The 71,842-nt window shown below is 40.6% G+C and overlaps 2 protein-coding genes across 2 annotated transcripts; one reads left to right on the top strand and one right to left on the bottom strand.

The window, feature by feature from the left end:
• The first annotated feature begins 15,373 nt into the window (after positions 1 to 15,373).
• On the top strand, positions 15,374 to 17,297 carry sox17 (SRY-box transcription factor 17). The gene is made up of 2 exons (XM_026361149.2): positions 15,374 to 15,671; positions 16,038 to 17,297. Exons 1-2 carry the CDS (start codon positions 15,374 to 15,376, stop codon positions 16,937 to 16,939), a joined length of 1,200 nt encoding a protein of 399 aa, XP_026216934.1. The 3' UTR covers positions 16,940 to 17,297.
• Positions 17,298 to 57,424: 40,127 nt separating this feature from the next.
• vps41 (VPS41 subunit of HOPS complex) lies at positions 57,425 to 71,512 on the bottom strand. Its single transcript, XM_026363731.1, has 28 exons — positions 71,308 to 71,512; positions 70,901 to 70,939; positions 67,981 to 68,088; positions 66,500 to 66,577; positions 65,670 to 65,744; positions 64,676 to 64,738; positions 64,521 to 64,586; positions 62,882 to 63,001; positions 62,647 to 62,793; positions 62,493 to 62,559; positions 62,161 to 62,249; positions 61,687 to 61,816; positions 61,437 to 61,552; positions 61,221 to 61,339; positions 60,665 to 60,746; positions 60,421 to 60,513; positions 60,194 to 60,321; positions 59,794 to 59,938; positions 59,608 to 59,649; positions 59,475 to 59,525; positions 59,238 to 59,375; positions 59,091 to 59,145; positions 58,872 to 59,012; positions 58,654 to 58,790; positions 58,173 to 58,272; positions 58,028 to 58,072; positions 57,866 to 57,945; positions 57,425 to 57,755 (listed from the first exon to the last, which is right to left on the bottom strand). Exons 1-28 carry the CDS (start codon positions 71,323 to 71,325, stop codon positions 57,675 to 57,677), a joined length of 2,553 nt encoding a protein of 850 aa, XP_026219516.1. The 5' UTR covers positions 71,326 to 71,512; the 3' UTR covers positions 57,425 to 57,674.
• Positions 71,513 to 71,842: the final 330 nt, after the last annotated feature.

Here is a 71,842-nt window from a genome sequence, read left to right as displayed (position 1 = left end):
TCCACCAAAACAAACAGCCAATAGTGAGCAAGCAAAACAGAACAGTAATATGTTTAAACAGCGAATCACTTCACAGAAATATATTGTATATACATAATATAAATATAACTCTAGGTATAAGATCATATTTTTGGTATTTTTTGCTCAAATAATTACTCTTATTAATAAAATCACGTTCCTTACATGGATAACCCCCTTTTATTTATAAGATTTAAGAACATTTTTGTTGACATGTGAGTTTTGCGATCGATATGTTGCTGATGCCAACGGTAACTGAGGTTATCTTAGCAGAGTAACAGTAACTACCATCTCATGCACTCTTGTAGTTTGAGATCCTGTTTTTATCCAGGTAAAATTAGCTCAAATGGACAGGAAAGGTGACAGAACACGTTTTGTTTGTATATAATGTGTTATGTCATGAAGTTGCAAAAAAAAAAAAAAAAGACCCTGTGTGGTTTTTATGTTTCCAGCCCAGAGACAGACAGTCGTGACCGTGACATACTGAAGAGAATGGAGTAGTTGGGTGTGGCCCTGTGACCTGCTGGGCAGATACAATACTCTATCAAAGAGTCTGAGCAAAGACACTAACGCCTGTCAACAAACACTCAGAGGATGATTCACACAATCTTCAACCCATCCGGAAGTGTGTGTGTGTGTGTGTGTGTGTGTGTGTTTGTATCTGGGTTGTTTTTATATTTCTTAGTAAACATACTAAGAGTCGAACGTCCAACGTCTATCTACCGTGCACTTTTATAGTTCTAAAAGTATTAGCTGGTATTTGTCAGTGTCGTTCCTACCAGATTATTTTATGTGGAAATAACGTCACACCTGTTTCCTCAGTGCCTCTTGGTGCTTTATGACTCAGCCTGCGACTACGTTCATGACTTTATTTGCAATGCGTACGTGTTGACAACTTTGGATGACTATTCCAGATCCAGTGTTGGGACATACATATCAGAGCATCATTTTCTACCGAGGTGCATTTCCTTTTTTGTTGTCATTTCCAGTTTTTGGAACATGACCTCCCATTCACCGAATTCATTCGTAAACAGCTCTGCTGTTCATTTCCTTTTTAATCATTTACTGTAAATAAGTAAAAGTAATGGAACTGTTTCTGCATAAATTAGTCATGAAATGTGATTTCATCTTTACCGGTCACAAAAATCCAGGAGAGATTCTGGACCTTTGTTTCTCACAGAACTGCTTGAGATCAGACAGATTCATGGTGCATCTGGTGTGAACGGCTCCCCTGAGGTCATTACACAGCATCTTTACTATTATCCTGTATATTCACTGAAGCAGTTGATCTTTGGTTTTAACAAATTTTTCTTTTAAGCCCAATCATGTCAGGAAGCTGCAAGAGATGCTACATGATGCAGTAGTTGTTGTGGTCAGGAATGGGACATGTAACTCAAAACATTTTTCTAATGATTTTCTATGCCAGTAAAGAATTTTAAATTGACTCTGTGTTTGCATTGTATTTATTATATGTGCTGCATAAATATAGCTGCCTTTTCATATCATACCCAGTTTCCAATCTATTACTGGAACGTGTGTTCAGGCTAGAGATTTACCAAACCATCTACACATATTCACTGCTGTTGAAGGTGTTATACAGATTAAGGATAAGAGAATTCCACTTTATGTTAGTTAAGTAAAAATGTGTAAATGTAGAAGACTGTATGTGTGAGTAGGCTGCAGTGGATTGCAAAAAGAATAAGCATTTACTTATTATTCTGCAAAAAAACCTTGGTGCATGTAATGAAAATTTACATGTAATGTGTGTTACATGTGTGTTTGACTACACAGCATTTCCATACAGCAGCAGCAGCACTGTACCACCTACCTCTGACTTGTCAGCAGGCACCTGTTAGTTTGTGAAGACATGGTATCTTTAACACCTCTGCTGATTGACTTAGCAAAGTGAAATCCTAACAGCTCTCCAGGCTCCTCAGCAGGCAGGGGACTGTGTGCATGAAGCAAGCTGCTGGTTCACAATGGTAATGCATTGTGTGCTAAGCAGTTGTTGTAAAAGCACCTTGGTTATAATGTGGTGATGTACAGCTGCAATTACAGTGGAAGAAGCCTGACTTTAACACCTTCTTCACAGTCAGGACTCCCACAAAGGGTCACAAGACAGATCTGAGGGGTTAGAAGATGATTATCGTGAGTTGAAAGCAGAAAATTAACATATTTATACTGCACAACTTGACGTTTTTACAATATTTAATTAACTAGAAACTTGCTCACAGACTTCTATCCATTCGTAGTATGAAGAGTGGTCTTCACTTAGCATCCAGTTCTGGCAGGTAACTCAGAGTAAGCAGTATTTGGTTTGATTGGCAGGTTATTGTTGAGTCTATAGGGGTGACGAGGAAGGTTGGGCCTACTCTCAGGACGTAGCCTCACTTCCCTCACTCAGAGGCTCTCAGGAGCAGAGCAGTGCGCCTTTTAACTTTTTTATTTGTGCTGTGTTTGTAAAGGCCACATTCCCTGAGCCTGCCTGCAACTTGTGTTATTCTTCCTGTGCTGTTTGCCCCACTCGCAGCTGGAAGGACAGGAAAACAGATCTGGAAAACTAGTTTGTGTATGTCATCGGTGATTACAGGACGGCAGCACCCGCCTGTGCCTGGTATTGGCAGCCTCATGCCTAAGTCCACAGGGCCAGGGCAGGCCTGAATAGTGCTGTCCCATGGGAACAAAGCTGCCCACCCCTCCTCACTCAAGGCCTTGCTTCTGCTTCCATGAAGGAACTCTGAGTCCATAGAGCCCTGTCAGCACTCTTCCTGTGGAGGAACTGTAGAGGAAGCTCCACCAGGCAGCCTGAGGTGGCCACAGACCTCCACAACTTTCAGTTTCTTTCATTTATCTTTGCACTTAGACCACACACAATTGCAGGTTCTGATGTACAAACTCTCAACAAGTGGAGAAAGTCATGGTCAGATTTTACTTTAGCAGCAGTAACAATATTACATTGTAAAATACTCTATTATAAGAAAACGTCCTGCATTGGGAAAGTACTTGAAGACTACGTAACTATTGCTGAACAACAGTCAGAACATAAGAAGCAAAAGCAGAAGAGCCAACTTAACGCTTGTTCATTGGGAATATGAAACTAGCTAATACTAGTCCAAGTGAGGGTGTTGCAGCAAAGAGGTCAAAGGTCAAAATCCCACCTCAATCTCATTTCTGGCATGAGACACTGTTAAATATTCGAATGTTAAACCCTCGTTTCATTGCTTCCTCTTTCTTCTGCTGCCACTTTCCCAGGCAGAGGACCTGGAAGAGCAATCTAGGGGGATCAGGAATGACAAGGCAGTCCGGCCTCCCATTGTATGTGAGCGTTTACTCAGCATTGGGAGAACAAGGACAGTGAGGCTACAAGAATACAATAGGCTCATATTTATTTACTGCTTAGTGGCAGCCAGGGACGCCCCCCACCTCCCTTCAATATCTGATAGCAGTTTTACAGTACGAGACCTAATAAAGACCTCAGAGGGCAAGTAGGGGCTAGACTCTGTGGCTCTGTCCTCAGTAAAAGTATTTAGATAACACTGGTGCTAATACCACCGATACAATATCACATTTATGAATAGGACGGGACTGTTTTGGTTATTACATCATAATTGTGCAGATACAGTAGCTCTAACTTCATTTACCATAGTCTAATAAAGCAACTCTTGCACTTGCAGTTGCAGTCATCTTCACATTGAGACCAGTGACGGGTTGGTGGTATTGAGAAATTTATCTCATGTTGTGGGACTACTTGTGCCATTAAGTGTGTTTTAGATATCAGTGCTGAACATGATTATTTTGGGGATAAATGTTGTTTATCCTTATGATAAGTGTAACCTACAGATCTGGCAGAGCAAAAGCTGAACAAAAGATATCAGCTGGAGAACCTCGTAATTCAAGTGTTTCCTTCATGAATGTACCATTATTTTTGTAAAATTCCTTTATGGCACATTGCATCATCATCATCTGACTTGTCTATTAGCCAGTATTTATTTTTCTTACTTTTCAGTTAAAAGGAAAGATCCTTTTCACACTTTACCTTCCAACCAACACATTTCTGTCTTCTGTCTTATGCCAACAGAGATCTAACAAATGTGCCTTCATTTTATTTAGCTTCTCTGGAGTTATACTGTATACATTCATCTCAAAATCATTGCTACTAATTCAAATCTGACACATTTAGAAGTAAGTGATAATGTGTGTTTTTTTATTAAAAGCCCCTTAGTGCATATTTTTAGCCGCAAAGACACAAATAGCTGCAGAGCGTATCATTAAGAGACACTTGGATGAGCATTGAGACCTTTTAGGTTTGTGTGTAATGCTTTTGAGTTCCAGGGGAGGGCTCCCTTTATTGTACTGCCGCTCCATGTCGGACAGAGTTTATAAACCATCTGTGAAACACATGAGTGAAAAAACACTGCCAGTCTCATACACAGGATCAGATAAATAAACGTATGTTTCGTGCATTTCCTTTAAAACTCCCCTTGCAGTAGGAATAATACAGCACATGTACAAATCCAGTTCTTTGGTCTAAAGGTCAAACCTCACAGTTTATATCCAGCTGATCTGTTGTTTTTAGCCACATCCTGACAGCGGCTTGACCATCATCTACACTTGTTTCCGTCCATGTTTTAATCTGACTGAAAAATGCCTGGAAATCAACCAAACTATCTGACCTACATGACCAAGCCCCGGGCCTCTAAAAATTAATTTTCCGAGATGCATTAAGAGAGCGTGATTCGTCGGATGCATTGGTGCCTGGTGGGTGCGATTGCGAGAGCAGGGCTGAAGTTGAGTGGCTTTGACGCCTCGTCCATCCCCTCCTCCAATCCCTGAGTTTCAGAGATTAACTCTGACACTGGATTAAAATCTCAAAATAGAGAAATCCTTTTTAGATGAAGAGATTGATTAAAAGGGAAAAAACGAGTATGTGGTGGAACAGAGGCGGTCACAGTCTCACCTGGGAGTTCTCAAACAGGAGCTAACAACAAACAGCAGTTTTAAACCAGACTACTCATAGTTACACACGTAGCTCAAAGTTTTATTATTTACACAATAACACTTACAAGAAGTCAGTGGTGACAGTGATCCAATCTTTGATTTAAAGGTAATATAGTAAAAATAGTTACATGTTTTGGGAAATCCCCTTCTTTGCCTTCTTGCTGAATGTTAGATGATAAGATTGATACCACTCATCCTGCAACCGGTTATTTAGATTTGGTTTGAAGACTAAAGAGAAACACTGAACCTGGTTCCCTCCAAAGGCACCAACCACCACCTGTATAGCTCACGTATTAAAATATGAAATCTCATTCATAGACTATTTTCATGTACATAAGAAGATACAGACACGCAGCAAAATGCACAATGCACCAAATAAATGCAGCCTCTCTCTCTTCATGCACTGTTAAGTCTCTGAGTTCCACCTGCTTTGAACTTCCTTCTTATTTTGAACCTGTTTGCTGCAGATTTCAGGCAGAGCAGCAGTAACTATTACTCTTCTTGTTGATCAGCTGGATCTGGTGCTGACAGAAGAATGTCTAATGCTCGATGTTATGTTGTATGCTTATTATGTAGTCTGTTCGATTGCGGGAAGCAGGTGTATGTTAGTGTGGCCTTTCAGACCAAATTTAGTCATCCACTCACTTCCCCTTGGACCCCAGGTTCCCTCCGCGCTTCCCAGCAGTGCTCAGCCCTGCCCCCCCCCACCTGCCTGCATGCATGAAACCCAGTGCTGCATGCAGAGAGCATATAGCTCTGTAAAAGCTGCAACAATCTGTTGACGGTCTGGTGCATTGTCTTTGTCTTTTTCATTTTTTTGTTTTTGCTGCGTTGCTCTCCTTCTCCTACATCTCTCTTTGCCCTCATCATCCATCTCCACAGCTCCCCTCTCTCCTTCCAGACCTAAGCTCTCTTCCTTCCTGCCCTCTCACAGCTTCCTGCTCCGGCTCTTATCACTCCACAAAACGTGACATAGTCTCAGCCCAGTCAAACCCCCCCCCCCCCCTTCCTTGGCCATCACTGCCTTAAATGGAAGTCTTCTGACCCCGCTGTGGTCTGGGTGCCTGCAGGGGGGTTGAGGGGATATCACGGAGGCCTGTGTCACCCACCTGGGCCAAATCTGTTAATGGACTTATTTATTATAAACAATATAAGCTCTACTTCACAGCCTACAGAGGAACAATAAATCTGAAGTGGCCAGGCGTGTTTTTATTTATGTATTTATTTATCTGACAGGAAGCCATGGGCACACTGGGACATTATCAACTCATTCTCCTCTGAGGGGTTTTCCTCTGAGCTGAGGAAATCGTCTGCTTTGATTTACTCCGTAAATCTGAGCCTTATAATATGGTGACAGGGGATCACATGAGGCCAAGGCTGTGCAGTCTGGCTTGTGGTAAAATCTGCAGAATCATGCTCGAGTTGCTGTAAGTGTATTTTCCATGTATTTCATGTGTAAAGAAGAAAAGGAATTCAAGCCTTTGAATCTGCCATTATTAGACTTAACTAACTTTTTTAATGAATGCTTGTCCCAGCTGATACGGGCATCTTAAGGAACATTACATGCATGGGCTAGAGGTTGTATTTATAGTTGTTCTATGACACCACTACCAGATGTGGGTCTGCTAAGGCATGATAGAGGCTGTGTTATTGTAAGGCCATCTGATAAGGCCCTATGCTCCACAGCCTGCAGCGATAACATGTTTTGGATGGGGTTGAGCCAAAAGAGCTGAACTTGCTGCTGCAGAGAATGCAACAATTGCTGCAAAGTTCAAAGTCCACACCACAGACATAGATCAGAATATCTGAATACCATTATTCAGCTATGGATGGAGTCCTCTTGGGTCCCTATTGTTTCTCACACTGCAGCATGTCAACGAAGGTAGCAGGCTTTTGTGTGGATGCAGTTAGTGATGATATCAGGAGGGACTTTCCCCATGTTTCCCTGATATGAGCTTTTCCCATGTTATCACATATGAATAATCAAAGGAGGCATCTTGATCAGCTGACAGTGATCATTAAAAAGTGACTGGAAGCTGCCGTAAGGACATGGCACCACGTCAGGTAGTGCGTGTGTGGAAACCATGAATTGCCCTGTGTGCAATGTGTGTTTAATCCATGCAAAAACGAAAATATAAAAATGTCAATTTGTGGCTAAAGGAAAAGATAAAGGTGCTTGTGAATGAATTTTAAAATCCACCCAACAGGATATGGACAGGGCCAGGCTGGCAGTTTTTCTGTATTTTCAGTTTTTACGCTAAGCTAAGCTAAAATAAGTACGTTAATATTTATCATCCAGACATTGACAGTGGTATCAATCATCTGAGGTAAATCTCAGCATAAAACTAACGAGCACATTTCCAACAACATGTCAGACTGTTCATATCTGAATTGTAGTTGTAGCGAAGGGTTTGGTGCTGTAGTATAACCTGCGGTAGAAGTGAGGAGATACTGATGATCCAGACCATTGTGTGCAAATGAACTGAGGAGTTAATCTCCATCAGGTGAACTCAGAGAGGTTTAGTCAAACACAGGGACTCACTGAAGTTTAAGATAGGCCAGATATGTGAGATAATGTCTTGATAAAGTGATCGTATCGTGTACATTTCACGGTGGCATGACTGGTTGTTGTCGAAACAGCAAGAAGGCTTCATTCAGTGCTGTATTTTTGGAACAGACTTCACACTTCTCGCATAAAGGAAATATAAAAAAAAAAAGGTGAAAGGTAAATTTTCACACTGAAGTTGATTTTTAATCCACCACACACCACCTTTACTTTGACACTCATTAATCTTTAATCATAATTTCAAGGGAGACATGAGTGACAAAGGGGGTGGTGGTGTCTGTTGTGGGGTTGTTCTGTCATCCTGTAGAAACAATTAGACAGAATTTTTTTTTTGTAAATCTGATTAAAGGTGGGTCACTTCTTCCTATCAGCGCTGGTTGTTTCTGAACAACATTAGTATAAAGGGAACAACGTAGGGAGGAAGCACTCACACACACAGTGCATTTCCTCCATAAAACCACAGCTGTGTGAAAACAACACGAGGTGCATTCCTCAGCCATTTCTCTCACTTTAGCACAATAAAGGACAACAGTCTCTGCAGAGCGCTGTCGCCCGTAATGTAACTGCCCCAAACCTGATTAAAAGGTCGGTTTTGTCTTTGTTAATTGTTCGTGGGTTACTTTGCAAAGGCAGGAAGATCATATAGAAGTGTCACGTCAGTAATAGGCAGTGTAAAGATCAAAGTTGAAGTGGGAAAACAGTTTAAGGAGCTTTTAACCGCAGCCTACTAAAGGAGAAGTTGCAGCATCTATGTGGAAGTTCCAGCTCTGAGTTTTGGAGTATTTGTTCTGTAATCTCCAAAAATGTCAGTGCATTATTTAACTGTGGGATAAACGTTTGAAAAGTCCCATATTAACCATGTCTCATGATTTTCTTTCCACCACAGTTCAGGATAGGTTTCTGGATCTTGCCTCTTATCTTCTGTCTCTGCAGGTTCCTTGCTTACCTCTATTGATCCAGATTCTTGCTTGCTGTGATGCCACCGATCACACGCACTGTTATTGATCGACATGGTCACCACGGGCCGACGCGGTGTCCTCTTAGCACCCTCGGGGGTATCTCCGTTTTGTTCTGCTGGGACGCTTTAGCGCCTCAACAAGGCAAAGGCCACACATGAAAGGATTCTGAGTGTTTGAGCGGCTGAAGAATCAATTCACACCCCGATTGTCATATACAAAGGCCTCACTGTCTCTCCTGTGTTTCCAAAATCCTAGCCTGGATAGATTGATCAGTAATTAACTCAGCTTTCATCTAGAAGGCATCAAACACTGATTTTAAAGTCTGGATACTGTTCTAATTTCCATTTTACGTGGGAATGAAAGTGCAGCCTGCAGAAGCTGCAGGATCATCGTGTCACTGCAAAACAGATTAGATGAATTGAGGGACTTCTTTGGGTGGAAGGGTCAAACACAGGTCAAGTTGTAGAGAGTGGTATTTATGTGGCTGGTAGCTGTCAAAAGAACAATAATGCAGCTTAAACATAACCTATCATTTGTTTTCTCAACAAAAACCATGAAATGGTTCCTGATTTTACAAAGCCTGCAGTAAGTGCAAGAAAAATGACTTTGGTGTGTTTTGCCGGCCAACACTATTTCTGGCGCCGATGTGGACTAGTTATTGTTTGGAATGTTTTTTTCATCCCTTTGATGGTAAAGAAAAAATAAAAATAAATAAAAAGCACATTTTCTGCAGTTTTCTAATGTTTACATTTACTGATGTGCATGTTTTGCTTTATTTAAAAGTCCGAAGTTATTTTAGATTCATAATCATGTGTGTGTCAAGGACAAAAAGGAAAGAAAGACCCAAAATAGACAAGTCTTATCAGTTTGGGAATGGTCATTGCACGAGTGGAAACAATACCATGGCGAGATGGGAGCTGAGGTTGATCCCAATAATGCGACTGGTCTGTCGAGCAACCTGAAGAACAGGAAGCCCAACGAACCTCTGCCTTCATGGATAAAGTCATAAAAATGATAAACACAGGTCTCAATTAGCCTCCATCAGGACAATGTGCTGCTTGCCAGCGGGGAAGATTAGTGTCAGGCCAGTAAAAGTGAAAAGATAAAAGAGCGGCTGACCTCCTTGTTCACTTCGCTGAGGAAACCTGGGTTTTCCCTTTCTCTGCATGCTAATGATGATTCATCAGCCAATCAAGATGTTATATTAATAACATACATAGTTTGTCCTTGTGGTGTTGGGTGATGATGTTTGAACACAGTGAAAAATCAGTAAAAGTAACCTTGAGTGTGGCTTAGTGAAAGTGTAGACTGGAATTAAACAGCATGTCCTGGATCCTAGATCTTATTTGTGCATGATAACACTTCACTAAGTTGGCGAAGTACAGTGCAGCAACATCATTAAAAGAATTATTAACTCTCTTTAACACCTTTTTTTGTATTAGTTGTGTTATTGTGACATTTCTGTTACTCTCAGCAAAAGCTGCCTGATCATCTGAAGGCTTCAGCTCTTTTTGGACTTTAGTGATGCTGCCCTAATATTCTTGCCATTAACATTTATATTGCTGTGTCCTCTAAGTCAGCAGAGTTGAAACTACAGCGCTATGGATGTTCTCAGGAAAGAGACTTTGATTATTTTACTTGTTGCTTCCGTTTTATTGTTGGCTGACCCCTGGCAGCGCGCAAACCCTGAGGTCACTACAACTTGCGGTGAAGTTTCCAAACATCCTCATGTTAGAATGACTAAAGGCATATTTAAGATTTGTCTCGGACTCTGGCTTCAGTTTAGTAAAACAGACGCAGAGCGAGGGCGAGGACGAGAAGATAAGGCGGATGTGCTCATCTACAAACTGAGCAGCGCAGACAAACAAGAAATGGTTTTATCGTCAGTGAATCTTCATGAGGTGGGGGCAGGATGGTGCACAGAGGGGTACTGGGTGAAGATAGCGAAATGTCCTCATGTGGAAATGTGGAATGAACTGGCCAATAAACATAACGGGGCAGAGTGGATTCCCACCTGATTCCCAGAAGATTTCTGACAGATTAACGCCTTCGGAACAATGAGACGAAAGTAGAGACAGCTTCCTCTGTCTCTGAGGCAGACAACATCCCGGTGCTACCCTTTCTGAGGGAGCGGGGTGTGTGCTTTCTGGCAAGAAAACTTTCCCAGCAATCCTTAGAGGGAGGGAGAAAAACTACCACTGGTGACATGTAAATGCATCTGTGCGTGCATCTGGGTGAGAACACCGTACAAAGTGTGACCAAACCTTTTTTGCGAACATCTGCCAGAATTTCAAGTCCCTAATTTCTGTGACCAAACGGACTTGGACAGTGACTTGGGAAAAAACATGAGCAGCCACAGACTCTCACATCCTTGATTTGAAAATAAATTAACCACCATAACCTGCGGATGATCTCTCATATCTACAGTCTCCCACACATGGCGCGGGTTTCAGATTACTATAGTCAAACCACCGGAAAATCATCTTTAAACAAGTCTAACTTTTCATTGACACTTTTATTGATGAAGGCTTCTGCTGAGTGTGACTGACAGCTGGCGGCACAATAGAGACGCACTTTAAATTCATGTGTGACACTACTAGTGTTGAAACTTCAAATGTTCCAGCTTTGGGAGGAGGTGTGATTTCTATTTACAGAGTGAATCTTCGATGTTTCTTTGCTCCTGTCTCTCCTGCACACCTGTTATGTGCTCTCCTCCTTAACCTCCTCATCCTCTCCTTCCCCCATCCTGACACACCTCCTGCTCTCCAGAGCATCTGTCGGAGGAAGTCTAAGTCTAATCAGACAATCTAAACAATCATTATCTCTCTGTGGATGATGGCACATATCTCCACACTGCCAGTTGTAGTTGCAGTATATTAAAATAATATTATTTGATTCCATTAGCGTCTTTACGCTCACTGTTATGTGTTGGCTCATTCTCACTGCTCTCCCCAGCCTTGTTTCTTCACGATGGCGTGCAGCTGTTTTTCAGTGGGAATTCACTGTAAACTACCTGCAAAAAAACTTGCAACTAACTACTAAACCACTGGAGCATTTAGTAACTGAAGATCCATATTTTTCCCTCAGGAGCTGGTGATGCTTAAATTAGCGCTAAAAAGAAGAGTAAATATTGGACTTACGTTTATCAGATGGCCAGAAACACGACTCCGACAGTCAGTATCTGCTGTATGTGACAATAGGTAACTGTTTGCTAAGTACATATCAACCTAATGTGATAATATGTTAATGCTGTGGCTACAGATTGTTGGTCTGCATCAAGTGGCCTAAAAACCCATTTAATTTCAGACTTAATTCACACTGAAAAAACAACAGTGACCACATACGAATGTCACATGCATGCACTTCTTTGTAGTAGCTATCCATCATTGTACTATATGTAGTATACTGTAATAGTATAGGCATTTGGTAGGTGATATAGACTTAGTAAGTGCATGACGTTGACAATAACATATATATATATGTTAAGTATATGAGAATATACAATAATAGTGATGACATCTAAGCAGAGCCACTTAACAATATCTCTTTAAGGATACGTCACATCAGTACTTTTTAAAATTATTCATGGTTTTGGATTCATCAACACTGCCTCCATCCATTACTTACTTTTGGTTTAATATCTGCTGCAGTCTCTGAGTGTAACTTTAGGCTTTCCCAATATTCTGGGTGGAAATCTTTCATGCATTTCCACTCTTTGATGCTATGGGTTTTGGACACAAGAGGCAAATCATACCTTTTATTCCTCTATTTTGTTGCAATACCATTTTTTTCATGTTTGAGCTCACTCTTCCACCACCATATTATGGCACAAATACATGACACAGCTATCCGGTATTATTTTGATATGACGAATTCTCATGATGGAGATGAATTGTACCAGTATATGATGCATGAAACAATATGGCACGTCACTTTTAGACATAGTAGTGGATAAATAGAAGTTAATTAAATTATCAGACATTAATGAAACATCTATCACAATTTTCTACAGGTGATGTCTTCAGATTTCTTAATTATATAGACCACAAGCAAGAAAATGTTGCTTAACAAATGGCTCAACTGATTACCAGTTACCAATATAACTGACCATTAATTACCAGTTGATTGACATTCAGCTGTTGTTTGACGTCTTGAGTACATGAACACCCAGCTAATTAGCAGTACTGTTTAAACTCTGAGCTCTTTTGTCCAGTACAGGCCTGTGCAGCTCCACTGGCTCAGGGGATTAGCACAGAGTGCTAACATATATACACCTTCCGTCCCTGTGATTTAAACTAACACCAGTGCCTCACAGCTCAGCACAAAGGAGCCAGCAAACACATTGTGCAATTCCCAAGAATGCCACCCACAGACATTTATACAGCAAGACTGGCGACCAGCAGCTCAACTACGTTTCAGAGCTCGCTCGGAAGGCGGACAGTTTGTGCTGCTACGCCAAGGACAGGAAGTGCTTGCAGAGGGACAGGAAGTGCTCACCGCTGCAGTAGCCGAGGCTGGAACTGAGATAATGCCATTGTGTAAGCAAGCCAAGTGACCTCTCCCTGAGCACAGAGTCCAGAGGCTGGCGTCGAGAGCCCTGGCCCCCACCCAGCCCCAGACTCCCCAGGCACGGGGTGGGGGACTTGGTGGAGGGACAAGAGGAGGAATGGAGTGAGGAGGAGTCCCCACCCCTTACTCCCCCCACCGCCACTATGGGTTGACTCTGAACCTCACCTTGTAGAGGAAATGTGACTACGACTCCAGACTTTATGACTTCTCCCATCAAAAGACAGGATTTTTCACTCCCACACAAGGAGCGGGGGAGATAGAGGCGGCTAGGACACACTCATACCCCACGCCCATGTCAACACACATATTCACGGAGACACACATGCAAACACGCCACACACACACACACACACACACACACACAGAGGGCCTCTCTTTTAGGTCAGAGGGGGAAAACCCTATCGGGTCATCAGCGTTAAAATAGACGATGACAGTATTATAGCTCAGATCCTGTCCCATACAGCGCTTGCCTGGACCTCCATCCAAAACCCTCTCCCACCAACCCCTAGAGGGTTACCCAGCGTGCTCTGGTGTCCCCGCTGGTGTCTGCACAGGGCATGAAAAGGTTGCATAAGCATCACTCGTATTTCTGTCAGCCCCTTTTGACGTGTCAGAAGGACCGTAGACCACAGCAAGATGGGAACGGTCAGAGAAAAGATGGAGCTGACAGGTTGAGGTCTGCAGGCTCTGATAAGAGCCCCTGCAGCTTGTGGGTGATGTTTGGATTTCTGGCCACAAACAGGGGCTTCACTTCCACAGTCTGGACATTTGAGGTGCAACCGGTTGCTTTAACCTTTTATCACTGTCCTGGATGTTGATCCAAAAACAAGGAAACACAGTCTCACACATTTCAGTAGATTACACATGCGTCATAGGAGTTATTAAAGTTAATAGTTAAAGTATATTTAATATATTTGACTTTACATATTAAGTGCAAGCCCAAAGTTCTTCACTTCAAGATCAGTGTCAAGCTTAATGTTGTGATGGAGAATATTTTTGAGAAACATATATTATTTATATAGTGAATTAATCTTAGTACACAATGAGTTGAATGATGTAAATAATAATGAGACATAATGGTTAAGATGTGTAGCGTAACTTGGAGCTGATAACCTATACATGTATGTATATAGTATATTGTATATACTATAATTATTTTAAATATGTTGTTTATCATTTAGATATCCAATGCACTATGACTTTATTTCTTAACTAGAATATAAACGTATAAGATAATTGGGCGTTTTAAAGTCTGTTAATGTTATTCTGGGTTTTTAACGCCTTTCATTTAATCAATCAGCGTTTTATTTGGTTTATTCACATCACTAGACGTCTGCACGGACAAAGATCCACATTAGGAGAAACTGTGTTGACGTTTGAAGGAGACAAAAGCGCACCAGTATCAGGGCATTTTACAGTCATCGTGTCCGAGGCCTCATCGCCTTTAAACTATGGGATGGGTGTTTATTTTAAGCTTTCTCCACTCTTGTTGATTTGCCGTTTAGGAAATTTAAATCCTCAATTAACGCCTTTTGTCCTGCGCATCTCATTAAGGAAGTTTCCATCAACGAGACGACCGTGCGTAAAAGTTGCGAACGATGGAGCCATCAACTGCATGCGTAAACCTGATACTCAGGAGTTTAACATATTTAACGACCCAATACACACGGCGATGATCAAGTGTATTGGTGTCTGAGCATCTTCGACTGGTGCAGGACTGAGAATTAAAACGCAACCAAATACACGTTTCAGAAAAACTTCATCAGCTTCACCTGTTTTCGCTCCAAATTCTCATAAGATGAGAAACATTTTAGAATAAAAACATTTTGCACCATTATATTGTGTTATAATTAAGTTCCAATGAGAAGTACATTTAATCTATATGAGCATATATTATTATCATAAAGAGCTTTGCATCTCTCAGTCCTTCTCCAGAGGGTCTCAGAGCTCCAAACAAGGGTCGGAGGCGGGGTACTCTCAACTTTTTTACACCTTGTAGTAGCGGGCACTCCCACCTCATGGTGATTGGCTGTCTGTGAGTTTATAGCGCAGCAACTTTCACGATTCAGCGCTGAACAGTGGGTATAGTTCAGTTCGTGCGGCTCCTGGAAGTGGCTAATGGATGTGACTAATTGTTTTCCATTCCAGCTTGAAGCCCAGGACCAGTTAAAGTTGCAGCGATAAGTTGTTGTCTTTTTATCTCTCTGTAGCTGTTATCAGTGGCAGTGCGCTGTCGCTCTCCAAACCTCCCAGCTGGACAGAGATGAGTAGTCCCGATGCGGGTTACGCCAGCGACGATCAGACCCAGGCAAGGTGTACGATGTCAGTCATGATGCCTGGAATGGGACACTGTCAGTGGGCCGACCCTCTCAGTCCTCTCGGGGACACGAAAGTGAAAAACGAGCCGTGTGCGTCCAGCTCCGGGAGCCAGAATCGTGGAAAGAGCGAACCGCGGATCCGACGGCCAATGAACGCGTTCATGGTCTGGGCGAAGGATGAGCGCAAGAGACTGGCTCAGCAAAACCCGGACTTACACAACGCGGAGCTGAGCAAAATGCTGGGTAAGTTACTCTTTACTTCATCAGTTATGTTGCCTGCTTGTTTTGCCAGGTCTACGCAGGTTATTCTAGATCCACATTCTTGTTTTTCTACTCTAAATCTAATTTCGTTATATGTTTGAAGTGAAGTGGATTTTATTCTTACTCTTCTCAAACAGTAAATAATTATATCCCAAACTGAAGCAGTGACTGTCAGGGCAGCAGGTGATGTTATTAAAAGTGACTGTGTCTGAGTTAAGCCTCAGATGTAACCTCAAAAACCTGTCCCTGCCCCCTAAAATGGCAACAAGCTATTTTTGTGTGCATAACCAGGCTGCTTACAGTATCTGCTGACATATCACTGATGTGCACTCTCCTCTTGACCTGCAGGGAAATCATGGAAAGCTCTTCCTGTCACAGAAAAGCAGCCCTTTGTGGAAGAGGCCGAGCGGCTGCGGGTTCAGCACATGCAGGATCACCCCAACTACAAATACCGTCCCCGGCGGCGGAAGCAGGTGAAGAGGATTAAGAGGCTGGACTCTGGATTTCTGGTCCACAGCGTGTCCGAGCACCAGGCCTCGATGCCCGGGGACGGCAGAGTGTGCGTAGAGAGTCTGGGCTTGGGCTACCACGAGCACGGCTTCCAGCTTCCTCCACAGCCGCTCAGTCACTACCGGGATGCTCAGGCTCTCGGGGGCCCGTCTTATGAAACCTACAGCCTCCCCACGCCTGACACCTCTCCCCTGGACGCCGTGGAGTCAGACTCCATGTTCTTCCCTCCACATTCACAAGAGGACTGCCACATGATGCCTGCATACGCTTACCACTCCCAGGCGGCAGAGTACCAGCCCCACGACCCCCTCTCCAACCACCACAGCAACCCCATCCTGCACCGACACCCTGCCTCAGCTCCAGAGCAGCCCCCTCAGCCTGCCACTCTTCCCCCTTCCTACATGGGATGCCCCAACCCTCTGGCCATGTATTACACCCAGCACTGCAGCCCCAGTCAACCCAAACGGCACCCTGGTGGGGCAGGACAGCTCTCCCCACCTCCTGACTCCCACCCTCACTCCGCAGACAGCGTGGAGCAGATGCACCACTCTGAGCTGCTAGCCGAGGTGGACCGCAACGAGTTTGAGCAGTATTTGAGTTCCTCTTCAGCGCGTGCGGACGTGACAGGCTTGCCGTACGGGCCACACGAGACTGGCATGCAAGGACCTGAAAGCCTCATTTCATCGGTGCTGTCAGACGCCAGCACAGCTGTGTATTACTGTAGCTACAACAACTCCTAACCTCCTGCCTCGCCTGCTATCCTGCTGCAAGGACACATGATCTGACCTCAAATCTCTGTAGCTAAATTTGAACAAAAATGTTTTTATTTTTATAATTTTGTCTCACTACTTTGCAGAGAAGGCCCATGAGATTATGAAATGAAGTTTTGGAGGAGACGTTGTACTGTATGTGTAAGAACAGTTAATGAAGCCATAGAATATAGCAACATGAACACTGGTTTTAACTTCCTCTTTAGCAGGGATATGGATTCATTTTGTGGTAATAAATATTGTACAGTCACTATTTTAATGTTTGTGTATATACTGAAGGTGTTTTTATACTTTTTGCACTTTTGGGAAATAAATGTTTTGCAAATAATCATCCTCTCTTGTATTTATTATTCACATTCGATCCCTAAAAATATTTGATGAGACATTTAAAAGCTACAGAATCAAGTTAGATGAATTTAAGGTGTGTTTTATTTCCCAAATCAAGAGTTCTGTCATTGGAAAAGTCACACTCCTGATTTCTTTGGATTTGATAATGAAAAACAAAAAACAAGAACATGGTACAACATAAACTGACACACTCGACGCAACACCGTTGTTCGTTCAGTGTTGGCCTTGCGTTACGTGGCACTATCTCTTCTTGTTTTTCTGCTTCCACATGGAGTCGAATGGGCTTCCAGCAGCACCAGTTACTCACCTGGAAGCAGAGCAGCAGAGGGCTGTGACCCAGCTTCCTGGCCTGGACAGAGTGGATTTAATCTCAGTGTCTGCGTTACACACGGCGCCTTGTTTTCGCAGCATGGGAGCACAGTTTATGGTCCGGACATCCTCCCTGTAAATGATTTAGTGTCTTCTGATTAATGTTAGGGGGCATTAAAATTCACAGTGGTTAGTACGCCTTTATTAAACAATGCTGATGCTTTATTTTATTCTCAGAGCAAAACATAAGATATGAAGATATCCATCCTTCAGCTATTCGTACTTACATAGCATCAGGTTTTTTTTCTGAGGGTGTCCTCCCCAGCCACGATAAACTTATCCACTAATAGCAATCTGTTCGTCTGACACGAATCAAACTCATGAGGTAAAAATCTTGAAGAGAAGCTCGAACCTTGAGCATAATTCAGTGTATTTATAGCTGAACAAGAGTCCACTTTTATAAATAGGGATTTTCCCTATTTTAAAAGGAAGAGGTTCCTCTCTGACGGGTCAATCACCCTGACCTCACGGTCCATTTTTAGTACTTCAGAGGAAACATGTTCCAGAGGTGTATATATTCTTGCTTTGTTCATGTTGAATGTTTTGAAAGATACTCTTATGTAGCAGAAGTAGAGCTTGGACCTCAAGGTAAAATCTGCTGGTCGTTCCCACGGTTGTAATACTGACGTCAGCTCTTAGTGAAGCTGAAAAAAAAAATATCATTACATGTTTGTATTTGGATCAAACTGCAGATTCTATGTCTGGGTTGTAGAAAGGTGTTGTTACATCTTCTAACTTCACTGACGTATTTTCCTTCAGGCCACACAGGCGAATCTACTGTAATTGGTGTGAATGTGTTTAAATTCAGTCTGCGGCTGAGTGGCAGGTTTATCCTCCCTGTTGTTACAGCTAATGGCTGCATAACAAGAGGCTCAGGCCGTGATCCCTGAGGCATCAGTAGACTGGGTGGGGGTCACCTGCGCAGACGTAGGGAGAGGCAGACCCCCCACGTCAGCCGTGATATTATCTGGGCTAATTGACGAGGAAGCGCTCACTGAGTGGTTTACACATTTTAAAGTTTATCTCCGAGACACTGGATGGAGTTGAGTCTTTTGCTGTTGCGGGACGGAAAAAAACAATTATAAATGTTTTTCCCTTTTTGCTGCTGATTTTATTTTATCATTTAAATCAACCGTGAGTGTCTAGAGACCTCGAAATCTCTTAGCAACAAAACCATCCCTGATTTAAAGGTCTATTTTTATTTGTTGCTTACATAAATTTGTGAGACTGGTGTGAAGAATACGAATTAGATAAAAGATAAGAAGACGTCACAATTTCATGCACACTACAGCAAATTTTATTTCATCAATAGTATTGGTGCAAATGTGCAAATTATAATTTCAAAGGATTTGAACTCAAATCTCAGAACTTTTTACAACCAATGTAATTCCTAACGTATAAAGTACTGTATATGGCAAAATATTATACTGAAGAAATGACAAATAGTCGCTTTAGAAATTATTCATAGAACAAAATGTTGTATGTTGTATCAAAACAAAATTGTTCATTTACAACACTATTCTGAGCCTTTTCTGCAGCACTTCAAGCCAATATATTGTGTTTGCTTCAATTTTCTTTCAGAGGTGTCTACAACTAGATGGTCCATATGTGATGAATTGAATTGATTGGACATAGATAGATCAGTGTCTCATCACTTAAAATAGTTGAGTGGCCTAAATTAAAACAGGGCATAGAATAATTTTGAAACCCGTGAGTGCTCCTAGGGGCACAGTGACCTCGATGCCTGTGAAATGTAAGAGGTTTGAAGTTCTCCAGTTCTTCCTGGAGTTGGCCTCCTCACTAAACGGAGTAACTGGACAGTGCTTCGGTCAGGAACGTTCTAACAGAGCTTCAGTGGTTCTCTGCAGAGATGGTGGAACCTGGCATAGGAACAACTGTCTCAGTAACACTCGATCAACCAGACCTGCACAATGTCTGGTGAACGCCAGGCTCATTACCTGCTATGCCATCTCTACAGTGACGCATGGTGGTGGCAGCTTGGCGGACTGTCCGACAGCAGGGACAGGAGGATACGTCAAAACCAGGAGGAAGAGGAATGCAGTCAAATGCAGGGTGGTTCTCAGAGAGAAATTGCTCCAGAGTGCGTGAAATCTGAGACTGGGGGGGAACAGTTCACCTTTAAGCACAACAATTGCCCGAAGCACAGAGCAAAGACAACGCTGTGAAGTGGCTTCAAGATAAGTCTGTGACTGTCCTAGAGGAGCCCAACCAAAGCCCAGACTTAAACCCCGCCAAATATTGGTGGAGAGAACTGAAGAAGATAGTTCACAGACGCATCCAACTGGACGTGTAGAGACTTACCGAAGAAGACTCACAGCCGATAATTGCTGCCAACAAGTTTTGAATTAAGGGGGTGAATATTCTGCCATTTTAATTTTCAATAAATTTGCAAATAACATGTTTTGACTTTGTCAAATGGGCTGTATGTAGACTGAGTGCTAGAAGATATAATTTTATTAATTTAAATTCAAATATACACACAATCGGTGTAACATTTCTTATATAAAATCCACAAACATACAAATATTTTATATTCAGGAGAGACATTTATTTAATTCTTGAAGCCTTTTAACTTATTTATAGCCAGTATTTTTGTATCAAGCAGCAGCAATAGGATGTTTCCAATAAGCAAGTATTTAGTATTTAGAGTTCACAGCTCAAAGCTCAGGAAATCAGAGCTGTGTATGTGCAGGTGTGTGTGTGTGTGTGTCCCGAGGCCTCGCTGCCAGGAGTCTGTAGAGAGTCACTCAGAGATTACAGCAGGGCGGTCGGCGACATTAACACAGCAGCACTTAATAATGGCACTGCCCTAATCCCACCTCAGGTAGCTGCCTTTCACAAACACAGGTTCATTTACTCACTAAGTCACCTGCAATTTGTTCCATTCAGCCTCCAACAGACCATCCTGAATGTGGAACGCTCAACGCTCTCTCCTCAAACCTGAGCTGAATCCAGATGTATTTAGTTTTCTACTTATTTTATAGATTATTCAGGTAACAAGGAGAGAAGTTTGAAACATTTATAAAGATTTTTTTTTTATTTCTTTTGGATGCAGTGGAGAAAGTAAAAAAACAGGAGAATAACTGCAAGGAAAGAGACTGCATTTAGATTTTAAATACTTTATCCAGGAAAGACAAAATTAAAATCAATTAAATTTAAACATTAACTGGTTTTAGCTTTTTTTGTCATTGTAAAGGAAACATCTTTAAAATTTTATATAGCTGATCAGACAAAACAAGTAACTTGAAGACATCTCATTGGGGGCAAATATGCATATTTGACATTTTGCAGACTAAACAATGAACTGAAAAAGCATGTATCAATAATGAAAATAACTATTAGCTGCAGCCCTAACTCTAAATTTCACTTTCAATACATAAGAGTAGCAAAGTCAAAGTCAACAACAGGGACGTTACTGTCCAACAATCAAGTCCTCGTCTCAACACACACGCACATAAAACAGCACCGAGATCAAACTACCACATCAGCATCTGTGTTTGAAATGTGCTGTTTTACCATAAATACCACTCTCTAATGCACACACACACACACACACACACACAGCATGAATAAACACTCTCTGTCAAGGTGAAGATTCCCTTGTCCAGTTTCAGAGTGACAGAGAGGCTGCAGGGGCCCAAACTGATTAAGTCATTGATAGTAGATTGCAAATACTGCATGTGAGACAGCTGCAGAAGAGGGTGTGTCCCTTGTCTAAAGCAGGGCTGGTTGCTCATAATCCCAGGCATATGCTGTCCCTCTCTGGCCTGATCGCTTTTATGGTCTCTGCCTATCACACCACCGTCCAGTTGTGTTCCCACTATATATAGTTTCACAGATCCAGTCAATCTCCACTCAGCGCCGTGACTCAATAGTTCATTCTTCTTCTGATTGCCCTGTCACACACTATCAGTTATATAATTGTCTTTCTGTGCAACTGTAAATGTATATTCGTCTTGTTAGTTGATAAATCTAACAGGTACCTCTACTTTTTGTAGCGATATCAACTGTTGTGTCAAAATTCACAGGGATCGCAAATGGTGTTGAAGTTTTTTTATAGCATACATTATCATGAGGTGCAACACAAATTTGCAGTGTTGCATCGGTACATTTCTTTAATTTCTTGTAGAAAATAATGTTAGTTAACCAGTTTGTGCTGGGATGCATTAAACAGGCCATTACCTGTGTGGTCTAGATTGTATGTGTCCAAATAAAGATCAGCGTGTTAGTTAGTTAGTAAGTAATAGTAGCTTGATAAATAATAATTATTCATCATTGTCATACTTATTATTCTATTTCTTACTGCTTTGTGTTTGATTTCATGTTTTATAAATTTATTCTGCCATACAAAAGCATGTTATAACTCTTTGCACAATAGGCCTTAGCATCACATAATGTGGAAAACTATTCAGTCTAACCTTGAAGCTGTTTAAGGGGACGGCAAGTGATAAATGGAAATGACAAAATTCACATTTAACACAGGACTTTTCCCCTCTTGGAAAAATACTCAAACAGCATAGTACAAATGAGCAGCGTACAACAAACAGACGCTAGTACTGATTTTAAAATGGTCGTTTGGTGCCAGGGAACATTTTTTAAGCTGGCTGACACATTTGTTTCACAGTCAGGAATTGACTCAGGGAGCTGAATCAACTCCACGCCTCTCCTGATCAACTCAGCTCTCGCCATTCTTTTGTCTGAATTCCCTCGTGGCATTCAGGACAATTTTTAGCTTGTGTCCAGGCGTGTAGTGAGTATAAGATGACTATATCAGCAGTCAGTTTCCTCTCCGCTGTGTGTTTCTCTGGATGGCTAAAAAGCGTGCGGGCACACTCTGTCCTCTATTAGTCTTGTGTCCTCTCGGTATCCCATAGGCCCTGGACCTTCCTTCTTTGAAGGAAAGTGAGCAATGCTGTTTAATAGCAAGGAACAACAATCACTATGACTAACTGAACATATTGATTCTCACTAACGTTAATGACTAACTTCAATTTATAGGTCTTACAAAGGAAAAAGCATCTCAGATTTCAAAGTTAGAGCAAAGGATACGTCCTATGATTTAGTTACCTAACAGTGATAAATAGTTGAAACAGGCCTCTGAGAGGAAAAGAGTAAGCAGTGAAATGAGTCACTGTTATTAGAGCTAGTTGAAGGAAATAGCTAAAACTAATAGATAAAAAATTAAATCATTAGCTAATGTGAAGTTACCAGGAAAAAAGTTAAAAAATAAAATGTAATTAGCTAAAATACTGGATAAAAGGTATATGAAATATATGTGAAATAACTAGAAGTCACAGCTAAAAGGTGCATTTGCTAGTTAACATAACAAACAGTAAAATAGATAAAAGTAATAGATTAGTTACAGTAGATAGTTAACATACAGGATGTAGCTAAATATAATAATGACAGATAAAATATGACTGACGATGCATAAAACGTAGAAATGGAAGTTGATCACAACTGCACGCTGAAAAAAACAGATTTATAAGGATTTCTACAATGAGCCTGATTTGATTTTTAAAAAGTATGCCGTGATTGAGCTGAGGTGCTGCTCACGAGATATATGTGGACCATTGTCTGTGCTTTTTTCTTTTTCTTTTTGTGGATCTTTGAATCTTCCAGAGAGCACCTGTCCCCACTTCCTCGTTCAGATGACTCCTGTTTGCTCCATCCATGAAAGATTGGCTGGGAACATCCTCTATCCGACAGGAAACCATGCTCTGTGAAATTCACACCACTCGCACCATTTTGAGAATCACCGGTAGGACTTCCTAAAAAATAAAAATACATAAAAATATGGTCTAAATAAAGGGGGAGAGGGCAGAGTGTCATGACCCATGTCAACTGCCTTTGTTGTCTCGTTGTATTGTTGGAGTTTGTGAATATGTGTGTATATGTGTGCGTGTTTGTGTGTGAGCAGCTGACACATTTTCTTCTTATGGACACTTGCTGGTTATGTGTTTATCATGATTAGTGGTGAAGCTCGGCGTCTGTTTTTATTCTCCAGTGGTACGTAGCACAGGTTTCCACCATTGGATTAGGCCCCGTTGTTATTTGATAAGGCGTCATGCAAGAGTTGTAAGTTCAAATATCTTTATTCAATATAAAACATTCATATTTTGGACTATGCTAAAGCTAAAATAATTGGTTTGATAGCTTCTTTATTATTACAACGTTATGCTTTTTTTTTATTATTGTGAATATAAAATTGAATTCCCTATTGTATTTAAATTTACATTAACTTCAACTCAACTCATTTCTGGCTTTATGAAAATGTTGCCCCAGAAATGTTGTTGTGTGATATTTTTAGATAAATGTTTAAATGGAGCTAAACTACAGCCAGAACAACGTCTAGACACTGTTTGGTATTTTTCTTTTTCAATAATACAAGCAGTCTGAAAGCTGTCTCTTATACAGGAAGAGTATTTGTGCTCATGTTATTGGATTATGAACTTCAAACAAATATCAAACACATTTCCACTAAAACAGCAAACAGTCGACTTCCAGTTCCCCAGAAGCTGACAGTGTGTCCCTCCCTCTCCTGTTGGTCTGGTTTGTCCTGTCAAGCCTGTTTGTAACAGACATATGACAGAACATTTTCATACTTTTCATGCTAAACCTCTGAAAGGGAACTTCTGATTGAATGTTTTGGATTTGAAACCTGCTGGAGCGGTCGAGTCAGTTGTGCTGTTGGTTGTTGCCACCAGGGGTCAGCTGTGCACAGGACTACAGGAAGCTCACTGTCAAATTAAATGTTTGTGGAGCTGTAGAAAAGTCATGCATACACTGACTGGTAGAACGAGAACTAAAATATTTATTTAAATCCTCTTATTTTCTGTAAACAATAAAATCTAAGGTCATTTTAACATTCATTATTTCACTGAGTGAGTAAAGGATTTGGGCCTTTATTATAATATGATCAGAATATTTATTATAATGTGATATAAACATTTATAAAATCAAAAGTATCCACTATGAAGTTTGATTATATTTATATTTTATTGCACATCAGTTGCATTTTGATTATTACATAACAAGTGATTATGATGTATACTTCCTGGAATTCAATACTTCTTTTTCACGTAACAGCTTTTTTTCTCAAACATGTTTTTTTTTTCTATATTTTTTTTCAATTAAACTTATATAAAAAACATTAAGATAACCCAAAATTATTATTTGGTCATTAGGGGAGTAGTAAATGGTTTGGTTATGTGAACTAAACTGCATGTTGTGTTGTTACAGTGTACTTCTTCAACCACCTAAAGTTACAGCAAAGTTAACATGATGCAGCTGCACAATGCAAAAAGCTACTACTGATATTTTAACTAATATATTTCAAGTCCACTCTAACATCCAGAGAAAATCAGAGAGTCAGAGAAGGTAAGAGCATGTGAGCCCATTGGGAGTCCTATTTGGATCCAGGTAAGGTGGCGTGGCCCAGTAATCCCTGACAGAAGTCCTGCTGCAGTCACGCACATACGGGTATTTTGAGCTCCAACTCTGCTTGTCATTATTAGCACGACTTGTGAGCTCATGTGTTACTGACACTGTTGTGACACACTAGTAGCACAAATCGCCATAAACACACCACACACATATTACAATTCTGTAACAGCTGCATCATAAGAAAATGTAAAGACTTTCTTTTAATAGCAACCTTTGTGTAATTTCTATTTCTACAGCTCTTTATATGTGATATAACATTTTCAGATGGACCTGTTGTAATAACATGTACAACTATATGTACATGATGCTTACTTGATATTATATTATTATTGTTATAGTCGCTTTATTATTATACATTGTTATATTGTTAGGTAATCACAATGTTCATAATACTTGTGAAGCTCATATAACACACAGTATGTGCTATAAATAATAGACCGCACAGATAGCCCTGCAGAGTGATGCGATTTCATTATTTAGTCATACAAACAGAATAGCTGGTAAAAAAGTACAATTTCACCACCTCTGACGTCATCAACTATATTTCCAGGCTTTGTTCGGTGTTTCCTCAAGTGTTGAAGAGGTTGTGGCCATAAAATGCATCGACAAACAAATATTATCATACTGCTGTGGTGTCTGTTTGTATTGTCCAGATCTGAGTTGCTCTCCCAGATGCAATATTGCTGCTGATTTTCAATCTTTAGCTTATTAGTTTAAATAATTAAAATGCAAAAAGTTAATTCTGCAATAACAAATGACAATTGTAAAATAAACTATTCTGAATGGGGCATTGCTAAAGTGGCTTCAGAGCAAGGCACTGAATATTTCCTGTTGTTCCTGCAAGTATCACAAATAAAGATTTCAACCATTCTTTTGTTACTTTTAATTTAACTAGGGTATCTCAATAATATTGCAAGCAGAATGATAGCTTGAAAGTGAATATGCATTTGCAGCTCAAGCTGTATTTTACACTATTTAAATATTAGGTAAGTAACAGACAGATTGTGAGCAGCAGTTAGTCCCAGATGGTGATTGTGAAGGAACAAATGTGAAGAGCATTAGGTGCACGAACCAACTAAATGACATGTTTTACAGGAGATTTACATTTTGACCTGTTTTTTTTATAAGGTCATGGTAATTAAATATATAAACGTGACATGTGTGGCAGATATAACAGAATACAGGAAAGATAGATATGAAGGAAATAAATATAAATTCTAATTATTATTATCAATTCTGATAAAGTACAATAGTTTATAAAAAACTATGAAGTATAAATACAATTATAATGTTTCCCCAATAAGTAACATAGGTACTTTCCACCCTTGCAGATTTCCTTTACTGTGTACTGTACAATAGACACTATCTCCACTGAAATTGATGGAGGTGGTGACCTCTTTGTGAACCCTGGACATCAGTAACACTGATCTTTAACAGTCAACAGAGACGAGTCAAACAGTGGGCGACTCAGATTCACCACATCCTTTTGTTGTCGGGTTGAGCACAAGTCAAGGCCAACTCAATAAGTCTTTATCTTGGCTCTGATGTGGGGCAAAGACAGCCAGCGTGCATGAATAAAGGAGAGAGGGGAGAAACAACGACTACGTGCACATTCCTGTGTATATGCCCACGTGAACGTGTGTCCGAATGTGTGTGTGTGTGTGTGTGTGTGTGTGTTCATTGTAGTCGCACAGTAGGGTACATGTGCTGCTTGTAGCCTGTGCAAAGTCCATTTGTGTGGCAGTCAGGATGCCAGCGTCTCACACAGGGAGGCCGCCTGTCTCGCCCTCTCCACTCTACTCAGCTCTGTCGCTCAGTGACTGACCCTTAATCAGTGGAAGGTTGTCTGATGTGAGCACAGACGGATAAATCACTCCTCACCCTGGGCTGCTATCTGGGTCGCGCGTAGCCAGGTTGTCCCGTCAGCGGACTGGCCCTCCGCCCGGGGCCCACCAAAGCTAACAGCCATGTGGTATGCAGCCTTTTGGTGAGGAGGACCCTGCCTGCCACTGCCCTCTGGAGAATAATAGTCCACATTCTGTGCATATCAGTATTTATATTGCTGCTCAGAGGCTTGATTGTTGATGTGCTCACAGTCTGCAGACATTCAAAAGACACTAGTGCTTTTCAGTCTGCAACTGTATTTTATTTCTTCACGTTATGATTTTTTAACCTACATTGCTCCTGCTGCGTTTTATCCTTTACCATCTTAGAAAATACTCTGTATATATATTGTGTGTTTATTGTCTTTGAACTATGCCTTCATTTTGATCAGAAGTCTAAAAAATTGTTTCCCAAATCTCATGAGGCTGTTTTGATAGAATAAGGTTTAAAAGCCAAAGCTGAAACATGTGGTTCCAAATGCAGAGCTGTTTATATACTGTAATACCTAGCTTACCTAATTAAACGTGAGAAAACCACAATCAAAAACCTCATTACTGTGTGACATTGAAGTAGCACCAGTTTGTATAAATATCACAACTTGATGTCATTATGAGAGGACGGCCTCTTTCCACGGTTCAAAACGGCACAATATTTGACTGATATGGTTGACTTTTGCGGAGCGGATGAAGTAGTCATTTATTATAGGCCATTAGCCCCCAGCTTGTGCAGTTTATTTTCCAAGCTTAATTTAAAGGGTCATTTCTGCAAAAAAAGACTATTAAGTGATCAGTACTAAAATATTTTCCCAGTAATTTAAATAGCTATGCTTATTTTTAAATTGATCTCTCTTCAATAATGTGAATGCAGTTTTTATTATTACTGAAAAAGCTGTATTCCTTCTATTTTGTATACCTCCTGTATGTCCAAATAGACATATTCTCTCTGTGAATGATGATAATTAAAGTTGTGTGAAGAGTGTTTTTAAGGGCACAGCAGAGAGTAATATGAGTAATGCAGGGGAATCAGTGAGCAGTACTGACCGGTCTTAATCCCATGACCAACGGCTGCTTCATTCTCCTCGGTTTGATGTAAACCGTCAGTCAGACGAAAGTAACCATTGTCTACATTAATCTGGTCGTGGCAGTGTAGTTATTTCAGAAATAGATCCTAAACACAACAATACAACGTTTTTCTCTCTTAACATGTGAATTATACTAACAAATGTTACTGAATTGATATGGTTAGTAAACATAAATAACTAAATGTTAACAATGCAATATTTGTTTTTCTTTCTTAGAATATAAATTATGATAAAGCATTTTTGTTTTTGAATTGTACTCTGCTCAGTCAAGTCTGATGTAAATCACTTATTGTGTTTAATAAAGTTGCAGACTCAAGCAGACTAAACTTAATGTTACAGTTAAATTGTATTATTTATTATTATTGTATTATTTGCTAACTCAATTCACCAAAGCTTAAAAATTGTTGCGTCAAGTTATTGAGTTTGATCTAAGTAACAGTTTTTACAGTGTAGTTTACAGAGGAATTGAAGGTGTTTGAGGTACTTTAATAATTTGCAGCTCAACCACAATAGTGATGTACGACTATGAGATAAGTTTATTTAATTACTTTCCACCAGTAACAATAACAAACATTCTTGTATGTTTGTCACTGAACAATTAAAGCTAATATTGTAAAAACAATCTGCAGCCTCTGATTGTGATTACCAAGAATTGTGGTCTGTTTGAGTGCCGTCTAATTGAATAATGGTCATATCAGTGAACGAGTGGGAGTGCAGAGTGATTTACCGCACTGAGGAGCGTGCTTATCTCTCCCTCTGTCTCATGCAGGAAACACTGGGATGTCACCAGGCAGATTAAAAGTTTGGCACAGCTGACACACAACTCTCAAAATGGATGGGGTGGGGACCTCTGACTGCTGTGTGAGAGGTTTTGGAGGGGAGGGGACGGGTTGTGGTGTGACCTTATGAGTCCTGTTTGGCAGGGATTCATTCAAAACCTGGGAATTCCACTGGAAGTTACTGTACGAGGGGAAAAAAGATGTAACATCATGTAACTTGAATGGAATTTTGAATAGTCAGGCCATTTTTCTTAAGGTCAAACTAAACAGCTCCCAATGGGAAAATGGAACTTATCAACAATATTGTGCATATTTAGACATTTAGGAAGATGTAGGGAGCACGGAAGGTTTAAAAGAGATCATCTATGTGGGATCATTCACCTTACTTTTAATTAATGTTCAAACTGCTGCAGCTGTACCACTTCTAATTGGATTTCTGACAGCTGCTGTAGGAATTTTAACCAGTTCTTCCAAGGCCGGCAAAATGAGTTGTGTATTTTATTGGAACAAGATTAAAGAAGCTAAACATGGCTCGACATTCTACGTAGGCACTGATGTCCAGTGTTTCTGCGCTTTTAAGCAGGAGCTGACTGGAGACTCTTTGCCTCTCGAATTGAGGCAATATGCGCAGACTGAAGAGAGAAGAGAGGTGTTTGATGGGAACACAAGCAGACAGATCTGGAGGAGCAGCTGCATAGAGGACGCTGGGCCAAATATAGAAAGGGGACAAGGGCCAAAACATATCACACATTTTTTCCCATTAACAGCATAGGTTTGAATCTAACTTGGCGCCAATTAGTTGCAGTATAGGCGCAAGGGTTTAAAAATAGAGCATGGCAAGGGGTGGCAATACACTCGGAACGCAGAGACAGATATTTCTGTCATGGCGGCGTGTGATTTCACATGTAATCATGTGAAGGAAAAATAACAGTATTCATATCAGCAGCTGGTTCGCTTTAACTCAGTGACATGGGAGGCTATGTGACAAATGGAGCTTCAGACATTTGTTGTTATTACCTGTCATGCTGCTTTGAGTGCAGTGTTTCAGCTCAGGCCTATTTTCAGTCGGATTCAGGTATGTTTGGCAGAATCTGGGCTGCTCTATCAGTGTGACCAGCCGCTTTTACCCGCTCCCGTTCAGCGTTTGCTTCTCTCTTATCTCTCCGGTGGAGGGCTGGAATGAGGGGCATGCATGTTTCAGGCCTACCTGTTTACTCTGAGGGCTTCCTCCATTGTCACTCCCTCCCCCAGTTTCCTTTGAAGGATTTTTCACATTTTTGTGCTCGCTGTTGTTTTGGGAACAGGTCATGGGAGCCTCCTGCAGCATTCCTGAATCCGTGTCTGGTCGAGCTCAGCAGGAATTCTTTCCTACAGCACATAATGTATTGTCTCTTTCATACACACCTGAGATATTTTTATAGCAATGAACCAAACAGTAAAACAGAGTGTCATCACATTATGCTTTTATCCAAAAGCAAAAGCCTGATCGCTTCTGTATTTTCACTTGTTTCTCTCACACTTCAGTTCTAGGTTTACTGTGGAATGGAGTCGACTAATCCCTCTCACTACAGAAATAGACTCACTTCAGTCCAGTTTTGGTAACTGTTACGCAACTCGTGATTGTTTATGGTCAAGCATATACATGACCAGCTAATACCCTCAGTAATAAGGTTTAACCTAACTGAACTTCTGGACTCAATTATCCTTATAAACTGTATTGCATTTCTAGAACAAGCATTTTTATGTATTTTTGTTTGGACTAAAACTCTTTATGTTTTTTCTGTCAAAAGAAGTTTGTTATTTTTTAATGTGTGATTTTAAATAGTCATGAACCGTATTTGTTCAAACAAAACAAATGTTTAATATGACGTAATAATCAATCATCACATTGATTCTTATTTACAGACAGGAAGGTCATTGTCCACTAGTTTCACTGAACACAAGTTCTCTTCTCTTCCCTGCGAATGGTGAGCCCCTTAATCCCTATTACCTAAAGAGGGCCACAATAAGATTACAACCCTGCACGAATATTACAGCTGGACACTAGTTTACCATCTGCTACCACTGGTGGGTACTGGTGGGTTTTTATAACCTACTGCAGGTGCAACGTTATGCTCATATTTAAGTCTCAAAGGACAAAGAAGTGGAAATTGAGAGAGATTGTTTCTTCAAAAAATGAAAAACACGCCTCTACAGTTGACAAGATATGAAATCTAGATGTATTTATTAATAAAGGCCTGTTCAACATGTAAATACAAACTCACACCGGGTTCATTACTGCAGCGACAACTCTACATGCATCTGTGTGATACACCTTTCTGAAGAGGATTTCCGCGCACTGCACTTGCAGCGGAGATTAACTTTGAGCAAAGATTAAGCAAATTACCCATGATGGTGTCTACTGAAATAAACTGCTGCTGTGCAGTTAGTTCAGCAACAGCGATGATGTAGAGCACAGAGTTTTATCCCACATTTCATGGATTCTGTTCATAAGAGTTGGGAATTTCATGATGCTGACGTAGGTGAGTTCATTTTGAAATCCTTTATTTGAATCTGAATATATGTGGATTTGTGTCCTAACTGTGTTTAATGTGTTACTGCTGCCAGGTATAATGCATAGTTATTTATCACACTTGCACTACGTGGTCTTGTTTTGTTTTTCTATTATCAATTATTATTGTTTTTGATTTGAAATGCTTGAAATACAACTACTAACTGTAGTAGCTGCTAATGCAAAATAATGCAACTAAACTGTCTAAACTTACTTTTTATATTTAGATATTTCATATATTATATTTGTTAGATTTATTATCATATTTTATATTTAGATTTCAAAATCAATTTTGGGAATCATTTCAAAATCAGAAACATGTTCTGTTTCTTTTCTTATATACGATACATTTTTAAATATCTGCAAAATGTTTACTTAATTTTCAACATGAAAAGAGTAACACTGAAATCTGGTGTTATTCATTATTTCCATACCCTGTCCTCTATACTAAAAGTAGTCCTCTGTAAATACTGTTTAAAAGAATTATTCTGTGCACGCTGTGTTGTTAAAACCCAGGTAATTAAATAATTAGCTTTGAAGTGAGGTTACCTGATGTTACCACAGTCAAATAAAGTAAACAACATATGTGCAAGACGTCATTGTTTACACATCGTACACAATTTAAGTCATCCTGAACATGGTGTTAATGTTGTTTCTGTTCAGGTCCAAGGATGAACAGGTGTCACTTTAGACTTTTTCATCGACAAACTATTTTTTATTTTCCTATTTTAACTTTTTTTTTATTTTATTTTAAGTTCTTTAATACCGTCTTCTTGGATACATTCAAAAACTGAGCAATGGAAATGAACAAAATATTTGACTGTACAATGTATAGAATTTGAGTTTTTCATAAAAGCAACTTTATAAAACTTTGATTTTGAGAAGGAAACCTTTCAGTGAGGTAATTAAAAACATACTGTCTTCATTGCAAACCTCAATTTTGGAAGATATTTACACAATTGGTCAATTATTCAATTTATTGCAATCAAATACAGCAGCTCTGCTATTAATTGTACTTTTAAGGTCACTATTATATTAAAATTTGTTTTCTAATGCTAATAAGAGATGATTTGCTCACCTCATTTATGTACACAGGATGGTCAAAACATTAGAAACACCTGTTGTCATACTCTAGTACAACTCCACCACCCACTGTGACCTAAATAATAAAAATATGGTAAACCTGAGAAATTATAACCTCATAGAAGTAGAATTTTTTGCAGAGCTGCTGTATTGGATTGCAATGAATTTTACAGGTGTTCTAAAAAAAGTGAACCGTGTTTACTTCTACAAATATATACTTCTGTACTTTTTATTTTCACAGCCAATCAGTGAGGATGAATGAAGCAGGGCTTCGGAGGATCCTCCCTGACCAGTCGTCAGGGAGTGGGCACACTTCTGGTACCCCGCGTCACCCAGGCATCACCGACCCAATCCTATCAAAGCGGGTGTGCTTCTACAAAAGTGGAGATCCTCAGTTTAATGGTCTGCGAATGGTCATCAACAACCGCACCTTTAAAACATTTGATGCGCTCCTTGACAGTCTCTCTAAAAAGGTTCCCCTGCCATTTGGGGTGAGAAACATCACCACCCCTCGGGGGATTCATGCAATCTATACTTTAGATGAACTGGAGGATGGGAAATCCTACATCTGCTCTGACAGCCATAAGGTAAAACCTATCAACCTTGCACTGGCCAGGAAGAAGCTGCCACCCTGGTACCATGCCAGGCCTGTTAGTTCTCGTCGTCGCACGGTGCAGCAGGCCAGGTTTTTCCCAGGCAAGAGCATCCACAAGCAGGAGCCAGTGGTTGTGCGCACACCGAAGAGGCTGCTGGTTTTTCGCAATGGGGACCCCACTGTAAAACACACTGTGGTGCTTCACAAGAGGACTACACCCACGTTTGAGTCTGTCCTGGAATATATCTCAGAGCTGACCCAGTTCCATGTGGTGAAACTACACACACTTGATGGCAGACGTGTGAGTATTGTTTCTCAATTCAACCAATTCATTTCTAAGAAAGAAGAACTGACTTTACAACAGGCCCAAAACTTCATAAAAGCACTGAAAGCCTGTTGACAAGGTTACTTTAACCTTTTGTAACAAATAATGAATAATACAGTATGTTCAAATACATGACAGGTATAGTTACAGTCTATATTCAGTTTGGTGAATGCACACCAAAATATACACTATTGTCATGGCTATGTGTAGCATAAAAGTAAAAAGATTCTGTTTATTTTATAAGCAGTGTTTACCCACACCTGGTATTAAACAGTCATCCACACAAGGTGCATCTGAGTAAATCACAGTAAACATTAGAAAAAGTTTCTCATCAAGAGACACATTACAAAGGCTACACCTTTTCATAATATATCCATAAAATGTTTAAATATCTCAAACTATTATCTGAAAGAGGACAATCGACACAAAAGCTACAAAAACATTGTGACATAGCTAAGAGCCCAGGCCATGCAAATTAACACTATATAACATATATATATTGAATATAATAATTAACTCAGGCTGTTCAGATGTGACATGTTTTCTTGGTTGTTAAAAGTTAAGTGCAGACATTTCATACCCTTAAGGAACTGACTGAAACGTGGTCGATAAGCATCACACGAGGAGAGAAAGCTTTAAGCTTCTTTACCAACTCACCCTAATGCCCAGTAAGGCATTCTGGGATACTGTAGGGTACAACCTTAGGTCAAGTATGTATTGTAAAGTGGGAGGCACCTGGTATAATAAGAAGCCATGCTAACAAATATTTTAATTCAAACTTGTCATATACACAAATGCATATTATTAGAATCAAGGTTCATTTTTAGAGATACTGAAGTCTCCTTATTTTATGTCTTCTGCAGGTTGATGGTCTTCCAGCTTTGATATTGTGCTCTGGGACTGTGGTGGCTGCAGGGAGGGAGCCATTCACACCTGCAAACTACGATGTACAGAAATCACCAGCTCCCACACGGCTGCCTGCCAACCGAATGGGCCTCCGAAGACTAAAAGCTTTAAATCGTAAGTTTATATAATTATCTGTTTTTCTGATACATCATCATCATGTAATTTTTTCAGTTTTGTTTTGTTAAGACATAGAGAATATTTTGCTAAATCATTTTGAAGAGTGTGTTGTGGAGTGTGAAGTGTATTTGTATGACACATATACTGCGTCTGCAGTAATCTACCTGCTCTCATGGGATGAACACTGGGAATGTGCTGAGGCAACGATATTATACATAATACTGCAGATGACCTATATAGACTGTCTGCATGGCTGCCAGCTATTGCTCTTCATAAGCTGAATACTATCTTAACTTTTGTCTCTTTCTTTTCCCTTAATGCTCCTTGGGTATCCTTCTCACACAATCTGTCTGCCCTCTATGGATGTTTCTACTAAAAGGCAAGAAGAAGTCCCTTTCCTATCTTTCAAAGCCAAGGAATTTCTCCCCTTCTTCGGAGAGGTACATTGTGAATCGTATCCGTAACTCCATCGCAGAAAGTTCATACAACCTACCCAGTAACCCCACAAACCCTGGCGAGTTGGAGTCAGCTCATATATTGGAGTCAGTTGCAGAAACGGAGGGTGACACCTGCCTCGGAGATGGAGCTGAAGGGCTGGACTGCCTGCTGCCCACTGAGGATGACATTGAGAAATCCTTTCGGGTGAACCAAGATGGCAGCATGACGGTGGAGATGAGGGTGCGGTTGACAATTAAAGAAGAAGAAACTATCCACTGGACTACCACTCTGAAACGATCAAGTGTAGCCAATCAGCTCAACGAGACCAGTTTACAGGATACTGAGGTAAAGCTGGAGACCTGCTCACCTAAACCAAACTCACTGGATTTACAAAGTCCCGCTGCCTCTATTGACACAATCAACAAGGACAAAAATAAAGACAACAATGACGAGGATCCACCCTCACTGAGCAATGGAGTTTTCAGTCAGAGTAGCAATGAAGAGGATAATGTTGGAGTTGCAGGCTCCCCGAGGAGAGCTCCAACACCAGGGCACAATCAAATTCGAAAAAAGCAAACTTCAGTGGAGAGCATGAAATCAGGGACAGCAGAGGGAATTCAGGAGGGCATGGTTGGTTCTTACTCCTACAGAGAACAGATAGAAAATGGAGCCACAACAGAACAATACTGTATGGTCAAACAGAGTACCACTAGACCAGTACCCAAACCCAGAAGACTTAGCTCTATGGATGCCTACACTACAAATAGCAGAAATGTATCGACATTCAAATCAGCTGAGATCCTTCAGATTGAATCCAGTGGGGAGGAGATTACTGAAACTGTTCTACACATATACGAACAGCAGACCTGCCAGGACAATTTCCTTGCAAACATTTGTGCACAGGGTATGTCTGCTTCTAGGATCCCTTTCAATAGGCCAGCTACTTCAGAAACTGGGCATCTTTCCTCCAAAAATGAGTTTCACCCTGAGCTCTGGAGGCCCTTGACAGCATCTGAGTCCATTAATAACTGGAGGGCTGAGAGCATGTCATCAGATTTTACCTTGCCACCGGTAAAGACTGGTGCAACTCAAGCCACAAACAACCAACAACTGCCAGAATCCACAACAGAGAAAGACAAGCCTCAACAAAAAGAAGGCAGTAAAGATAAGAGGGGATCTACGAAACCCAAATTGGTAAACAAAGGTGTTTGGCAACCAATGTCACCAGGGAAAGGGCAAAAAAAGAAACGTATGAAAGGGAAAACTTTCTCCAGTGCTGGGTTCATTAAGAGAATTTATGGGAATAAATCAAAATCAGCAAAAAGCAGAAGCAAGCTTAAAAAGAGACCAATACACGGAGGAGATAAGAGTGTTACAGCAAAGAGCTCACAACCATCAGATCACACAATAAAATGCATTATCAAGGAGCCAAAGATACCATCACGACTAAAAGACAATACAAGTGAAACAATTTCTTTAGAAACAAGCAGGCTAAATGTTGCTTCTACTGAAGTGAACCAACCAAAGGGAAAACTGACACGGCAGACATCAGTGCATCAAGAGAAACAGAATGAAAATGAGTCACTATCTGGATTTAACTCCACTAGCTCTGTCACTAATGAATATGTAGAGAAATGGCTGGAGAAAGCTCATCTTAACCCCACTGTGTACACAGATGAGGAAAGTAAACAGTCTGAAGCAGCTACTCCTGTACAAATGGAAAACAGAAATAATGGTGGGTTGATCAGTGTCGCAGGAGAGATGAAGTGTTTGGAGGAGAACTCTGAAATACAAACATGTCAAACTCTGAAATCTGACACTGTGTCGAAGTGTGAGCTTGGAAAATCTGTCAAACTGAAGATCCAGTCTTTTGAAAACAAACCAAGTCAATTAATGGAGGACACTACAGTGGCTCAGCGAACTGTTGACCATACAAACACAGAAAACCGCCCCAGTGCAGCTCAGACTAATATGGAGGAAATAAAGCCAAATGGTATCTGTTCTGTGGAAATGAAATCAAGTCCAGTCAAAGGCTCATTGCTAGAAACAACACTTCCCAGTATGCTTTCACTAGAGATACCACCACCACCAGCAGCTGAAGAGCTATCAAACAGCGACTGCTGCATGATTGATGTATCTCCAGTGCTCAGCAGCCCATTATACGAGGTCTCATCAGTGAGCAGTCAAAAGCCAGATAATCATACATTATCTATGAGTCCTGCATCTGACGAGGCCATATCACCTACCGACCACACAATGGAAATGGCAGCATCAATTCAGACAGACATGCCTTCTACACCCAGAGAAGCACCATTACCTAGAACTCCATCTATTAAAAGGGCCCCTTTGGTCAGCAATCTGTCTCTTGAAAGGAAAATGTCTGTGAGGAGGGCTTGTCTGGATAAATATACTTTATGTAGTGACGCCACCTCAGAGGCAACCACATCATCAAACCCCATCAGCACACTGGATGATAATGTGATGCCAAATGGCATCTGTTCAACAGGGACGCCACAACCAAGCAACACTGTACAGGAAGAGACACAGAAATCAATCTCACATGTGATAAGCAGCCCATCATGTTGTACTTCTGCATCTCCTGTTAGTTTAACATCGGATGAGAGAATGTCATCAGCCAGTATTTCAACAAGTGAGGCTCCAACACCAGGTAATCTTTTATTTAAAGAATCAATGCAAAAAGAGGTATCATCCTCTCAACACTCAGTAAAAAAAGTAAAACTCATGAGCAGTCCATCTCCAGAGAGGAAACACCAAAGCAAGAAATTACCTTCGGAGCTTTCTAATAACTCTCCAAAATCATCATCATTACACAACCATCCTCCTCATAAAACAGGGATTCTTTATAAACCTAAGCTCCAAAAAAAACAGTCTCCATATTCTCAATCTCTGGACATGATGTCCCCACCTGTAAGACAAAAATCCATTAGACAGACTCTCTCCAGAAATCTGTCCTCAGATAATGCATCAGAACCTTCAAATAAGACACGAAGGAAAACATCATCCCAGAGAAAACATAACCAAACACCACAGTCAATAAAAGCAACAGATGAACTGGACAAAACACCAACCTGTGAGACTGACATGCAGTCAGCTAGTCACGTCAATGAAAACCAGGCTAAACTGACGGCTGACCTTACAAATGCAGCTCAAGAGAAATCTGTGACAGGCTCACAACCAATAAACATTGCACACCCATCAAACATGAAACCCGTGCTTGACACGATCTGCTACTCAATAAAGTCTATTAGACAAATCACCCAGAGCAAACGCCGCTCCTGTTTGGAAAAGTCCAACAGCCTGCCTGACTTCTCATCTCACGTCGCCTCTACATTTGGCTCATCATCTAAAGTTCTCCTTGCTTTCTTGTCCGTCATGACCCTGAAGGAATGCATAACTAACTTCAACATGGACGAGCTGAATGCAAACAACGTCAGCTGTGCTGAGGCCTTAAAAATGATCGATTCTCTCAGAGAGATTGCCAGCATTGAGGATTCCCAAAGGCTGAAATGTAGTTTGTCAGATTTACAACAATCTGCTTCGAAACAGCTCCTGAAAAGTTGGAAGGGCTTTCAAGAATTAAGTGACAAAATAAACAGCTGCAGCTCAACACCGAATTATTCAGAGCATGGACTCATACCTGAGGCGGCTCTAGAAAAAGGCTGTGGCATAGAAGAAAATGTTCTCAACGAGTTAATGGATAACCTTGACATACCTGAGAGGCTCAAGGAAGAACTGGCTTCTCTGTCAATGGAAGTCAAAAGTGAAAGTAAAGATGAGGAAAAGCTGCCAGCCAAGATCATTAAAGAGCTGACACTAAATGAGAACAGCAGTGGAAAGACATCCCCTTCCCAGACAGAAAATACTGTTCCTGTCGGGGATGTCACTCAAGATGAGAGAGCTAATGTTGACGTGAAATCCATAATAAAAAAGTTTGTAGACATTAATCAGCCTAAAGAGTCAAATCTGGGTAGTGTTGCTCTGATAACAGAAACAACAAAGCACAAAACTGCTGCCCACGCAACTAAAGACGATGACGGTCAAAATGTTGCAGCCAAATGTCAACGAGCTGACACTAATGAGATGGAGATCCCAGAAGAAAGGCAGCTTTACGGTGAAGTATTATCTGTAGAAGATGACAGGGGAGTCATGACATTACGTAGCAATGATGCTGAAAATCAACATCAAGGCCAAACTAAAGACAAATCAAATAAAGAAACAGCAGGGAGCCATGAGAACAGTCTTGAGAAACAGAGCTGTAGTTTCGAAACAGAGAAGCAAGACATGGAGTGTAGGCAGCTGCAGACGCACAGTGAAGAGAGCACGAGTATCCCTGAGAATGAGCTCACCTACATGAGTGAATCGGGCTTAGATGAGGAAGGGCAGAACAAGTCAAGTGTCAATAAAGATGTAGAGGGAAAGGAGAGCTGTAAGGAGAGCTTATGTAGGTCAGAAGTGCTCGAGCAGCATAGTTTAGAAGAGCCTGAAGTTGAATGTGAGGAGATCAATCAGGAGAGTAGTGAAGGTGACTTATCCAACCATGAAAGTCACTCTGAAGAGGAAGAGAACAAGAAACCAAGCTCCAACTACTATGTAGAAATGAATTTCAGCAGGATGGAAACCACCTCTAGCGCAGACAGTAATGCATTGTCTAACCCTGCAAGTCCGTTCAACGCAGAGGAGAGAGCATCTTCTTCAGAAGCAGAGCAGCTAGAGGTTATAACTGAGGAAAGTTTGTCTGTCCCTGGGGAAGAGCAGGAGAGTGTAGAGATGGAGGAACACCTTGATGAACTACCAGCTCATGAGGACGAGATGAAAACATGTCAGAAGTTACAGGCTTCAATAGAAGAGGCAGAGGAGGACAAGGCTAGTCCAGGTTATATGACAAAAACTAAAAATGCTGTAGATGGAGAAAGAAGCATTTTGATAGAAAACCAGGATTTGAATACCAAAATCGACAACAGCTGCCTGATCAAGTCTGACAGTTTATCAAAGCGCTACAGCTTTAATGCAGATGAGGATAGCGGGAATGACCACATCAGCTGTGAAGAGCTGGCAGAAGTGGAGCAACCAAAGATCAAAGAGGAACAAATCAGCAGTTCAAATGAAGAAGAATTAAGCTACTATGAAAAAGAGTTCAGCTCAGAGGAGGAACATCCCGATTCACCCAGAGCCCCTGCAGTGGCGAAAGAGCCTGAAGTTACTAAATGTGAAAACGTTGTGCACAAACATCAGTCTGAGGAAATAATATCCCAATCTGTTGCAGAGAGAGTGAGTCTACTGGAGAAGCAGGTAGCTGATGCCCAGAGGAAAAAAAACGTTACAGAAAGTTCTGCTTTCAGGCGTTTTTCACAGAAAAATGCTCATCGTCAGTCGGATGTTGAGGATTCACCTTCTGAATCACCCACCTCTCAGTCGGCTCTCTGCACTCGATCAGCTCCTCAGTCATCATTGTCTTTCAGCTATGACTCCATCAGCGTTATAGCCACAGAGCCTGAAGGTAACAGGGTCAGATCCATTAGAGAAATGTTCCTGGCAAAGAGTACGACAGACATTCAGCATGGGAACAGGCAGTTCCCGAGCCCGCATGTTTCAGAGCTGTCTGAGTTACGAGCACAGACCTCAGGCAGCGGCGGTTATCAATCTCAGACTTCAAGTGACGTGTCCAGTGGTGAAGACGATTCAGCAAGGAAATCTATTACTAAGGGCTTTGTGAGGAGGACAATTGAAAGACTTTATGGCATAAAAAATGCAAATCCTGAAGAGGAAGCGTGTGAAAGGCCTCCGTCTGAACCAAAGCAGAAAAAGAAAGAACATTTGAGCATTTTGTCTTCATTTCAAACAGCTCGACCCAAAGCAGTGTCCGAGTTGTCTTACTTCAATTCCACTAATGCACTGGACACCTTAAGTGAAGCTACGAGATGCATTGCTTTTAATGCGCAAGTCGGACCTGGAGACAGTCTTCCTCTTGACAATGAGAGATGGCTCCTTAGGGAGAACGCACTGATCAGAAAATCGGTCTCAGACCCAGTTGGGATAAACAAAACCTTCACAAACTCTCCTCAAGGTGAGGGAATATGTCAGGATACAGAAAAGAACACCCCATATTCACTCTTCAGCACAAAGCCTGAACAGGAAGACAAGAAATCATTCTCCAGGAAGTGCACCTACTTCTCTTTGCCCCATGCTAGTGACTCAGACGCATGTCAGGACGACCAGAGCATCGTAAGCAGGAGCAGTGTGAATGAAGACAGCGTCACAGATACGAAGGACAATCCAGAGGACACTAAGACGTGGGCAGAGAGGAGCACCACACTGCCCACTGTCAGCGATTTTAAGATGATGGATAACAAAGTGCACCCACTGATCCAGGTCCCGTCTGACGGTGAGGCTGTAGTGGTGCAGCCCGGGAGGGGTCAGGGTGTTGTGAACAGGAGGCTTCAGGAGCCTGATGTGTTGGACTTCATGTACAATTTCTGTGGCCAGCATTGTCCCATCCTGTAAGAACATTACTTTTAGCTTTTTAACAGAAATTACACAATCACGAGACAAAGCAACAACCTTTTCTGTAAATTAAGTGTACATTGTTGGGCTTCTGTACATTATCTTATCTATGGTGCCTACAAGTCGATGTTGCCATAGCCTTGGCATAATACACTATCATGTGTCAACTCACTTGAGCTAACTGTCAAATGTGTAACAGATGCAGAAGCCAGTGGATTAACCTTTATTCAACCCTCATATTTTACCATGTATGTTAAGAGCTTGCGATACAGCTTGTCAATTTTTTACTAGTCTATTTGTACGCCATAAAAATGGTAAGTGTATTTTGATGGTGTATTTGCCATGCGAACTCCAGAGCAGCTCTTTTCTTCTTATAGGTTGCCTGTCAACAGTACAAGTACCCAGAGTATTACTGTAATCTTGTTTTAAAACTCTTAAAACAGATCAAGTCCCTGCAGATGTCAGGCAACAAGGCCAATCCCCCCGCTGCACTGAGTGAGCGGATCAGTTTGTGGTTGTGGTGGTGTTCAGGTCAAAACGGTGCTGTTTGTTTTCTTAGAGTCAAAAATTGAAAATGAAAAAAGATGGTGTGCAGGTTGTAGCAGTTGTCAGCAAGCATTTACTATACTTTTAAATATTGGTTATCTAAAGTGTAAATATTACATTTATTGCTTTCACTAAGTAACTGTAGCTTAACATGTTATGTTTATAATTAGGATAAATGGTTTTATGGTTTACATGTGGCGTGGATGGATTAGTGAACTGGCTTACTGGGCAGATGTCGGTCGTGGGCGGGGGGGGGGGGTCTGTAATATTTCTTGTTTGAAAGTCACATAGGTCAATTAAAATATGCAAAAAGACTTTGAAGGAATATACATAGAGAAATGAAATAAACTCAAAGATACAAAAAAACATAACACAAATGAGCAAACGGTGACAACATGACGGCCTAGTTTATTGTTGTTTATTATTGTTGTTTGTCTCTTAATGTAGGGATGTTGAGGAGTGTGGGGTTTCTACCTGTCTGTGCCCAGGGACACAATTTCTCATAATCCATCCATGCAGTGTGGCAGCTGTGACAATTTTTGTCTCTGTAAAAGAAAAAAATGTGTAAAAATAAATATGTGGATTTATAACTTATAACTATAACGGTGCTTTCTTTTATTTTTACATTTTCAGCTCAAACACTCCCCACAGATGCAGCAATAAACACACTGTGCATTTAGTCTCAGAGGGAAAATTAGATAAGATTGAGATGATACTTGTGCCAGCAGAGGTCAAAAGGCCAAGGTGAATGTGTTAAAGATACCTTAGGAAGCTCAGCTCCGTTGTTTTCTCCTGCTGATCAGTATCAGACCTGTGAGGAGGAGCGGAGACCTCTGTTTTCTCACTCTCAGCCTGAGGAAATATCCGTGTTGTTCTAAGCATGTTTTGTTTCTCAGAAGTTGCCACCGAGCTGGTTTGTGTTGTGACAGGAGCGCAGAGGAATGCACTAAGAGGTGAATGTTTACATCTGCAACAACCAGGAGAAAACATCACAGCCACAACATTTTCCTCAATTGTGGAAAAGTGCAGTGTATACTTACTACCATTTAACATTAGGCAGATGCAGAATTCTGCTAACATGACATTTCACTGCAGAGTAAAGCATGATAATATTTTTCAAAAATCTGACACACTCACAGTGGCCACTAGATGGCACTGATTATCAGTTCGACAGACAACCAACAACCACACACTCACCTGTTGTACCTTTGAAGCAGAAAACTGAGGAAGCAACATGTTTTAAATTGTTTATTTAAATAAATATTTACATAACAACTTCGTATAAATCAAATTTCTTACTCAACATATCAGTCTAAAAGCAACTGTTAAACAAGAAAAAAGAAAACAAATATGGGGTTGATTACAATGATACTGTAAATCTGTATGTTTAGAGAGGGATCATGATGATCACTGAGCAAATATTCCTTGTTGCAATCATACAGGCTGCCCCTGGCTGACATTTACCAACACTTAAATACCATTTAACACCTGAGCCCTAAGACCTTGCTCATGTTTCATTATACATTTTGTTATAGTATGCATACATCCACATGATAATTTGATATACACTTTAATTTGTCATTATTAAGGAATAGGAGGATGATGCTCTACAGTAAATCAATAAAAAGCCAAATTCTGCTCAGAAGAACACTTGGCTAAAAAGAAAAGAATTAAACAATTTAAGTCACACATTATTCATTCAGGCACGAACACAGCATTTGAAATTAAAAGACATCACACATACAGTATAGGCTACAAATGCCCTGCTAAATGGTGTACAGTATATGGCTCAGCTTGGAAAACTAAAACAGTCCAGGTGACGTGAGCTAAGTTAATGAGAGTTAATGCCCAAGTCACATCTCTTCTATCAGACTGCTGAAATAAATGAGTCCCTCTGATTAAAAATCGAAAAACAAGAAAAACAACGATGATTAGTTTGAAACTTTACAGTAAAACATAACAGTAATCAGAGGGGACTGATGCGGAGTCCGATTACCCTCACAGTGCAGCTGAGACTTCTAAGCATAATCGACGTTGCTTAAACACAACTTGAGACAGCGGTAGCGTCATTGTTAACTGTAAAGGAGTGAACATGAAAAACCTTCATGTACACACAGTAGGTTTAAAAACATTAAAGCAGAAACAAGAGACAAATTCTAAATTAACTATTCAATGCAGTTGATTAAACTGACGCTTCTCGGGGATTAAAAAAACAAAGAAATGCTGTTTTCTATTGCTGTCAGGTCATGCATGTAAACTCTATACTTCTAATAAAACCAAGTGTTTACTTAAAAATGTATAAAGAAAATACTCTTTTTTTCCCAAAATACTATGTGGGGCAGGATTAAAGGGTGAATTAATAACATTTCTCAACAACACCTCGTTGTTTTCATCCTGAGATTTAAACCAATGTGTATCCTCTCCAAGGAGTAATTTACAGTTTCTTTTTTAAATTATTATGCAGATAAAAACTCTTTAGTGAGGCTGGGTCCCGTTGGTCAGGGAACGTCTTGGTTAAATCCACTGTTACCTCTCCTGAAGACTGTCATACTGCGCCGGTCTTGGGCTGGGATGAGCGTGTTCCACTCACAAAGTTATAAACCAAAAACTGAGAGGTGCCGAAATAATGTGTGGCAAAGAGTTTTCCATCAGGAGTGGGGTCGGAGAACGCAATCTCATCTTTGCTCAGGTATGAACCATATATGAAGTTGTTCCTGTTCCCAAAAAAAAAGAAAGAAAAATTACAAACAGGGATAAGAAATTATGTTGATTATGTTTCTTTCTGGGTGACGTATCGGCAAACTGCTGCAGTTTGTAGCTGCACTGACCTGAGGCACTCGAGCATACGTGTGGCGATGCCCTGGCGTCTCATCGTGTTGACAACCCAGACGCGGCTGATACCGCAGATGGCTGGTTCTGGAGTGGTGGAGCAGCACCAAGCTCTCTGCCGCTCAAACATCACCTTCTCGCCCTCTGAACCCTCCGGTAAGGGCTCCTCAATCACCCTGTAACCCTGTGACCAAGCGCAATGGACAAAGCTCAGTATCATATGCGGTTTGATGCAGTCTGGTTACTTATGATACAGAAGATAGAGTTAGGCCGTCTCTCACCTCTTGTATGTGCTCTGCTATTAGACATCCAGACACTTTCTTGTCACTGGAGATGAAGAGGAAGGTTTTGGTCTGAGAGGGACACTTGGTCTCCACCTGCTGGAAGCCCAGGTCATTGTCCACCATCTCCCTGATCTCCTCAACCTGAGGAACAAACAAGTTATTGTTTAGAAAAGAAATAGTATCAGGCTGACAGATGCAGACATTTTAACTCTGGAACTGTTTTTGTTCTTTTAGTGGTTTATGATTTTCCAACTTAACTCTAAGTTCATGATATATTTTATCTAATGAAATCCGTGTTCACATTTCTAGCATGCTGTGTATCATAAAATCTTCCTTTCCTGATTATGATTCTGTTCATGATATGATATTTCTCTATACTCCTTATGTTTATTTCCTCTTGTTTGGCCTTATAACCACAAATGAAGGGAAAGTATAGATCAGTAATATAATGTTAGAAAACATTCCTATGCTACAGATTGGGAAAAATTACAGTACTATCAGGGGAATGAAAGTTTTTTCTTCAACATTCATTCATTACAGGTGAAATTTGATGATATGTGTTGTGTGTCACAAAAAGACGCTGTTGATGCGATTAACACTTACTGTCACATACATAAAAGCACCTTAATATTTTATCAAGACCAGCATCAAAAACCCAAACTATTCCTTTAGTCTTCATACAAGATAACTCCATCTAAATATAGTTCCATGTAAAAATACCTTCTTTATAGCGTATTTGGGATCATCAGGCAGAACCAAAATGATTTTTCCATCAAGATACTCAGCAAGGATCCTCTCCTTCTTCCATCCCTAAAAAACATAGCAGTATTAGTTAAACAACAATGCTTTCATTGCTCTGCTCAGGGGTTTATGTTCTTCTTTTGATATCTACAGTAAACACATGGTTGTTTTAGAGTTTGCAAATATTGCTACTTAACACACACTGGTACATATGTTTTACTTCTCTATATTTTCAACTAGGTTTTCCTTTGTTTCACTTGTCATATCTTTGCTATACTCAATTACACACTACAACAACAAGACTATTTTCCCAAAGAGATCAATCTTGATTAAACACATATTTCACACATCATATGTCTTAAGTCTCAATAAACCAAACAAGGATTTAGCACCATTTAAAAAAATATAGGTGCATAGACACAGTGGTGTCATTACTGTGAGACACTAGACCAGCAATTTAAGGAAACACCCTCTCACCACGTATTTGACAGCACTGATGAACTGATTGTGAAACAGTAAATGCTGAGATTCATCCTCAGGGTTGGCAGCAGAGTAGAGCATCCCACACACACTGCAGGCCACTGCGCCAAAATGCTTCTGCCCTGCATCCTGTGAGACAAAGAGAGACTTTACATTTAAGCCCATCACTCAAATATATGCAAGCATGGATTCAAGGAATATCAAACAGCTAACATAACTTTACCCTGTAGTGTCTATTCTTATATAAAAGACACGTACAGCTAAAGTTTTTTTGCTATAAAGAAGTTCACTTACAATAATGGTTTGGGTGCCATCTTTGTCGGCCTCCTTCAGTTTCTTGACTTCTCTTTGCAAACAAGCATCAGAGAGTGGAGTGCAACCATCTTGCGGTGCCGCTGCTCCACTGTGATACAAACAGACATCGGATTACCTCAGGTTTCTATTGTTACAAGGAAGTCGAAGGACTAAAGAGAAACCTCTTACTCTTGACAATGTTTTCCCAGTGTCTTCTCAGCTGTCTTGGCTGTTTCGGGTTTATTGTCTGGAGAAAGCTCAACATCAGTCACTGTAAAAAATGATAAGATTGTTTACGAACTGGAACAAAATATTTAATATACCTACGGTGTCACTGCTAAGACAGCTGTATGATCAAATCAAGAACATAACCTCAGCGTTTTCAGTAACTCGTGTAATAAGCAACTGGCAAAATATCAATTCATCTTCTTGATTCTGACATAATAATATAACCTTGTAAGTTATAAATCATTTTTCGTACTTAGTAGGATGTATTTTTCGCTTATATTTCTTAACCTGTGAGAAGAATACAAATAACAGTAAATGTTTAAAGGCACAAATCTGAATAATTGCTCTCTCAAAGAGATACTGAAGACGGGATTAGTCCTGAATTTAGTAATTTGACAACTTGATAGAATCTTAAACACATCATTACATCTGCAAACACAGATACCTGCAGGCTTTTCTTCACACTGCTTCATGCCATCAGACACTGTCAAGGTGTCTTTGGAGGAAAGGGAAGAGGTGGAAGGTGATGAAGGTCGATCAGCTGTGTCCTAAAGAAGAGAGAGAGGAAATAAGATTCACTGTGTATTCAAATGCGCTGTTTGTGACAAACTGTGTGATATTCTTTTTTCACATTACCTTGCATCTTCCAACTTCTGATGATGGGGTACTTTCAGTACTCTGAGGCACAGAAGCCTCCGGAGCAGCAGGCTTGGTCTCAGATGTGGTACATACAGCAGTCTGGGATGATGTTCGGGGAGATGACTTCAACTGAGGCAGCACCAGCTTTCGACTGCTGTGTCATCAAAACAGGAGACTTTAACTGAGCTTTAGCTGATGATGATGCTGCTGCAGTGGCTTGGGCCTTTGACTGGACTGTTGTTGCAACAACAGGCTTCAATTGTGGATTTGTGGAGGGGGCAGCCTTCAACCGAGCTGTAGCCGCGACAGTGGGCTTTGGTTGGCCTGAGGTCTGTCCAGCAGGACTGGTTTGAGCTTTCAGTTTTGCTTGATAGGCAAGCTGTGATGAGACAGTGGGTTTTGGTGGAAGTGTGGCTTTAGACTGAGCTGCAGGTTGTGACGGGAGGTTGGACTGTGTTGGCTGCATGGGCCTTGACTGAGGATTGGGCTTTGGTGGGGCTGGTAACGGGTCATCATCTAGTTCAAAGTCATCAGGGGAATATCTTGGCCTTGGTCTGTATGGCTTGTACTCAACAGGTTTGGGTTTTTGGGCATTAACTCCATTGGGCATAGGAGGAGGTACTGCTGGGAGGGCCCTCTTGGAAGCTGATCTGGTCACTTTGGGAGTGGTCCCTGAAGTTGTTTCTGCTTCAGTAGCTGCTGCTGCTTTAGCAGTCGCTGCTTTAGCAACATGAGCCTTTGTCTGTCTTGTAATTCTACGCGTTTCAGTATTAGGAGGTTCAGTTTTAGACACTTCCGGTTTGGTAGGTTCAGTTTTAGGAGGTTCAGATTTGGAGATTTCTGTGTTAATGGCTTCAGTTTTGGAAATTTCTGTGTTTATGGGCTCAGTCTTAGGCATCTCAGCCTTGGGAACGTCTGCCAAAGCTGGAGCGGGTTTGCTGGTTGTGGCAGGACTTGAGGGAGATGTTATTGATGGACTGACTGCAGGTGGAGGAGTCGTGGACACAGGGCTTGGTGGAAATGGAGAGGCAGCAGACAAAGGTGCCTGCCAATCCATGTCGGAAAACATCTGATTTACTTGGTCAGACTTCAGTTTCTTTACACGTGCCCAAGACATTTTCTCTCTCTGCAGTTCAACCTGCCTCAGTCTTTGATATCTAGTTAGCTTCTTTTTCTCGTGGGTTTTCAGTGGTACTGAGATCTGTGTGATGAAGAAACGTCTCTTTGGAGGCTCTGCAGCCGGCTTGGCCTCAGATTCAGCTGAATCCGCTGTTGAGGGCTGGGCACATGGGGCTGCAGATGCCTCCTTGACAGGTGTCACAGGAGGAGGACACGCTTCTGGTCCAGCAGGAGTCGCAACATCAGTTGAGTCAGCTTCCTTAACGTTAGCAGGTGGACTTTCCTTCTTGCTGACTGCACCTTTGGCAGCTGCCGCTGCTGCTTGTTTTTCCTCCTCTATCCTCTTCAGCAACATGCTGTCTGTGGCAATGTCCTCTGCGATTTCCTGACACAGGGCTAAGAGGTTCAGTTGCTGTCTGTTTGCTGTTCTCTTGGAAGCTGCAGCCTTTTGCTCAGCCAGAGCTGCCAGACGAGCTTTGGTTCTGGCCTGTGTGTTCATTTCTTGTTTCTTAGGTTTTTCTGCCTCCTCTGCTACTACAATCTCATGACCAAGCTCCATATCCTCGAGAATCTGCACTTCTTGTAGGTCTAAGTTAACTGCAGCATTCTCCTCTGTAACCACAGAAAGACAGTTTTCATCTGTGACCTGAGCATGAGAGTTTGCTGTATCATCATCAACATCCATTATGTCAGACGATTGCTGCTGGCTGTGGTCATACTTTGTAACTTCAAAACCTTCCCCAAGGTCTGTCGAAACCTTGCTCTCTTTATCCTCACCCTCACCTGAATTCATCACCGTTGCATCTTTGACCTCGTGTTCTGTCTCAGGGAGAACAGCTTGTTGAGAACCATTTAAAAGCTTCTGATTTTCCATTTCACCTTCCAATGCACTTTCGGGATTCACTTCCTCTGAAAGTGAACCAGACAACCCAGATTCAGCTGCTGCTTGGGTGACAATATCAAACTGAATTCCACCGTCTGGGACTGGTTCTGCGATCACATACTCCTCAGACGGTGTTTCAGCTTCAGCTGTTGTCATCACTGTGACGACTGCAGCCTCCTGGAGTCCAGCGTCCTCCTGCACTTGTTCAGAAAGCTCTGTGGCTCCGATGCACTCTGGAAATCCATTCCTTTCACTTTTTTCTGTTGCATCTACTGCCCAGCCATCTGGTGTGCTGATATCGTCACTAGAGGCGGCTGCAGCTTGTTTCACATCCACAATCAAGTCACCCTGCTCCAACAGGGGAGGGAGAGAGGTTTCTGGCACACTCTGGATTTCCACTTCAACTGATTCTTCAGTGTTTGAGACACAAACGTCTTCCTTAACACGGTCCTCATTTTCCAGTGTTGGGGCACTCGTTTCTACGTTTTCCTCATAAGTAGATGGGTCTTGTTTTATCTGATGGGTCTCTATGTTCTGTATGTCAAGTAAAGAAACACTATCATGTTTCTCAGACGCTGCAGAAACCACCCTCTCAGCAGGACTCTCTGGACTACTAATGGGCTCATAAACGATCTGGTTTTCATGAGGCTGAACCTCTGACTGATTAATCTGCTCTTTGAATTCCCCAATTACAACATCAGTTGACATGACTTCATTGCTACCACTTCCTTGTCCTTCAATATTAGTGAATGTTTCATCAGTCTTATCACTAGAAATGACTGCAGCCTCTTCTTTGACCTCATTAATCATTTGCCTCTTTGTTCCCTCTTCTAAAGCAGAATCTAGCGTTTCTATTGATTCGCTTATTAAAACCATCTCCTCTTGGACGTTTTCAGCACTAGACTCTATTTCAGTCACATATTCTTCATTTTCCAAATGAGTCATATGAAGAGATTCATGTGTTACATCTGATGAGGCTGCAGCGTGTTCAGTGACTTCTTGCCTGACGTGGTTTTGCTGTTCTGCTATAGGTGCTGGAATAGAAATGTCTTCAGGCACAGCAGTCGTTTCCATATTTGTTTCAATCTCTGGAACATTTAAAGGTTGAGCAGTAGCAGTGTCTTCAATTTCCTCATCCCAACAACTTGTAGTAACTGGATCTATTCGAGTATCAGAATTGGGTTCGCCTGCCTCCTGGCTTTTCTGGATTTGTATTTCCATTATAGATCCTGGATCAGTAATCTCCTGTGGTGTTACTGTTGTTTCTGCATCAATTTCTGTTTGATTCTCACTAGCACTGACAGATTGAGTCACAACTGCTTCCTTGTTTTCCTTACTCTCAATATAAGCAGAGACTGCATCCTTTCGAGGTTCAGAGTCTGTACTGAGCTCATCAACCGCCTGGTTCTCCTGGTTTTGTATTTCCATCTTGGATCCTGGAAGAGAACTGATGTCTGATGTTGCTGCTGTTGTTTCTGCATCTATCAGACTCTCAGTGGGAGTAACGCATTGAGTTATTACCTCTTCCTCGTTTTCCTTACCCTCAATATAAGCAGCGACTGCATCCTTCTGAGGTTCAAAGCCTGTATTGAGCTCATCAACTTCTTGGTTCTCCTGGTTTTGTATTTCCATCTTGGATCCTGGAAGAGAACTGATGTCTGATGTTTCTGCATCTATCGGATTTTCAGTGGCATTAACACATTCAGTCATTACCTCTTCCTTGTTTTCCTTACTTTCAGTATAAGCAGCAACTGCATCTTTTTGAAGTTCAGTGTCTGTGGAGAGTTCACTGACCTCCTGACCTCGGAGGTTTTGTATTCCTACTGCTGTTGGATTAGAAATCTCCTCTGCTGTTACCGTTGTCTGCAATTCCATGTCTGTTGGACTCTCAGTATTGACACATTCTGTCATAGCCCTATTCTGATTAGTAGGAATCCTTAGACCGTCTTCTTCAGATGTGTCTACTAAAGGTTCAGTGGTTTGCTCTTGGATTTCCACTGCTGGAACACAAATCTCTGATGATGTATCTTTCATTTCCATTCTCTGATGCTCTGGTATAGGTAGATTTTCTGTTGGTATATCTATACTAGGTTCATGGCTATCCTGGGTTTTCAGGTTGTGAATTTCTTCTGTAGGCGCCATCTTAGAAATCTCCTCTGATGTTTTTGTAGTTTCCATATTCACTTCATTTTGGCTGTTCTGACTTTTTATTCCCAGTGAAGAGTCTGGATTTGAAATGTCTGATGTTGACATAGCCTGCGTTTCCAATTGCATTGGGGTGTGTGGTATAGTTACAGACAAGTTCAGCCTGTCTTCATCTTCCTTTCCCTGATTTTCAACATTTTCAATTATTAGATCTTGGCGAACCTCTGCAGACTTGTCTGTGGTAGGTTCTGTGACTTCCTGGCTTTCCAGTTTCACAACTGTAGGTGGAATCTCCTCGGATGTTTTTGCAGTCTCCATGCAGTCCATTTCTATTTGGCTTTCCTGTATCTCTACTAAAGTGACCGAGTTAGAAATTGCTGATGAAGACGTAGACATTTCCATTTCGATTTGGCTCTCTGGAGCAGCCAAGGGTTCAAAATTCACCTCGTCAGTTTCTACAGCTTTTAACTCTTCAACTTTATGATCATAAAATTCATCAGATGTGTCTCTGGTAGGTTCACTAACTTCTGTTTGACTCATTTGTATCTCTATTACAGGGGCTGAGTTAGAAATCTCTAATGGTGACACACTCTGCATTTCCATATTGTTTTGTCTCTCCAGTGCAGGCTCTGTTTCAAAATTCACCTCATCAGTTTTTACAGCTTTTGACTCTTCAACTTTATGATCATCTTGAAATTCAGTAGATACATCTGTGGTAGGTTCACTGACTCCCTGGCTTTCTTGTTGTTGCATTTCCATTGTAGGAAATGTGTTAGAAATCTCCTCAGGCATTTGTGTAGTTTTTATGCCCACATCTACTTGGCTTTTTTGTACTTCTACTGAAGGGTCTGAGTTAGTAATCTCTGATGTTGACGTAGTCTGCATTTCCATTTCAATTTGACCTTCTGGTGCAGCCACGGGTTCGAAATTCTCATTTGCATTTTGAACAAATTTTAAATAATCAATTTTATGATCATCATGACATTCGACAGAATTGTCTGTGGTAGATTCGCTGACTTCCTGGATTGTCAGGTTTTGTAATTCCACTGTAGATGATGTGTTAATCTCCAAAATCTCCTCAGTTGTCTTCACAATTTTTACATCCACTTCTGTTTCACTTGTTTGTATCTTTACAGAAGGGGCAGTGCTAGAAATCTCCGATACTGATGTTGTCTCCATTTCCATTTTAGTTTGACTTTCTGGCAGAGTCTTGTTTTCAAAATTCATCTGGTTTTCACTTTCAACAAATTTAGAATCTTCAACTTTATGATCATCATGAAATTCATCAGATATATCTGTGGTAGGTTCACCGACTTCCTGGATTCCTTGTCGTTGTATTTCCATTGTAGGTGCTGGGTTAGCAATCTCTTCTGATGTGGCTGCAGTCTGCGTAACCACTTCTATTTGATTTTCATGTGCAGCAACACATTCAGCATCAACCCTGTCTTCATCTTTTGTGCACTGAATATTTACAGATGGATGTACGTGAACTTCATCAGATATGTCTTTGGCAGTTTCAACTTCTGGGCTCTTCTGCCTCTTCACTTTCAGTGCTGGTGCTGGATAAGAAATCTCTGATGTTGTTGTAGTTTGACTCTCAGGTGCACTTGCATATTCAGGGTCCTCACCATCATCCTCCACTATTTGAGAATTTTCCATCACATTTCCATGAATATCAGTAGCTTGGTCTGTAGTAAATTCTTCACTCTTTTGCTCTTTCTGAGTTTGTAATTGCACATCAGGGGTAGGATAAGAAATCGCTTCCGAAAATTTAGAATTTTCCATCATATCTCCGTGAATATCAGAAAGAATTTCTTTGCTTTTTGGTTGTGTCTGACTTTCTATTTCCACACTAGGGACTAGAAGAGAAATCTCTGATGTCAATGTAGTCTGCATTTCCATAGTTTCATAATTGCCAACCAGTTTATCCTTATTTAGTTCAACAGAAATGTCTGTAGTAGGTTCACAAACATCTTTGCTTTTCTGGCTTTGTGTTTCCTGTGTACAGGCTGCACTAGAAATCTCTAGCTCTGCTGTTGCTGAAGCCAGTGTATCCATTTTGATTTGCCTATTTGCTGCAGAGTCGCACATAAGGTTAGTCTCCTTGCTTTTAGAATCTTGAACAATCTCATCTTCTTTAACCTCAGCAGTTATTTCTGTAGTGTGGTCATAAACTTGGCTTTGTCTCTCCTGTCTAGGTACTGAGTCAGACACGTCCTCTGAAGTTATTTTCAGTTGCACGTCCAAGTCCATTTGACCTGCTGGGTATGTGACGCACTGAGAGAGGCCCTCACCTTGCCTTTGCTCATGACCAGCCTCAAAATCAGATGTCAATATTTCAGAACAACTGTCAGCTGTGCCATGGCTCAGCTGTACCTCAACAAAAGACTCAGGACTTGCAGCAGATGGAGAGGATGGGAACTCACCTCCTTTTCTTTCACTTTCTTCAAGCTTTTCTTCAGACTTTTTAACAGTTTTATTCCCACCATGACATGAGTTGGTAATTGTATCTGAAACCTGGTCCTGCATGCATACAGAGTTTGGTTCGTCCTTAAAAGTAACTTGAATTTTGACACTGAGGTCTGTTTCACTCTCTGGATTACTACTTCCTATGAGAATCTGTTCTGGTGCAGAGTCTGTTTCATTCGATGTTTTGTCTTCCACAACTACATCTTTGTGCTCTGCTGAGACACTGGCTGCTTCAGTCACTCCCTTAATTTCATGTTCACCTTCTGGAGCTCTGGTCTCGTTTGTTTCATTTTCACTGCCCACATGTGCCTGATTTTCTGGTCTGCACGCTGAGGCTATTTTTTCATTTTCCTGGTTTTCAACTGCACAGTTTGGATTAACCTCCCCTGTATCAGAACATAGCGTTTCCACTGATGATGCTAGTGTTTTGTCATCCACATCCTTCTGGCTTTTGATGGACTCTGCAACATCCTTTTTATTTTCCTCAGCCTCAGATGTGATAAAAGACACATCTGCAGATGCTACAGAGTCTAATGTTTCTCTAGATGATGCTAGTGTTTCAATATCTATGGGTGTTTGGCTTTCTACACTTTTAAATTCCTCCAGTTTACTCTCTTCAGCTGAACACTCAAAGTTGAGGCTAGCCTTTGTGCTCTCTGTTACAGTTTCCTTTGACTCTGCTTGCATCCTATTATTTGAGCTTTCTTGTCTTTCTGGTTCAGTAACAGATTCTGCAGACTCTGGATTCTCATTCGGATATACCTCAAGCATGCCTTGAATACTTGGTGAATCAGAGAATCTACCATAATTGTGGTCCATCTGTATAGGGTCCGTGGGTGCCCCTTGGCTTGTCTCCTGTGGGTCCAAAGATGTCTCTTCAGCCTTGCGTTTTGCTTTGACTCGATTTGAATATTTTCTGATGCACCGGGCCTTGTCACCATCATCCCTCTCTCTAAAGAGGTCAATCTTACTACTATCACTACTCAACTCATCGTCGGAGTCTGTGGAGGCTGTGCGTTTCAGGGAAGCTTTGGAGTTAGCTTTCTGCGAGTGAGCTTCTCCGCAGGAGGCACTTGTGGCATTCAGGAGCTTGGCTTTTTTGACAGGTGGATCAGAAATTGATTCCTTTGGAGGGGAATGCTGTTTGGACGACTTGGCTGGTTTATTTCCATCTTCCGGTGAAGCAGACAGTTTTTTCTTAGTCCGTGGTGCTGCTGTCTGTTCTAGCGTATTTCCTGTTTTAAGTGACCTATTAATGGTAGCTGCTGCAGGTTTGGATGGCAGAGCCTCCCCATCTGCATCCAACTTCCTTATCTTGGGCTGAGAATCTTGAGGAGCCGGACCTCTCTTTGGGGCCGGCATTCTGTCAAAACATCCCAGAAAAATAAATAAATTACAATAAACATGATAAAGCCAGGATAATATGTAACTTCACCAAAATGACTACTAATAAAACTGGCATTCCTAGCATTCTGCATTTTCTCTATCCCTCTTTAATGAAATAATAAAATTTGATGAGTACAGAAGATGCCTTTAAACCACATCACAAAAATAATGTGCGATTCTTTATTTGTAATTACTCTGTGCCACTGCCCAGTAAGTCAATTCAAGACTCGCATAATACTAGTAGAAACTACAATCTGTTTAAAATGCATTAAGTGTTACCTGGTTTTCCTACAAGCAACAAGGCTGGCTAACGCTGGACATAAACACTGATAAACCGCAGTTAAACTAGGTGGCTAACGAGCCACACGAAGTGCGATCCACATTGACTCGCTTATTCACATATGTATAGGTTATCTAACCCACTATGTACCCGTCGACAGAGATTGTTCTGCGGGCAGTCAGAAATAATCAGATATCTAGCTGAGAGTGGCTGCTGTGCTAGCTGACGTCCACAGTGATGGGAGCTAGCTTAACGCTAGCAGCAGCCAACTCGCAACAAATGAGCGAAACCGGACTCGCTGCTTAAATCAGCCAAAACAGCAGCCAGACACACCGAGCAGATAGTTTACATAGCGGTCAGAACGATACTGATGTCAGCGAAAACATAAAGGCTCGACATTCGTCAAAGAAACTCACTTTTGATGTTTCTCAACAACAGCTGTTTTTTTTTCCTGTGAATAAAAATTAACTGTAACGTTACTTCCGGTATAAGACGGCGGATGTGACGTAGCAGCCCTCCAGGCCGACTGAAAAATCGAGATTTTATTTTTTGGAAAATAGTTTTAAGAACAATGTCTCTCTTCATTTACATTTCTTTACTCCAAACCTGTATTTAAGTTCAACTTTGAGGTACTTGTACTCAAGTATTTCATTTTTCTGCTACCCCCACTATAATCTTGACTTTCACTTAATGAATTTAGTTACATTTCAAATACACATGAATAATACAAAGAGCACCTGCCAGTATGGAAAGTAATTCAATTATTTGTCATCTATAGTGATTGATGAAAAAAATATGTTCCTATAGCAACTATGTAAGTAATAAGATCAGAAGCTGGTAAAGACATGGCTGATTTTTACTACTTAATGTACAAAAAGATGATGTTATTATAAGATGTTATTATCATAAATAGTATTAGGATGTTATCATTGTTAAACTAGTTTTACTGTTGCAACTTCTCAAGGTGAAACAACTTTTATTATGTAGTTTTTACATAAGTTTAGTTTTACAGATTCAGACGGTTAATTCAGTTCTTTGTTGAAGCTGCTTTGGCAGCTTTGAGTCTTTTTGGGTGATTCAATACAGCTCAAACCTGGATTTACTGTAGGTAGTTTGTCTCATCCATATCAAAGCAGATCTTCTGAAGCTCCATCAAATAAAATTTGACGTCTGAGAACTGCCATCTTCTGGCCAAAGATGTTTAATGGGGTTTTACTCTGGTCAACCCCTCAAAAACAGTCAGAAACATAACCTGAAGCCACTCCAATGTTGTCCTGAAGATGTCCCCCCACGTTCAGTGCACTCTGGAGCAGGATTTCTTCAAGCACATTCAAAATAATCAGGTACTGTTAAATATAGTATCAACAGCTATAAAATTACTATAATTACAACAACGTTAATGTTTCAAATGCTTTTCAAGTGTTTTTAACCAGAAATACCATAATAAATGAAAATTTAATTTAAATTTAAATACTTGATCATGTATATAGATCTGTGGAGGATTGCCTTTGTAGTACCCGAGAATGCAAAACATTACATCCTTTACACCTTATTAAACAGACACCTTCTTGTATAAAAACTAAATAAATATAAGACCTGTAAGGCGCTTTATTTTGGATTCAGTGAGTTATAGAGAAAATGTACAAACTTACCAATGGCAAACCACAGACAGTTTATAAGTGCATTTATTTTTCAGACACCAAATCACATTAGTGACAAACACAAGTACATTGCTTTACAGTTGTTAGATTTCAATATACAGACAATTCAATATAAATATTTTGCCTTTTTGCAAGTGTACATTTCAATGACTGAGGGAAAGCGCTTTTTATTGATCAATACACTGACGTAAGGGAAAAGCGACAGGGAGGGGGGATAAAAGCATCAGTAATAGCATTGTGAGCACATGAATTCCTGTTACTTTTTCATCTCAAGTATTCCACTTCCTGGTCCGCGCCTTTTTGCACTGCAAATGTTACAAAACTGCACTCCATGAAACTGAGGCAGGAAAGAAGAAAAGTCGGAGAAATCAACTTCACCTGATATATTATAGTGCTTGCAGTATGGTTAAAAAGAGGAAAAGACTTAAAGGATGTGCCATTACTTACTGTGCCTGGAGATGGCAAACATTCTTTATGGAACATGTGTCTGCAGTGAAACACCACCACGCTGAAGGATTTGGCCATGTCTGAAACGCAGACACACATTAATGAGCGATCTACAGCAGCATTATTACATTAAAAGTGTAAATAATTTAATGGAGAACCAACCTGATGGTAATATTGTAGCGTGACAAGATTCACAAATGTTCTCCTCTGAAAAAAAAAAAAAAACAGCAACAACATTGATGAGTTCAGATTACAGGGGCTTAATCTCTTCTGCTTTTGCAGGCTCACTGAAAAAATGTGCACCCACCATCGACCCTGACTCCTCTCATCTGTGTTCGGTGCATTTTCTGTAGCAGCGAGAGGGAGTCGGCCACTAGGATCTTTTTACATCCCTCTCTCAACAGAATCTGAACAATAAGGAAATAAAGCAGTTTAGTAATAATTTAGAAAAGCATGATGTGGAAATTATTAACTGTGTAAATAAAATCAGCTCGTCTTTAATATCACAATGCCACCATAAAACTAAATCCATACAAACATTACCCAATATTAATACACAAAATATAAACTTGAGCTCAATTCTTGTCGGCAAAAAAAAACTTTCAATGTGTTGCTCAACTCACTCACTTGCTTTTAACCTTCTCTTTGTACTAAAAGCAAAGCATACTAAGAATGGTGTTTATAGTTACATTACCATTTAATCACCTGTTAACCAGAAACTTTATTTCAGCATCATAAAAAAATTCAAGAGGGTAAAATGCTGATGATCTGAGACGAAACTTTCTTACCTGCAGATTGTAGTCTTGAAGGATTTTTACTAGTGAATCTCTGAGGTTTGGAATCTCCATGCCCTCCTTTATGCGATTGATGAGCAGGATGGGATCAACATGAGTACCAATGTTATTAAGGAGGCCAGTGATGAAAGCTGCGCAGGAGAAGAACTATTAAGACACAGGTGAATTGATAAAGACAACATCATTTAGAAATCAACAGGAAACTTTCGTACGTGGTTTATCAATGGAGTAAGAGATGAGATCCTCCCACAACTCTGCATCATCCTGCTCTTTAGCGAACTCTATGGCTTTTCCCACGTCCTCTAATTCCTCCATGATCATCTGTAGAGCTCGTCTGCAGTTCCCCATCCTGCCTGGAAGTCGCATACATTAATTCATTTCCTTGTATTTATTTCAAATAAAGCGAGAAACAGACATTAATTAACCCTTACTGAGCAGGAAGACGGTCTCCTCTACAAAGTTCCTCTGCTGACAGATCTCAAGAGCCTAAGTGACAAAATCAGAAAAGAAGAGATTGTTCATAAGTTGTAGCTTCTGAAAACCCGCATGTGTGATGGGGTAGAATTTGATAATTGTACCTTTTCAAGAGGACAGTGGGTGCTATCCCTCAGGAAGGGTAACAGGTTTGGTCGGTCATACTCTGCATACAGGCCAATCTGTCTCTCATGGTACTTCTGGCCTTTGTGGTGGTCCCGCTTGAACAGTTTATGGAGATACTGTGGAGAGAAGATGAGTCAAAAGCACTACAGTCAGTTCAGAATTACATTATGAGCATTAATTGGATCATATTTGAAGTTATACATATGTCAACTCACCACGTGCAGAAGTTCAGGCCTGTCTGCTAGTTCCTCCACCACTTTGTCCGTCTGTTAACAAAACAAAAGGCTTTCAGTGGATTTTTTTTTTTGCTTAAAACATATAAAGATTATTGGGTGAAAGTTCACTTACTGATATTTTGTCTTCATTGTCAAGAAGCATGTCAACAGCTTTCTGCCGGCAGAGAGTCATTAGAGATATTAATTAGCTACGTAGATTAAAACAGCAACTGATTATCAAGAGAAACCCCATACATTACATTACATTACCCGTGTCTTCAAATCAAAAGAAATAAAATACTTTTTTAAATTCTTGTACCTCTTTGTCAAAGTCCATGAGAAGTACAATCTTGTCTTCTATGGATGAGAAAAGGTTGTGTCTGTGGATCAGCTGGTAGACATCTTTGTGCCGCAGTCTCAGGTAGATTTCTAAGGCTTTGTCGTACCGCTGGTCGTAGGTGTAGCTGCATTCAAAATGAACAAGTTACAATATAAACATGGATTGTTTTGTGTAAATGTCACAAAACTGATTTCCAACTCGGTAAAGTACCCCTTTCCAAAATTACCAAACAGATCATGTTAAATTCTGTAAATCTAATGCACAAAATAACAACTTTCTTGTTCATGTTCTAATGATTAAAAAATAGCATCTTGTATTCCAATATTTCACTTAGTATTAAAGTACTAAATACCGTCCTGCACATGTTGAAATCACTCACAGTTCAGCCAGTGTAGTGAGCAAGGTGCTGTTCGTGGGGTCCTTCTTCAGATGATCCGTCACGGCCTGAACAATGGCCATGTTATTGTACAGTTCTCCTGGCCATTCTCGGATCAATGTGGCAAAACCCTTTGTGGAGAGAGAAGAAAGTGAGGTGCACTTTCAGCTGACGTTTATCAAACAATGGATTAAAACGCAGGATGTGAAGGATTTCATGGGACAATGTACCTCATAATCAGTTTGGAGGAAATCGTGTAAGATCATTTCGTAGATGGCTGGTCTGAGACGCAGATCTCCTCTGGGCAAATACTGACTGATGGCCTGGATTAGAGAGAGGTGGAGTGTGAGGTGGTCAAATATTAAGAAGGACGCACACTACTTTCACATTTCATTACAGTTTCACAACCACAACCACTTTACCAGTGACATTATGGTATAGAGGATTGTTTGGTTTACAGCTATTCTGACGTACTTTCAACTGTCCAATGGTCTTGAACCTGTAGACTTCATTCTCCCATAGCTCCATGTTTTTACCAAGAACCTTTTGACACTTCCTGCATTGAAAAAAATCACATCAATCATTTAAATTAAAATCAGAACATCCTGCTTTACAACTTTGTTGGCAGAGAATGTGCTCCTTGTTGTAGAGTTACATCAGTTAATGAGAAATGTGAACGACATACAGCTCGGGAACATAAAGTCTTTTAGTATTAAAGTTAAAGGGAGTTAGACAAAAATCTAATTAAGATAACTGAAGCTCTATTATTATTACTAAGTGAACATTGGACTACAGGAGATCCCTCACTTAGGCTAGAGAAGTATAATATAAATGTGGATCTTCAAATCTGGATTATGTTCACAGGCGTCTTTTATCCTTACAACTTACTAAAAAGTGAAGTGTTCTGTTTTTGCACACAGTGGATGAATCTGAATCTACTTCTTTATATGAAAAGGTTCTGTAGAATGAAGATGTAAAACTTACACGTAGCACACACAGAGACGGCCAGTGCAGAAAGCGTTAACGTTACCTTGCAGCAATGTCATAGTCTCCTTTCTTCACTAAGTGGTTGATGTATTCCATCCCGATTTTCTGAACATCGTGTCTCTTAATGTTTTTGAAGCTGATCTCTGCAGCCATCAGCGCCTCCTGTCACAGTTAAATTACAATAAAAGGAAACAAAATTAAGCTTTGACATGGTGGATTTTAACCTTTTGTAACATTAATGCCATTCACAACCACAAACCTCATATTTCTCCTTTTCAAGCAGCCAATCGATATGGTCATCCTGGTCTCGCTCCTTGGCCACAACGATGTCTTTGGGACTGATGATGTAGAAGAGCGACTCGCCCTCTGAATGTTCTGTTATTAAAAATACATTTATGTCTCTGCGTACTGCGCATTACAGCTGACATTTGATAGTCGATGCATAATGAAATCAGAATGCAGTAAAAGGCTGTGTGACATTTCTCAGAGGGCGGTTTTTATAGTCTCACCGAGGCGGTAGTCCCTGCACTCGTTGTCTTGGTAGTTGCGCACAGTTAGCGCGTCCGAAGAGATTTCCTCACAGTTCTCAGCGAGAGGTTGGATGATGTCGAGACGAGGCCGAGCGCGAAAGTCCTCATCCTGTACATAATAACAAACAACAACAAGGAAAAGTTGTTTTCCATATATTGCCCATTTAATGTGCACTCTGCCATTTATATTAGGTTCCTTCATACAGTCTAATGCAACTCAAACATGTGATCTGACAAAATGTCAACTTTTATGACACCTATAATGTCCTGAGCAAAGACAAGCAGACTACAAAAAGCTCTCAGTATAACGTAGTCCAGCACAACAGCACCTTTAACTTTGACCTCAGAAATTCCCAACATTAAGATACACTTTATGATAACGACATTAGACTGTACATCTGTACCTAATAAAGTGGGCAATGTGTAAAAAGAAAGAAGTAAAAGTATAATCACCATGTGATCCTTCACAAAAAAAAGGGTGACCAGTTGATCTGCCAGCGGTGCCAGGCCACTGATGAAAAACTCGGTCTCAAACGCAGACACTGTTGGAAAGAGAAGCCAAATAGTAGAGAATCAGAGCCATTTTCCTCTTGTTAGTGATGAGAGCGTTAACATCATGAGATGTTTTATATTTATCACACATCTTCATTATATGAAGCCTCCCTCTTACTTCTATTTAAAGCCTGTCTCGTCAGGTTTAAAGCCCACTGTAATACATTAACCAACTCGCTCTACTGATGAAGTTTACTGCCAGAGATCATTAACAAGCTCAGTGTATTTTATACCTATTTCCACATAGCGGCTCGGCAAATCTCTCATTTCGGTGGCATTTCGCTCTTTGACTACACAGATCTGAGGATAGGAAAGATGAATATAGTGAAAAACTGCAACAGCAAACACCTGAAATGACTGGTTTATTAAGAAAGGAACAAAGCAAACCTTAATGGAAGTACCCCAACCAACAATGAGCGTTGTGTTGTCTTTCCAACACAGGCTGCAGGGGTACATGTCAGGCCTAAGACTGACGTTATCTCGCAGCACATTCGTGATCCGCTGTTTTGTGCTAAAATCGTAGATTTTAACTCCCTAAAAAAGAAAATTGTAAAATTTTGAATTTTTAACATTCAATATCTTATATTTTATATTGATCAACATTTTTGCTATGATCACTCACCACATTGTTGGCCCAAGCGATGAGATTAGCTCTCCACTGGATGTTAGTGATGGTTCCTTCGCCTTCATGTAGAACACAAGTCTTCCAGCGATTCAACCAGTTTCTTTCATACAGGAGCAGCTTGGAGAGAGGAATCAGGAGAATATTTAACACAGCAAAGTATTTATCTCAAGGTTACCACCAGACTGAGTTAACAGCAGTTGTTCTATTCCACCTACAGAGGGCAGTAGATGACCAAAAGACAACGCAACAACACACGGGTGAAGCAGACTTCTAGATTTAACTGAAACTGTAGGAAACCCGCTCTGCAAATAGTGATGTACAAAACAGGTTTCAGTTCTTATATGCAGATCTTCCACTTGAGAGCATTTAAGTACAAAGATAAAGAAGCAGATACATACAGTAGTCATTTCAAAAATCCACATGGTCGATGCAATTTGCAGCTGGATGACGGAAGAAAAGCCTTAAGACTTTGCAACATGATGCAGGTGATGGTTGGTTTAGGATACCCACTAAACACTAATTTATTGTAGTTACTGGGGGTGGTGTAAAATTTAGAAGTAGTATTAAAACAACTTGTGTGCATGCTGTGTTTTGTGTTCTCACACACGAGTGGACACACAGTTGGGGCTGTTTTTAGTTTTTTAACCACAATACAATATGGCATATAAGCAGAAAGAGAGCCACTTCATCATTTGTACTTTAATGTTTAAGCCTTGTGCACCGCCTGTTGTTCACATTTCCTCCATTGCTGCTGTCCTTACTACATAAACTAATACAAAAAGAGAAGAAAAAAAAAAAACTGAACTAAAAAGTGCATAATATTACCAAGGAGGCCGAGAGAAGGTTGCATAGGCTCTTTAATTCAGCAGTAGGGCTATTTTAATAAACAGTTTGCTCTACAAAGAGATGATATGACAAAAGAACTGTGGAGACAAAATTGAATTTCCTTTGACAGAATGTGGCTCCCGTTGAGGCTTATTGATTTTCATCACAGGCACCTTGTGGAGGCCTTCACAACCTGGAACCGAGAGGAATCAGCGCCAATTGAAAGAAAATGGCAAAGTAACACTAACAATGGGGTTTCGTGTAAAAAAAAAAAAAAAGAACGAAGAAAAAAAAAAGTTGTTCACTCATGTTGTATAAATGTCAGTATACTTTATTTATAGATGGCTGTGTGATGACGCTACATCAGCGTAGTTTATAGCAGAGTAATTGGTATGAGCGGTTTTACTTGTGGAAAACAAAAAAGCCCAGTGTGACACATCTACCTGAGACAAGTTTTAGAAAAGAGATCACTGTATAAACTCGGAAGTCCTAAGACTATGTAGCCCCTTGATAATGACATCTATTTACTGTGCTTGTGAAGCATTGCCTTTCAAACCGTTGAGCAAACAGCACTTTGTGAAAATGGGCAGTTCTCCTGAGTGCATTCCAGCAAAGAGACAGAAAACTAAGAGCCTTTCACACCGGCAGACACAGGCCTGTGTGCCGAGCCAAAGCCAAAAAAAAAAAGGTTTGCAGGATTTGGTTTCACCTGGACACAATCAGGATGAATTATTGTAATCGGAAATATTGCAAAAAATCGCACCAACTGTACATAACGACTACAAGTAAAAAAAGCACTATTCAAACCTACCTTGTTGCCCCCAGTGACAAACTGTTTGTAGTTTGATTTGGTGAACTGAGGGTGTAATGCAACCACCTGGAACACAATACATCGGTCACAGATTAGACCAGAAAGATTTGGCTTTAATAACAACACATATATGATAAGAAGGTTTGCAGACTTACTTTAATGGGACAGTCAAAGTTCTCATGAAAGCCCTCTCTTGTATAGAGGCCGAACACTTGAACCTGAAACAAAGTACAGCAAGCAAGAGGTGAATAACTCTAAATTTCTCCTTTAATTGCTGCCTCTGCAACTATCGAAGGCCAGCAGGGGGAATTGTGGTCAGAAAAGACTTTGATTGGCTCCCTACTTCTCCGCTGGGTCACCAATTAGTGGAAAAGTTGATTCTTTGAACCCTGCAGGGTTTAGAAACAGGAGTCCTAATCTTGGACTTCAGCACAGTCTCAGTTGGCTACAGCAAAACTCTAATGTACCATCAGAGTTCATGACACCCACTTTTCCTATATCTCAGGTCCAGGAAGAAGACACAATTTTAAAAGGTGAAGTAATATCAAACTCAGATTCTATCTCTTCTTTTTTTTGAGCCACACCAGTGATCACGGATTAAGTTAGATTTCAAAGGATTAACAGCCAACTCAATTGGTTGAGGGCAAACAATTGCTAAAGCATTGATTTTAATTGTCTGCTCCACTTTTTGTGCGACAAGATCTTGTTTTTGCGACCAGGGTGCCAGAAGTGGGGGGCGATATCAGGGAGCATATCTTAACTGCAAAAATCCATGAAGGATGGTGGTAATGATGAGAAAAGACAAGATAACAGCAATGGAGAGGGTATCCATAGACGGCTGATGGCTGACGGACTGAATCCCTTCCCCACCTCCTCAAAATTGGTGCAAGCTTTTGATAAATCTAAAATATGGGTTTAAGTGTTGATAGAGTGGAGATAAAACACCAGGTTAATGCGCTAAGTGTGAAAGAAGATGCTTCTAAAAATTCACAACCAAGTTCCACGTCATTAGCATAAAGTTTTACGGCGATAAGGTGAGTTTTATACGAATCTGAGGCCGAATTATGAAAGATGAAAAACCCTGATTGGTGATTCTTCGCTCCAGACCCAAGGATCAGTAACCAGCTGTGATGAGCGGAGAGATCTCACCTTCCCATCCTCAGAGCAGATGCCCACATGCTCTCCACTTTCATCCAGACTGATCTGGTTGATCTTCACTGAACTCTGTGGAGACATAATATCATGGCATCTTTTTTTAGAGGCGAGTGGATATCTCTGTGGCTGACATTTTACCACACCGAGTAAATTGCCAGAAAAAGTTTGAGGAAGTAATGGATGCACGGTGCCATGTGTGTCAATGCATAGAGTGTGTTGAAATGCTGAGAAGGTTAAAGGTCCCTTCACTGCGCTTTATATAAAAATAACACAGCCAAAAGCACAAATCTGCCCACGTCATTTCTATACTATGTATAAACATACGTAAGTCACAACTCAGCTGTCTCTCTTCTGCTTATTTCCCTTTAGGGAATGACAACAAGTTCTTAATTTAACATGTTCAGTGTGAAGTAAAGATCCAGAAATTTAAAACAAATGACCAAATCATAGACTTGGATTTTTCAACTCTTACAGTACAACAAATAATAAAATTCATTATAGCATTAATAGGATAGAGGAACATTGATGAAGACTCTTTTATATTAATTTCAACAGATAATTATTAGGAAACTATATCAGCAGGCCACTAGTTGTGAAAGCTGTGAGCGCTGTAGATGAACTGAAAACAAGTACATTTGTTTGCTTTTGTTAGTTTAGTTTGTGTTGAACTACTAGAAATGCTGATGCCTTGGTGCTAGATAAAACGTTTATACAGTTCATCCTCTGGGGGCCATGAATACCAGTAGCAAATTTACATGTTTTACAGGTTCCGGTTTGCCTAAAGTATTGAACCATTCTATACTGAAGAGTATTAATGTACTCACAATTTCAAACTTCTGAGTTATATTTCCTTGGATGTCCAGCAGGAAGACTTTTCCAAAATGGGTACCCAGGGCAAGAAACTGAAAAGGGACAGAAGTGAGGTAAATTGAACCAGAAGACACTGGAAACCAATGTGCTGATGAAGGCAGAGGGAGAGGATAAAAAATATTTCCTGGAGCTGGAGCGACATGGGCAGAGTGGGGATTGGGTGGGCTTGGAGGCAAAACTGTGAAATTGCAGGGGGTGGAAAAGCCCTACTTATTAAAGCAGACAGTGTGAAATGGCATTTTTTTTTCCTCAAATTAAAATGCTTAAGCATAATAAATGCACTGCACATCTGACTTCTTGTCATGCTCTCTATGCAACCCAATCACCTCCTTGCCCAGCACAGAGCTATTATTTCTACTGAGCAGCAACTGGTTTCTGTGTTTTGTGCTCCAGCAGAAGTGCATGTGTTCCTATGTGTGTGTTTCAGTGCGAGTGTGTACGTGAGTCCACTGGGACAAAAAAATTATAGAAACTGGAGGCTTTTGGCATTAGATTAAGTGTGTGTTCTTCCACCCCAGCCCCTTCTCCATTCCCTCCTCCTAATCCCCCTCCCTTCTCGACCAGCATGTGGATGTGTGGCGAGCCCACCATGCTTCAGTGCAGTCTATAATGAAATGCTTATATTTACAGGCACAGCTGAGCATGTCAGACAGAGCCCCTGCAATCTCCCCAAATAAAATAACCAAAAATAAATAAATAAAGGGTTCAACCTTGTGAGGTGGAGCGAGTTTTAAAGGGATTTATCAGAATAGAATTGTTCAAATGAAATTCCGATTCAAACACTTAAAATATGAGGCAACATAAGGCAATATGTGCTGTTGGTGGCTTTAAGGTTGTGGGAGTTTACCAGGGCGGTGGGGGCTGGTGTGACCACACAGGTAGCTGGATGGCAGAAGGTTCACAAGCACAGAAATCCCGGTCAGATCAAATTTAGAATTTCAGCAAAGCAATGTCTCTCACTGTGGCACGGTTGCTGTTTTGAGGTTAAAAGAAAGGTGGGGAGACCAAATCCTCAAAGTGAAAATAAATAAATGAAAATCAATGGTGGTTAATAAAACATCAGGCGAGGAAGCATAACTGGCTATGACTTTTCCTCTGCTCAAGCGTGCTTGTGTGCTGCTGGTGCCACGACGACTAACCGTCTCGCTGAGAGTGGCCCTCTTAAAAATATCAACATTCAACAAACAGCAGAGATGAGGGAAAATATGTAGGAGTGGGAATAAAAAGAGGAGAATACAATGGTGCCGGGCGTCCTTTGATGTACCTCCCTGAGAGGACAAGCAGAGGAAGGTGAGAAAAGAATGGGCTGCCTTTATAGATTGAACAGAGGAGATGAAAACCGGCTCTGAAGAGAACATGTCTCAAATGGCGTACATAAACAATGTGCAATCTCCACCTCAGATGGGTGGACTTCAGATGTCCTTGTAACGTCTACCTTGTCATGGACAGTCATACAGCTGGCTGCATCCTTCTGGAGGATTTCTGTCACCCCATTGGAGAGTCGCTCATACTTTAGTTTGGGCTCCTCCTCGCTGTCCTCCTCCTGGTTGAGAAAGTAGATATGTGTGTAACAGACTCATTACAACGACACAGTGTCAACTCACAAAAGCTTGTCCTGACAAAGGCCTGCATAGTAAAATATACCAATGGGCTGTAAATCCTGTGTACTGTCAAGTGAAGCTTAACTTGGCTTAAATGCTCATAATGATGCTATGGAGCACTGTTTTCTTGTGTGGTTAGCTGTGTTGCTTGTTTCATGCATGTAAATAGGAGAGTGAATATTAGGTTAGATAATCTCGATGCCCCAGCATCACCCAGCTCAGACACTTTTTACAGTTTTAAATAAATAACTTTTCAGCAGCAGATCATGTCACTCAATCCCATCATGTCACTGTCACTCTCTCAGATACAGTTTTCACTCATACAGTACATCATATCCTTTAAGATTATTTTCTTCCTGTATTGGGAATAGCCTGTCAGATTATTTAAGCAGCTGTTACTATATTTTTTTAGGCAAAGGTTTGATACATATTTAGTGTAAGTAAACATTCTGGATCGCACCTTCCTCTTCACTGACCAAAGGAGTGTAGAAAAGCTCCCTCTAGCTCTCAGTGGCTCAGAGATGTTGTGTCTTTTCTAAACCTAGAGAAGACTAAATACTGAGTAAAAGGTCAAGTCTGCAGAGGTCTGACAAGCGTCTTCAACTCTCTGTCTTGTGACTGACAGAACTCATATCTCCTTTGTTTTCTTGTCCCTTAATTCTTTTTTGATTTTTTTATAAAATATTTAAAATAACCTTTTTTCCTGTTTTCTGTCCTACATAGATGTTTAGGTTACTCAACTCAAATAGTACATAAACATCTCTGAAGTATTACTCGGTTTTGTTTTGCTCTACTGAGATGCACTGTACTTTCATTTATAATATTACTGCTATGTGTTAAGATTTTAACTGCAATACTCAAACTTAAATTTTTATTGTTTTTCTGCACATGTGCCATACTTAAAAAAAAGTAATTTCTATCACTTTACATTAAATGCAATTTTTATTTTTTCATGAGCTTGTTCATCCCCAGTGAAATACATGAATTTGGTCTTTTCATAAATGAAACTTCCAGCGTGAGCCAACATTTACGGCCAGTCACAGCCTGAATATTACTCATAATTCAGTTTATAACCAATGCTGCACAGTCTGTGGCTGCCCAGAGGGTGCATCAACTCAAAACATTGTCTGCCATTATGTGCTACTGGGTTGGAGGTGGGGGACAATAGCGTGGAAAAAATGTTATTTTCAAAAACAATCCTTTTCCACTCAACAACGCCATATCTAGGCTATTTCCTGTGTATTCTGGTTGTGAGATTTCTGATGCGAGGGCATTTGTCATGGGTTTCAAAGGCGTATCAAACAACAAAGGCAAACTTCATCTCCAGAAAGAAACTACCTATTTTCAAACTTCTACCTTCTCTCATAAGTTGCTCTTTGTTTTGTCAACTACTCAGCTGGCCTTTGGGATTTTACTTTTTCGCCACATTCTTTGCATATTGGCATTTTACATACACTGAGAACCAGGACTTGTGTCTACATCAAGGATAACATTCTGCTTTCTGATACATGTTGAGACCACACCTGCCACACATTTACAACTTATGTAGATTTACAAATTAAAAAGGGGCACATATCTTCTTCAGTATTATCATCCACTGCTCGACTACCTACCCCAACATTTTTCTGTCTCACCCACAATATACAGAGGGGTGGCACATAATAGGAAATGAATAAATCAGATGAATGCTGAATGCTTTTGTGCCAAATGGTTTGATAAAACCCTGTTTGATGGTTTGCGACACCGCACACTAAAGTTAAAATGAAACACGTTCCATCGTCTATATGACTCGGGCTTCAAAACAAGAACATGCAGAAACACTAACAACCAGGCTTAATACTGTACTGTTCTTACAAATACCATTTGTCTGAACAATTCTAAAAGATGGTGAGGAAAAAGCTCCTAACTTTTAAAATCCACAATTCTGACAACCCGTTATCCTGTTCATTTTTGTGAGTAGCAGACTGCAGAGCACACAGGCTCGCACTGCCTTCCTCCACTGAGGGTGCTGTCAAACAGGTAGCAGCAGCAGAAGACACCAAACAAGCTACAGCATATTGCTGTATTCAAAGTAAATAATCAGCTCATGATGGAAGTGTAGAAAAGCTCCCTCTAGCTGAGGATCATGCTACAATCCTACAGACTCTGGTGCTTGTTTCCCTGTGAGTGTTTTCTGTCCTACAGTACTAAACACACAATACACAGTGGGGAAACAGGATGTAGGAACTATATCTATTAACAAGTCTTTTTTTCCCTTTCTTTCTTGCAGTGAGCCACTGCAGCCTTACTGATATTTGTTTTTTCTATTGTTTGCTTCCTATAAAGAGAAAGCCCCCCTTCCTGCCATGCTGATGTGTAAAGCTATATTTTATTTAGCCTACTTGTGATTCTCAGAAGCGCAGGTGTACTGTAACATGCTGAAGGTCAGTCATAATATTGATGGATCTGAAGAGCTATCTGTAATTCATGAGTGTTTGACACCTCTCAAAATCTGACAAAGATCCTTGTGGGATCAAGCTGGGTTGATAAAGGCTGTCTATGTATTATAGTCCTTTCAGAAAGAAGCAAGCTTTGTTTCAGTTCATGCTTGACAGTACTATGCACACCCCTGATGTCGACAATATGCTGCTGTTGATGCACTTCCACATCGACATACTGGCGCAACTGTATGACACTTATAACTCCTGACTCCAAATAAACATCTTCTCACTCTTTATCTTTGTATAGGAGACAGAAAGGACTAACTTAAGTTACCTCAGACTCTTCTGTGGATTCCTCACTTGGTTTTCTAACCTAAAAGGGGAAAAAACATTTTCAATAATTTTAAACAAACAATCTAACTGCTATTATTGATAGAGTAAACACCACAGATTCTGAGGTTAGTGTATTTAAAAATTAATATAAGCTCAAAGACACACAGTGAAGAAGAGGATTAGCTAGGCACATCTTTCTATAGAGTAGATCGAAACATCACTGTAAAGCTACTGTATAATGTTATCATAAGTATCTGTTTCTATTGCTATATAAAATACAGCCGTTAGCTAACACGCTAAATCAACCACAACCTCACTTGATGAAATTTACAGTCCTCGTTTATTTTCCATGCAGCTAAATATGAAACATAAACATTTAGCCAGCTAACGTTAGCATGCTGTGCTTACCTCCTCCACTTCCGCCATTGTTAATTTAGATTCTTAGATTAGAATAAAGCACTGAAGTTACACTAGAAATGTACAGAAACTGTATTTTAGTCTAACCAGAGTACCACAGTCACACTGTCTTCATGTCAAAAACATCCGATATGCAACAAAGTGATGTTTGTTGTCGAAGCCTGCTCCCTGTCATAAGTTAGATCACATGACTGAAACAAAGCCGTGAGGCATTCTGGGCATTGTAGTCTTCCTGACAGGCGACACGAGCAGGGCGCGGGTGCCAATTAACGGCAGGTGAGATTTTAATGAGTTTTCTTGTTTAACTTTGTTTTTTGTTTTCTGTTTTAACAAAAGCAGTTACGTTTTTAAGTTTTTAAGTTGATTTGTGCTCGACTTTAATTTTGATAAGTCGGTTTTCTGAACTACAGTTTCTAAATAAAGACAGTTACATTAGCAAGTTCCTCAGTAACTGGGTTAACTAGCTAACTGGGTTAACTAGCTAACTGGGTTAACTAGCTAACTGGGTTAACTAGCTAACTGGGTT

Source organism: Anabas testudineus, chromosome 2 (assembly GCF_900324465.2).
Source record: "Anabas testudineus chromosome 2, fAnaTes1.2, whole genome shotgun sequence".
Lineage (NCBI taxonomy): Eukaryota > Metazoa > Chordata > Actinopteri > Anabantiformes > Anabantidae > Anabas > Anabas testudineus.
Note: the sequence above shows the minus strand (reverse complement) of the source record. Positions and strands in the feature narration are given on the sequence as shown.

What these genes read in the sequence shown, in the direction of transcription:
- sox17 (XM_026361149.2), top strand. Translation starts at nt 15,374, where the DNA reads ATGAGTAGTCCCGATGCGGGTTACGCCAGCGACGATCAGACCCAGGCA. An exon ending in GGAGCTGAGCAAAATGCTGG is followed by an intron (nt 15,672 to 16,037) that starts GTAAGTTACTCT and finishes CTTGACCTGCAG; the next exon opens with GGAAATCATGGAAAGCTCTT.
- vps41 (XM_026363731.1), bottom strand. An exon ending in TCATGGACTTTGACAAAGAG is followed by an intron (nt 59,650 to 59,793) that starts GTACAAGAATTT and finishes CTCTGCCGGCAG; the next exon opens with AAAGCTGTTGACATGCTTCT. An exon ending in ACAATGAAGACAAAATATCA is followed by an intron (nt 59,526 to 59,607) that starts GTAAGTGAACTT and finishes TTTTGTTAACAG; the next exon opens with ACGGACAAAGTGGTGGAGGA.